This window comes from Hirundo rustica, chromosome 2 (genome assembly GCF_015227805.2).
Source record: "Hirundo rustica isolate bHirRus1 chromosome 2, bHirRus1.pri.v3, whole genome shotgun sequence".
In the NCBI taxonomy this organism is placed as follows: domain Eukaryota; kingdom Metazoa; phylum Chordata; class Aves; order Passeriformes; family Hirundinidae; genus Hirundo; species Hirundo rustica.
In genome coordinates this window covers 113,980,288-114,052,219 of record NC_053451.1, presented here as the reverse complement: position 1 = coordinate 114,052,219, position 71,932 = coordinate 113,980,288, and positions in this window count along the sequence as shown.

Sequence of the window (71,932 nt, the reverse complement as noted above, 5' to 3'; positions counted from 1 at the left end):
GTCAGGACTGAGGCAAATAAGGCCATGAATGCCTCTGCCTTACCTGTCTGTGCTGTCACTAAATCACCTGATGCAACTGGATGTGCCCCAGTTTTCCTTATTCAGCCTTTTCCTTCTAACCTCGGGGTAGAGACTCCTCGTGTTGCGTTTGACGCCTCTTGCAAGTGCCAGTTTCAGATGGGTTTTGCCTTTCCTGGCACTGCCCTAAACACCTGGGCAGTGTTTCTAAATCCCTTCTTCATAGAAGGGATTTTGCTTAAACCTCCTGCTACTGCCTTTTCTCGTTGGAGGCCAGTGGTGAGTTCCCAGCCCTTCAATTATCCACAGCCGCAGTTCCACTGCTCACAGGGTGGATCCAACAGCTGCCTGCTAAAGGAAGAGAGGGAGAGATGCACAGCTTGCATAAATTAGCTTCTAAATTAAATTGTAGCCTCATAAATTACGACTCCAGTACACAGTTAACTTTTACAGCCTGGTGAAACCCTGCCAGGAAGCAATCCAGGGACTGCACGTGAAAAGGGCACTGGAGGAGATGCAGCAAGATTTTAATTCCCTGTGCTTGGTGCTGCTCCTCTGAAGGCAGAGGTTTCTGACAAGGAGCAGTGCAAGACAAGATGTAAAGGTGCATTTGCAGCTGATTTACAGTAACAGGAAAAGGGCACATCACATCCAGTGCAAGATGCTGACTCTGCCTGCCCGGCAGAGCCTCTTTGGCTATATAATTACAGATCAAATATCATGTTCATTCAGATCCTGCTGGATCAATAGCCTGCAGCCTCCCTCCGCAGCTTCACTCCTACACCTGAGCCTAAAACCAGCTGGTCAGGGCTTCTCCTGCGACCTGCAGCACTGAAGGATCCCAAAGGAGGATCAAAGAAAAGGCATAACAGCCAGGAGGCAAGAGGACGACCAGCACCCAGGGAGAAGAAACCATTTGCTAAAACATTCTATTAAAAAAACACAAGCTCAGACCCAAAACACCAAGGAAAAGCAAGCACTGACCCTTTTCCCTCACTCCTGAGCAAGTGAACTTTCAGATCCTCCAGGCTCTTCTCCAGCAGGCAGCTTCTCTGTCAGGGCACAGCACACACACAGCCCAGCTTTTGTTACAGCAAGGAAAAATCTCCCAGGTGATTTTATGATGTAGAAGAGTCTGAATTTAGGACCTTTTTTCTGTTGTCCTTTGTTCTGCAAGCAGGTTACTTGTGGTTGAGTGAATGGGCAGGACCACCTGCAAAAGCAGCTTTGTGTAAATGGTGTTCCTGTGCTTGCTGGCTGGGAGGAAGTTTCTGCACCAAAGTTTTTTGGTTTTGTTTTTGTTTTTTTGACCTCCAAATAAAAGGATACAGCTTTGGAAAGGAACCTGGCATAGTCTAGCAAGGAAGGTGAGCCCAGGTGTGCAGGGAGAGGCACCACTGATGGGGTTGGAGTAAGGTGGGAAACCATGGGGAAAATCCCAATCTGCCCTTCAAAGCAGCACGTCAGGTGAACCGCAACTTGTTTAACATCCAGGAGGGTTCCTCTAAGAGAAAGTGAAGTCATTTCATGTGGAATTCCCAAAAACCCCACAGTGGAGCTGCTCCAGGCGTTGAGAAACAATAGTGGGGATCTGCCTGGACCCTGCAGGGGAGGCAGCTGGGGAAGAGGCATGTAAGAGACTTTTCCTGTTCAACATTAACCCTGAATTTTAGCTCCAGTTAAAAGGCATGGAGGCACATCAGCAGGTTTAGACAAGTATCCAAGGGTCCTCTCTGGACACAGTCCTGGTTTAGCAATGAGCCCCAGAGCAGTCTGGCACTGGGGAGGTTTTGCCAAACCCCTGTAGGTTGGCTTGGCACAGAGGCAAGGGGAGGGGAAGCTGACAGGCTCTGCCACTGGCATTGGTCTGATCACCGCTGTGGTTTCAGTACACATTCAACAGAAATCCGTGTTAATCCTCCTGCAAACAGTCTCCAAGGTGCAGCCCGTCCTCACACTGTAACACTCCACCGTGCCCAGTTTGTACCAGGACCACACTCGATAGAGTCATGTTGTGGCAGGCCAGGAAGTCAAGACAACCAGACCAAAAAAAAAACCAAAAAAGCAAAGTAAACCAAACCAAAAATCAAAAAAGGCAAAAAATAAAAAAAACAAGCAAAAAAATAAAAAAATAAAAAAAAAAAAAAAAAAGAAAAAAAATGGAAAGAAAAGGAAGAAGAAGAAGAAAAAAAAGAAAATAAAAAGGCAAAAAGGCAAAGAAGCAAAAAAGAAAAAAAAAGGAAGAAAAAAAAAGAAAAGAAAAAGGCAAGAAAGGCAAAAAGTAAAAAAAGCAAAAACCAAAAAAGCAAACCAACCCAAAATCTAAAAACAAAACAACAAAAAAATCCCCTAGACAAACAAACAAAACCCCCAAACAACAACAAAAACCCCCACTAAACAAAACAAACGGGCAAAAGAACGTGCTATCATTCCCTGATTCAGCTTGCAGTGTGCCCTGCCAGTGGAGTGTCCCCTGGCAGAGCGGGAGGGAGCACTTGGGGCTGCAGTGGTGAGTGTGCTTCTGACATCCCCACTGAATGCTTTGCCTTGCAAATCCCCAGCCAGGGGCTTCAAAGTGGCCAGCTGCTCTTCCATTAGAGGTGATAAAGCAGGAGCTGGAACGATCCCAGCTTCCCTGTCGGAGCCCAGAGAAGGTTTGCCAAGCCGGCAGCAAGGGCCAAGCCTCTCTTCCTTGCATGCTGCCTTCTCCTTGGGGCAAGCTGAGCAGTTCTGGGAGCCAGGGAAAGCACCACGGCTTTGGGGGCTCTCTCCAGCCATGTTCCCCCGACTGGCACCATTTTTGCCACAAAAAAACCCGCGTGCTCATCGCTGCCATTCACAGCAATGTGGTGTTTTAGAAATGCCTTTCTTTTCTTTCCGCGTGTGACTTGCAGGGTAGCATTCCAGATTGGAGGGCAATGGGGCAGCATCCCTTTGGTGTCTGGCTCTACTTTTCCTCCAGCAGTGTCACCCAATCCTGCTCACAACAAGGCTCAGGAGAGATAATGCGACGGCGGACGTCATCGCTGCTCACAATTGCGCGCGCTCCGCTTTGTGCTCGTTCCCCTCCTCTTTTTTTTTTTTTTTTCCTCCCTGCCAAGTTATCCTGAGAGAGGCAGTTTCTGACTGGCGATGTGAAATGTTACCTTTATCACTTCTCCACAGCACCAGCACTATTATGGGTTGTCAGTCTAAAAAAAGCAGCTTTGTTTGACTGCGCAGAGCAGGCGCTGCACCAGCAGCGCAGAACTCGCCACATCAGCATCCAGAGGTGAAAGGGCCCCATTAGGTGCTACACGAAGGTGTCACAGCTTGCTCTTGACAACTCCTGCACGTCTGAGCCCGTTCAGATGTCAAATGTATAAATATAGATCCACGTCAAAGGCGGTGCTGCTCAGCAAAGACCCACATGCACACCTCCTTCCCCCCCCCAACCAAGGATGTGAGCAGAAAAAGTGGAGGGAGATTGCTCAGCGCTGAAACACCGCCAGTGACGCAGATCTCTAAGTGGGTCAGATGGAAAAGTGATGTTAATGAGTTTACGTGTGAAGTTTGGGCAAAAAAAACATCCAGTGATGAAGGTGAAGACAAAGCCGAGGGTTTTTAGCGGGCTGGGTTAGTGAGTGGGCAAGAAGGTACGAGCCTTCCTCCCCTCCCTCCAACAGGGGCTTTTTTCATTTCTTCACTACAGATATGAAACAGATGGGGAGCCAGGGAGAACAGGCCCAGCTGGGGATTATTTAAAAGCATCAACAAGTAAAAAGTTTCCGTAATGAAACCTGATTCTTGCAGAGAGCGTGTGTGGCTCTTGGCTATCTCAGGGCAACCAGCCGAGCGCACGGTGCTCCTGTACGCTCCACACGAACCTTCCCTCCGCTGGGATGCCATTGCACAGAGGTGCACGATTCAAGGAGCGCCACAGAAGGCGTATCTGGATTTATGGCTGCCATATTTTAGGGCTGTGTGAGAGGTGCTTGCAGTTTCAAATGACTTCTCTGCAAAAATGGAGCGAACCAAAGGCACCGACGTTAGTGCTCTCATCTGTCATCTTAAAAAGAAAGAGCTACTGCCCGCCCGTCTTCTTTTCAGCGAGGGCCACACTGAGTAATGTCAAAAGCAATCATTTTCCCTGCTAAATCTTTCCTTTGGGCTATAGCATTTCTGTCTGAAGTACACTGGAGAGGATAAAATAAACTGAGTAGCAATAAAGAGTCACAGAATCAGAACCATGGACATCATCTAGTCCACCCTCTTCCTGCCCTGAAAACAGGGATATTACCAGCATGAGGTCAGCACAGGAGTGGTAACTGCGGTCTTTAAACCTTCAAGGAGACTCTGCTGCTGCTTGTTTGACCAAGTCAGCACAGACAGAAATGGGCCAGCCTGTTTGCAGGACCAGGATGGTGTTCCTTTCTTCTGGACTGAGGCAGAGGTGATGCCACGGGCAGTGGAGTGCTGTGGGAAGTGTCAGGCTTATTGGGTTTTGAGAGCTGTGGAGCTTGGTTGTCCCCAGGGTGAAGGGAAGCCTGATGCCTTCAGGGTCTGCTCAAGCAGTCTGGCCTCTGTTTTAGCTCTGTTCTCTGGCTGCTCCCCATCTCCACACCCTGAGCAGCTGGGCTGAGGTGTGCACAGGTACCAAGGGTGGTGTCTGGACTGAGCTGACCCAGCTTTGAGGGAGCAGGAGGTAGGACAAATGTACAGGTCTTGAGGTTACTGAGTGGGAATTTGCAGAGTGAGGAATGGGCAGCATCATTCCCAATGGACAGCCCTGACATTAATGAAAAGTCACAAAAAGGAGGAGGGCTGGATGTAATGCTAACAGCAACCTGACATCAAACCAAGACCAAACCCTGCTCCCAAGGAGAGGCACATCCCCTCAAGAAGAGGATTTCATCAGAGGAAACCTGTACCAGCACCATCTCTGCTGTGCTGCCTGACCTCCCCAGAATGGACTCAGCATTCAAAGCACTTCCAAATCCCAGATAAGTCTCTGCAGGCAGCAGTGTGTGATTGCAGAGTCCCCCTGGGCTGACCCAGGCAACTCCAAAGGCTTTGCTGCTGCACCTTCCCACCTGGACATCCCTCAGAGACTCAGCTTAACCCCACTCGTGTTCACCTGCAGGTGGCTGGGGTCGGTGCAGGTGTGACCCATCTCTGATTGTGCTGCCTAGGGATTTTGCCGTGCTGTGGGGATACACAAGCACTTCCTGGAGGTGGGGAAGAGCTGCTTAGGGAGCCTGAAATAAGCCTTCAGTTCTGTAAGCCCTGCAGCGCTGTCAGAAAAGCAAATGAAATCAGCACCTTTCTGAAGGGGGGAGTGCTGACTCACCTGGTGTCAGACTACCTACAGCAACTTCTTTCTGCTCTCTGTACATGCTTTGGGTGCTCTTCACCCCTGTCTGCAGGTACATGAGCACATGATTCTCCTTTTCACTACACTCCTGCACAGGCTCTGTGCCCTCCTCAGCTCCAGGGCTGGAGCTGCTTCTCTGATCCCTCTGCACCCCTGATAACACACAGCAGGGCCTTTTGTGTTTCCAGTGCCTCATTTCAGGGAGCTAAGGAGGAAGAGCACTCCTCATGCTGAGCTTGGACCACTGGAGCCTCACAGAGCGCAGTCAAGGGTCACTCTCCAATCTCACCATGGGAGACTCTCAGAGAGCCATTTCCAGTGATGCTTTTGAGGGATAAAGTCATCAGTTCACTAGAGGGAAAAAAAAAAAAAAATTAAAAAAAAAAAATCACAGTTAAATTTCAAGAGACCTTTGGGAACAGACACTCTTAAGCAGCACTGGTGGCAGGTGCCCCAGTAAGAAGCTCATTACGTCCAATAAGTTACTCCCTGAAAAGCTCCCCGAGCTCTTATTATCTCTGGAGTGATACACAGAAGTGGTCTAATCTCTTGTAGAGCTTACAGAGGGATTCAGCTCTTTGTTTCAGTTTAATTACCTTTCAGAAAAGAAAATTCCTATCAGAAGCCTGGGGGAAAAAAAAATAGAGGGTAAATACTCAATGCAAGTGGATGTGAAATTAGGGTGAAATCCTGTCACACCACAGTTTGCAGTAGGAGATCTCTAGCCCTGTGCGGTCTGAAATCAGGGGAAAATTCTCTATCTCACCTTCCAGGGAAAGACCCCTCCTCCAGCAGACACCTTGGCTGGATTAAAATTGTAACTAAGAGCATTTTCTGAGGAAGGAGAATAATAGCTTTGTGAATGTATGTACCTTACACCTGAAATCTCATTGACTTTGAATTAGCCATGCATTTGCAGGCCCTTCAGTCTGACACTCTTTTGTGTGCGATTATTTATTTTATTTCTAAGAAGCTTTGTGTAATAAGGTGTTAAGCCTAAGACAGTTTAAACTAATATTTGATTGTGGAAAAGAGTAGTATCCCTGAATAAGGTTAAAAGTGGGTGCTCATAAAATTAAAAATTGTTCCTGTTCTGCTTTGGCAGATTAGACCTATGAAACTATAATAGGATTTACCTCTCTCTCTCTCTTGTCTCCCTTGGGTTTCAGCTTTTCCCTCGGAGGAGCAGAGGCAGGTGCCAGACAGCACACTCAGCCTAATGTCCCAGCACTGTGGAACTGCATGTGAGGCTTTGGCTCAAAAATCCTTCATGGTGGGTTATTGCTTTGGCTGTAAGCAGTGAACAAGCAGGAGCTGCAGCAAAGGCCACTTGCAAATTAAAGCACGAAGGCCTGAGCATCCCAGCAAGGAGCAGGGAGCTGTCTGGGGCTCCTCAGGAGGAGGGAGCTGTCTGGGGCTCCTCAGCCTGCCTGGATGTGCCTCCTGACGTTGAATAACCATTTCCAAGTGCTCTGGTTGAGCATCCCAGCAAGGAGCAGGGAGCTGTCTGGGGCTCCTCAGGAGCAGGGAGCTGTCTGGGGCTCCTCAGCCTGCCTGGATGTGCCTCCTGACGTTGAATAACCATTTCCAAGTGCTCTGGTTGAGCGTGAGCTGCGATGTAAGTGAAAACATGGGTGGGGTATTGAGAGGTTGTATTTTTGAGAGCCAAAGCCCTGGCTGGGATCAGAGGATTGATTTGTTCCCCTGAGCACAATTACCTGCTCTCCTGTCCCCTCCTCCTCGGGACTGGAAGCTGCCCAGTGAGCGCTGCTGCAGGAGAGCCACTGCTCCTGATCTGGAGCGAGCCCATGGGAGGCCAAGATGATCAGAAGGATGGAGCACCTCTCCTGTGTGGAAAGGCTCTCCTGTGTGCAGGGAACTGGGACTGGAAAAGAGAAGCCTTTGGGGTGACCCAATTCCAGCCTTCCAGCAGCTGATGGAGCCAATAAGAAAGATTGAGAGAGACGATTTAGAACAGCCTGGAGAAACAGGACAAGAGAGAATGGCTTCAAATTGAAAGAGAGGAGGGTTAGACTAGATGTTGGGAAGAAATTCTTCCCTGTGGGGGTGGTGAGGCACTGGCACATGCTGTTCAGAGAAGCTGAAGGTCCCTACTTCAGCACTGTATCAAGCCAAATAATCCCTTTCCAGATAAATGAGCTCAAGAGTTTATTTTGTGAGATGACAGCATTTAGAGTTCAAACTGAGTGGTGCAGAGCTTTGATAGACTCTTTCTAGTGTTATTTGCTTGCCCAGAACTACTCAGTGGAAACAATCTCAGATTTTCAGCCCTGCCCTGAACATGTTGTGTTTGAGGGTTTTTTTGTTTTTGTTTTTGTTTTTTTCCCCAAAGAGAATCAGTACAGCAAAGGTGACTCTCCATTTCCAAAGCCCCCACAGTGGTGAGTGCGAAGGCTTGCAGACTGTCTGTATTCTTGAAGCACCTTCCCCTCTAAAACACCTCCTGGAGCCTGGTGATGTTACTGGGACAGCTGTCAGGACAGCTTCCCACAAAGGGTGGCAGGACACAAGCAGTGTGACACAGAGCCCAGAGTGAGTTCCGTGTGCCCGTGGGTGACTGCCCTGCTCTCAGCTCATCTGGAGCTGGGGGCTCAGAGACCCTGTCAGGGACTACTGCAGGAGAACAATTTGGCTGTGCAAGTCCTGAGCAGTGAGTGCAGCTTGTTTGTACAGCAGATCTTATCACTGTGCAATGCCTTTGAAGTCTGTAGAATGGGACAGGTGATGCAATCTCTCCTAATTAGCAGAGTCCAGAGGGAATGACCAGCATTAAAGTCTCCAGGTGATGCTCTGGTTTCTGTTTCCCCCCACCCCCAAGCTCTCTGTTTAGTGAGATTCAGTGGAAAGGCCTGGAAGGTATTAAAGAAAATGCTGCTGCTGTCTCCTTACCCTGCCAGGCAGAGTGTGGGGTCAGATATTTCTCCGGATGCCAAGGACAGGCAGGGCTAGCTGATACACTCTGGGCACTGCCAGAGTGCCACAGCTCAGCTTTTGGTACACACCACCCATAATAATCAACACCTCCTGAAGCTCAGGGAGGGTTAAAAGGAAGTCTGACCCCAAAAATCCTTCCTTCAGAAAGCAGTGACCTTCAGTGAATAACGCCAGTGGAAAGACGTGAAGGCAACGTCAAGAGAAATGTGATATTAAAAAATTATGACAGCTGAGAAGGGTCCAGAACAGGCAAGTGCTGAAGATATTAAAGAAAACAAGATTGTTTCAGGCACACAGGAAGCATGAAGCTTGGCAGAGGGTTGTTGTTGAGCTACTGGTCTGTAAATGAGCTGGCTGGGCTATTTAAAAGGCTAAGGACACTGCAGAGGAGGCTTGGAGAAGTATTAGCATGACAAGTATATGACTTTCAGATGAAAATGGCTGAAGCTTTATCAGGAATTGATGTACCGAAAGAAGGGAACTGGCCCAAACTACTATATTAAATAACAAGTTGCAAGTATCCGAACTTTTAAAGGTGTCCCAGAGGAACTGGATACTGTATTACATCTATAAATTGTACCTATGAAAAAGCAATAGTTAAGTTTTTTGCAAAGGGATGGGATAATGTAATAACTAAAATGAAAATATACAATCTTTCCTTAAAGAATGATATTTTATTAGAGAACCAAAAAAAGAAAAAAAATCTTGCACTCATCTGTAGAAAGCATGCTGGTGTGACTGCACAGCATAGGGAATCTTACTGCAGGTTCAGGAAAACCGGGTGAAAGGGTATTAAGATATAAACAGCACATATTCATTCAGCATAAATTGTAGAATCACAGGATGGTTTAGGTTGGAAGGCACCTCAAAGATCATTTGGTTCCAAATTCTCCCCCATGGGCAGGGACAGCTTCCGCTAGACCAGGTTGCTCCAAGCCCTGTCCAACCCGGTCCTGAACACTTGCAGGGATGGGGCAGCCACAGCTCCTCTGGACAATCTTTTCCAGTGCTTCACCACCATCATGGTAAAAAATTTCTTCCTAATATCCAGTCCAGGCCTATTCTGTTTCAGTTTGAAACTATTCCCCCTTGTCCTGTCACTCCATGCCCTTGTGAAAAGTCTTTCTCCATGAACACACAGAACTTCAGTAACCCTGGATTCTTCCACCAGATGAACCACAAGTAGCTAAAGTGACAACGCCAAGCTGAATTTTAGGAGGTCCCTGACTGAGATCCCAAGGAGAAGACTTTGGTACGCCAAGATTTTGGCGGGTGAAGAGTGTGACAACAATACGTACCAGAACCAGAACGATGTGATGGCGCATGTGGCAAAGACAAGAAATTTAATGGAATCATCAATATGGAGGAGCACTGACATCTGAGGAGGAGGCAGAGGAAATCCATAGATCCAGATGGCCAGTAAGCTCCATAATATTAGAGAAGCAGGCACTTGGCATTACCTGCCTGGCAGCCATGATTTCAGACCAGTCTGCACAGGAAAACAGGGGCCACAAGGCTGGAAAACAGCTGAGGCTGCAGGGATAGGGAAATTAATCCAGGCAATAATTGATCTGTTAGCTTAACCTCAGGAGTATGACAGGCATTTGACTATTTTTGAAGGGAGGAATAATGCAAGACATAGAGTTTAATAGAAAATGGTATCAAATGCAACAGGGAGGTTACCAAAAATAAATCTGACCTGTCTAACGCAAAGTATTTATTGTAAAAATAGCTGAGGTTACAGACAACAAATTGCCATCGATCTGGCCCCCTCCCCAGCAATAAGTGGAGGAGAGGTTTGCTAGGAATTAAGAGGGCAAACAGTAGGTCAAGGATGAGATGCTTACAGATTGTTCTGAAAGTCCTCTCCATCAGCAGTCAGAGCTTTTACACTTTTGTAGCTTTTACACTTTTGTAGCTTTTACACTTTTGTAGCTTTTACACTTCAAACAAAGACCCAGACACAGCCGTATCCTCATTTTGGGGGGAACTGGATACTCTGCTTTGCATCTGGCTGTGTGGTCACCCATCTCCTGTGGGCTCACATCCTGTCACATCCCCCCTGTGGCACTGGGGACCTCCCCAGCCACATGGTCCAATCTCACAGAGCCTTTGGTCTGCAGAAGGTTCTGCGTCACAGACATCACATCATCCCTGGGAAAGAAAATATCCGATGGCTAATTAAAATTTCCTAGTGATGACTAAACCCACAACGACCCCTCTCCAGTTATTCCAATGGTTATTAATTAATCTCATCATTACCATGGCAAAGCTTCAGCTGCTGCCTTTTTACCAGGTGGTCACAAAACACAGCCTTTGCTCCTCCACCAAGGGGAAGAGTGAGCTTTTACCTGTTGGAACCTTGGAAGCTGAGAATTTCAGGCTTTCTGTGCTGGCAGGCACTGACTCTCAAGCAAACACTGCATTTGACCCGAGACTGTGGAAGAGGCCTCCAAAATTGAGTGATAACACTGGGATTATGGGTGTGTAGTTTGAATAGAAGTGTGTAATATCACAGGGTGGAAAACACAGAGAAGGGTTTAGAATATAGTTTTATATATATATATATATATATATATATATATATATATATATATATATATATATATATATATTTATATTTTTATATATATATATATATATATAAAAAGCAAGATGGAGGGTTTAGGGCAGAGGATAAGTCCTTTTTTTTTTCACCTTTTTCTTCATGGGGTTGGGTGGGATCTTGTAATTGGGTAGAAAAATCCACATTGTGGGAGACAGGTGGTTGGTTATTGGGTAAAAAGTAAAAATAATTTAGGTGTCATTTCATAATTGGACAGTTTGTGCTTAAAATACCTTGGAAAGTGATAGAGACAGAGCCACTTTTCTCCTCGTTAGCTAGAGCTCACAACTTGTGAGACTGTACTATAGATAAAAATTAATAAACATCTGAGTCCAAACACGAAAATCCGTCCCTCAAGCATTTAATCCCAGCTCTAACAGAAAAGAAGATAAACCCCCCACATTTACCCTCCTGGAAAACCATAGAGGGACACCATTCAGAGGTTTCCTCCCAAATTTGCCCTAAACCAGGACATATACATTAATTGTTGCCCAATGTGGGGCTCAAGAAAGTGGAAAAAAACTGTACTGACTGCATTTTGGTTGTGCTTACTCTATAGTGGGATAAAGCATTCAGTACCCATGTTGCTTGAATTCATAATGTTTCTAGGGGTGGAGGCCTTCATGTGTTTCTGGTCTCTAGGCTTTTTTGAGGTTTTAATACATTTCTTGGTCCCTAGGCTTATTTTCTTACCTGGAGGTGGATCCAGTATTGTCCCTTATAGCTTTTACAGTAGGGATGCACGGATTAGAATAGCTATTGTGCTGTGCTCGGTGATAATGATTTATAGGAAGATTATAAAGGTCCTGGAGTTTGTGCCAGATATGTTTGGTTTATCGTCTGTTTGTCCTACCCTGTGTCCCAGTTCCAACAGCCTGTTTTAAGGGTTTATTAGTAATTGCACCCAGTTTGTTAGAGGAGAAGCAGGGGATGAGTCTTTTCAGCTTTTCTTTTCCTTCTTCTCTTTGGGGAGAAGAGTTCATGCCAATGGCTGGGCTTGGCAGGAGGACGCCGGGCTGCAGTGAGCACTGCCAGCATCCAGGCTGAGAAATCAGGTTGGCACCAAGCAGATCAGCATCACTTTGTGCCTGGCCAGGTTCTTCCTCTGACGTCCTCTCCTCTCCCTTCCCCTCCTGCGGGTTTCCCTGTGCACACGGGCAGCAGCCATCGCTCCACTCTGCCTCGGGATTGATTATTTCTCTCTCTTTCTCTCTGGCCCCAGCCATTAATGACGCACTTTGATTCAAACACTGTTGCTTTTTACTTCTCATCCTCACCCTCTCTCTCTTCCCCCCCTCCCCATTCCCACTATTTTTCTGACGCATGAAGTCAAGGTTGTCATTATTCTATATTTGCATGGATTAGGCTGCCTTCATCATCTATTAGCTTCCAAGGGATAAGAGTCCACATGCAGGCTCCCTCGTTATGTATGCTGCCTCTGCCCACTGTCCCTGATTACTTCTGGCCCAAATTCCAGCTCTAGGAGCCAAACGTCTGTCTCAGGCAAAAATGCCTCAAAATTGATTTTTTTAAGACGTCCTTTTCAGAAAAGTAAATGTGTTTTCTTCCACGTTTGTCTGTCTTGGCTGCCTCGGCTGCCTCTTTCTGCACTATCAAACTATTCAAGGTTTCCTCTCAATTTTTCATGTTTTCCTTTTTGGGCCAGGAAAACAGTTATATTTGAGGTGAAACCACCTGATCTACCTGTTGCTCTCCTTTTATTTGCACGCCTAACTCGTCAGATACCTTGGGAGTGGAGGGGTGGTTCTCAGGTCTTCTACAGTAATTAATATCCTAACTTCCCACTTAAAAATACTTCCTGTTATTCACTCTGCTTGTAGGTTTAAAATACGATTTTAAACAGACAAAAAAACCACAGACTGCCCTGGGAGAGGCATTAGGGAGATGGAGAAACCCGGGAAAACAGAGAGATGATTGGTAGAAGAGGTCCATTAGGCCTGTGTGTGGCTGGAGAAGGCTTGAAAGGTACAATTTCCCTTCCTCCTCACCATCCCTGAGTGTGCTGGAGCTCCAGCAGGGAGTTTGCAGGAGCTCAGTATCGAGCAGGGGTTACAAGTGGTTTTCTCATCAAGCCCTGGTCTGCTGTTGCTTCCATTTATGGGTATTACATGCAACTGAATGATGGCTTTGAAGCTGATGATAAAACAGCTTTTCTCTTTCCTTGCTGCCTGTGCAAGCCAGTTAACTGATTCCACTGAAATCCAGTCAATGCCATATGGACCTGGACGGCCAGTGCCAAGCAGCAAAAGGCCAAGCCACAAAAATGGGTGAAAATACCTCCTTTATTCTCCCTGAGCTTGGTGTTTGCACACAACTGTGCCTTTCTTTTCTGTCCTGCCGTGCCCTGGGCTGTCTCAGACCCTTGGGGCAAAACTCACTGGCAGGGAAGTCCAAAAAGCACGAAACAGCCCGAAGAGCCACAAAACAGGGTGTGACAGCTCCTTCCCGAGGGCTTCACTACTGATCTCATGGGGGTGTAGGGCAGGGACTTCATTTACCGAGCTGGGGGTGGGAAGGAGGATGAAAACACGTTCACATGTAGTGCCTCACTTTGCTAAACCTGGAGGGGAGTGGCTGGAGAGCAGATGAAACACTAGCGTGCCCACGGTGCTCTGCCTGGGTGTTGCCACGAATTTTGTTTTCAGAATGAACGGATTGCTCACTGAAAAAACAAAGGGCGTTTTAGGTCAAATGAAACGCCTTTCAAATTTGAGCTGAAGATGCACAGAATTTCTCTGCTAAAATGATCCAGAGGGGAAAAAACAAAATCAGAGCTAAAAAACCTCAGAGCATTGTTGGGTGCTTTCAAAATTTTAAACATCTGACTTTCTATTTTTCCAGCCATGTTTTCTTGATCAAATGTGATTAAACCATGACTTAAAGGTTACTAAGACATAAATAAAATCCATAAAACAGCTTCTCCAACAGAGAAAATGGGAGAAGGCAGCTCGATCCCTGTCACAGCTGGTGACTTTGGTGAGAGCAAAAGATGTCTTCTCTGCTTTTTGGGGTGTCAGGCAGGCACAGGTAGGCTCATCCTGCCAACATCCTCAGCTTTTCCCTCTCTGTTTGTGCTTTAGCTGTTCTGCTATTGTTCCAGCACAGCTTTCTGACCGGCTCATGTGTGCAGTGTCCGTACAGACATCCCTGCTGAGGCAGGAAGAACGTGCTTCTTCCCCCAGTTCCCACAGCACTGCTTCTGTCATTTGTAAAAATATCTGTACCCCACAGGAATAAAATCCCTGAGGAAAGGGCAGATGGACTCAGGCAATCCAGGATAGCGAGGTCTCTGTGTCACGGAAAGCAGAATGGAAATGACATTGGAGCATTTAGGGATCCCTAGGCTGCTGATAATTGCAAAACCGAGGCACCGAAAGGGCACCAGGATTGATGGATGGTGAGGAAATAATGATGGAGGGAAAGTATCCAAGGTTTCAACTGCAGAAAGCACGAGGATATTTTTCACTGGGATCCCTGAAAGCCACTTGTCCTTTGAAGTAGCTCCTTCTGTGAGGAGTCCCTCAGAATTTGCCTGCACTGTGTTCCATGTGCAGCCCCGTCCCTCCCTGCGGGAGGCTGGGGGAGAGTCAGGGGCTGTCACTTCTAATGCCACTCGAGGAGCAACTAACGGAAATCTGCTTGGCACAGAGAGAGCACTACAGGACCCAATCTCCATGTCTGGCCCGCTGCAGCAATGACATATATAATGTCACATTGAAGTGGTACAAATGGCTCAGAGCGTTGCTAAGGGTTTCTCCCGTGCAGTGAATGACATCAAGCAGCCAAATCCCTGCATTCTGAGGGCAGGCAGCCACGTGGGATGGAGAGAACTGCTGAGGCACCAAAGAGGCACAGCGTAGGTCTCCCTGATCCTCCTTGTAATGCGCAAAAATACTGGAAGCCCAGCCTCCAAAATAGCAATGGGTGACACCAAGCATCCTCCTGGCTTCCACATTTTCCTTGTGAGTTCATTCCTGTTCCTTTCACATCTCTGTCCTCGCCTGTGGTACCAAAGGACACAAACTCATCTCATTTTGAGCTGGCATGTTTTCAGCATCTCCTTGCAAAGCCTCCCTTCCAGGTTAAAACTGGCAGGACCTAACGACAGGTAAACGTACACCCAAATTCGGTGTACAAATTCTCTTTTAAAACTCTTGAAAAACAGCTTGAAATGTTTTTGACATCTTTTTGGAAATCCCTTATATCTGGAGAGAAGCAAATGCCTGAAGAGCATTTGCTAATTGCACATACTGACTTGCATTCTGGGCCCTGAAAGTTTCCTGGAAGTTAAAAAAGTAGATGGCAAATAAACCCAGAATATACTAGCCAGACTCACGTAAGTCCCTTGTACGTTGAGTTCAGTGACTACAAGAATTTTGCCTCTTACTGCAAAACTGTCTTCTGCTTCTAAGGCCTAGAAATGGGTGCCCTATGCAGGCAGGAGGGTAAAATACTGGCAGCCTGCGATGCTGCTTCGGTTCCTTGCCAGCTGAGCATGGTCCAGGCAGGAAGGAGAGAGACAGGAATGGAGGAGAGGAGCTGCAAGGACTCCCTTGCCATCTCTGCTGCATCCAATGCCAGGTTTGTGCTGGGGATTAACAAGGGCAGGAGAGCTTTTGCATTATTGAGCAACTGCCTGGGGGAAGCAGCGCTTCAACTCTGCACTTCTGCAGAGGATGAGGGCAGGGGACAATGAGATCATGGCTTACCAGAAGTAAAAGTCAGTTTCCAGATAAGCAGAGTGTAACATGTGGATTAAAGTTGTCAGTTAATTAAAGAGGCCAGGTTTAAGCCACAGATAGGACAGCATTTGGTGAAGTAATGCTAAAAAGAGCACTGTTCTGTGGAGTCAGAGGAGGGTAGTATAGGGTGTAGAGATGCTGGGTTAATACCAAAACTAATTAAAACCACAATGTTTGAAGGGCTCCAGGCCAGGCTTCAAGCCTGTGCAGTGTGGAGCTGACAATGAGGAGCAGACCTCGCATTCAAGGGCTGATCAGGTTTAGTTGAGGTGTTAAGGCTGGATTGAACTCTATGATCTTGGAGGTCTCTTCCAACCCAGTGATTCTGTGTGTGATCTTCCCATTCAGGTGCTGAACACGCTTGCTGCAAGCTGTGGGTGCCCCATCCGTGGAGGTGTTCAAGGCCAGGCTGGATGGGGATTTGAACAAGTGGAAAATGCCCCTGCCCATGGCAGAGGACTGGAACTGGGAGATCTCTAAGGTCCCTTCTGACCCAAACCAGATTCTATGAATCTCTGAACTAACACTTGATGGATGACTTGGGAGATTGGCAGGGCACCTTCTTGAGCCTAGAGAAAATGGTGGCCTGGTGGATTGGCAGGCCTCCCAAGTGGAGATAACGTGTTTTACTTGCAATCTAATTTGTCTCTTTTTAACAAGCAGGAAATGTCTGCCTTGACAGGCAGCTCTGGGGCAGAGCTGGCAGCACTCCTGGCTGGTAGGAGCAGCAAACCTCCAGGGCGGGCAGCCATGTGCACCATCTCCATTCTCCAGGAAAGACAGACAGCAGTATTTTATCCAGCTGGGGCAGAAAGAAACCCTTGGGGAGCCCTGCTTTGCAGCCTCACTTCACACATCAGAGCTGTTCAGCCTTTCATTACGGTTTTGATTTGTTTTAATGAGAGGCCTGTGAGAGGCTCACCAAAAAAAGGCAGATGCCACTTTGAAGAGCTCCCATTTGAAGCCAGGATCTCCTGACTCATCCTCACACATTGTACCTAGGAGCACTTTAATCCTTGCAGCACTCCTTGCACAAAAGCAGCTTCTTCCTCAGTTGCACCCTATGCTTCCATGGGCAGGCAGTACAATTCACTTTCAAGCGAATAAATAAAAATGGGTTCCCAATTCTTGCTGCTCCTAGATGGCAGCGGACAATCCAAAATGAGGTTAAGTTTGCTTCCAGCTTTCTCTTATGGCAGATTTCTCTCAGCAGGGCCACAGCTCAGGCAAAGGAGAGGCACAGCAGTGCCCTCCAGGATGAGTCACGCCAGCTCCAGCTCTAAAGGAGGTAGAACTCTGTGCTGGAAGTAAAAGAAGAGGTTGTAAACTTCAGAGCAAGAGAATGGAGTATTTAAATCAGGGTCAAGTCAGAGAAAATTCACCTTCCTTTCAATTAGATCATGAAAGCCTTAAGCACCCTGCCGAGGCTCCCTCAGCTTGCTGCCCTTGTTCTTCTCCAGGAATGAGAGCTCTTCCCAGCTGCCCTACAGCCCATGGAGCAATACATTGCCTCTGGGGCTGGGTGATCGGGAAAAGCCAAGGCAGAATAGCTAATGTCAAAAACTGTTTGAGTTAAGTATCAAAGACTAGCCTAAATTGGAAGGGACCTCTGAAGGTCATTCGGTCCCATCCCCAGCTCAGAGCAAGGACAACTTCTCAGTTAGATTGGTTTGCTCAGGGCATCGTGCTCTTCATTTGGGGCTGCCTCCAAGGATGGAGATTTCCCAGCCTTTTTGGACCGCCTCTCCCTGTGCAGAAGCGCTGTCATGTAAACTTCACTGGCGTTTTCCCTTGTGTGCCTCATAGCTATTGTCCCTCACTGTTGTGGACATTCAGAAAGGATTTGAATTATATTCATGTATACTATTAATACAGCTAAATATTAAAACTATAAATGTTATCAAAGAAATACAAACATGTAACTACATTTATATGATATTGACAAAATATCAATGAAACAACAGCAAATAAAATAAAAATACCAGTACTGATTTTTATCAATAAAATGCTGTTTGATGGGGTAGGAAATGGATACTGAACTTTTCCACTTGACATCCCTGTCATTAAATGTTCTTTCTTGGTTTCCTTTTTTGTTCATTCAATTACGTCTCTGTTGCAAACTGAGAGCCTGTGAGGGGATTCAAAGGCCAACCAGGGGAAGAGAGCGTTGGTGGTGAATTATACTACAGTGGAGAGATTATTGATTTATGAGGCTGTTTTGAAATATTAATCAATCATGACTATCTCTCTCCTTCAGTTAGACACTATAATTTTTATTCAAGAACAAGAGGAAGCTAGGAATCACAGAATCCTGAAATCTTCAAGGTTAGAAGAGACCTGCAAGATCATCCAGTACCACCGTCACCACAGCATCACCATCATGTCCCTGAAACTGTGTCCCCAAGTGTCACATCCATCCCCGTGGTGGGGCACAGGGCAGGACATGTTGTGTGTCACAGTGGGCAGTACTCGTGGGGCACGACAGGCACCTGGCACTTGTGCAAGCAGGATATGTATGGGGTGTGCAAGGCACCACTGGGAGTGTGCAGGGCACTGCCCTGAGCTTTGGAAATACTGGAGGGGCTGGAATGTCTGGAGCTGCAGTTGGCAAGGCCACCTGAAAGCCTCTGGGGAGGGATTGAGGGACAAACCAAAGGAGAGGGTGTCACTGTGGGAGGCTGCTCTTGGCCACCCAGCCAGGACAACGACACCAACAAATGATTATTTGAGGAACCAAGGGACACCTCCAAATCAGCCACCCTTGTCCCTGTGGGGAATTCAACTTGTCGGGTGTGCACTGGGAACACCACACAGCTGGTCCAAAGAGCCCCAGGAGATTCCCCAAACACCGGGATGACAACTTCTGGGTACAGGCACTGGGGAGCCGGCTCGGAGAGGTGCCTCTGTGTTTGTGGCTTGTTCCCAGAGAGGCTCTCGTGGCTGACGTGGGATTGTCTCGGCCGCAGCGACCGCGCAGCCGCCGGGTTTCAGATCTCTGCTGCTTCGCCTGCGCCCGTCTGGCTCCAGAGATGGGCCAGGCACGGGTGAGCACAGCTGGAAAAGCTGCATATTTTATCAGTGTGGCCATGGCAAAGCTGGTGTCCTAAAATGGTTTCTGTCACCTCGTGTGCAAGAAGGAAATCCCCACACAGAGCTCAGGTATTTCCTTTATTTACAGTTCTGCACAGAAGGAGGTGCTGGGTGGCAAATCCACAAAGCCAGCACAGCAACTATCAAAACTTTTCACTATTTATACATATAAGCAAACAAAGGCATCCATGTTCATTGGCTACCTGTTATATGGTTCTCTTACTAATTTCACATATTTTTTATTTTAAAAATTATTTTAATATTTTTATAGTATTATATCTAAATAGTTAAATGTTACATTTATATGTAATTTGTAATGTTCTATATCATATATTACATATATGATATCTTAAAATATTTAAAATATATTATTTCTCACTATTTATTTTATATAGACATAATAAATATTAAATAATATAGAACATTTAAGTTTGTATGTTATATTAGTATTATGTTTTGCTATTCATTTAATATTAATGTAATAGTTTCTGTTATTATTAGCTAATATTATTAACTGCAATTTCTAATTAACTATGTGCATACCTTAATATTTTCATGTATTGGATATAAGATCCCCTTGCTTCTTATGCTAACTAGTTTTTACTGTGCTTCAGCCTGTCTCTTCTTTTTGAAGAGTTTCCTTTTTTCTCGCTGGGTTTCTGGGGTCACTGGCTGCTGTCTCCCTGTGCCCCTACCTGGGGCATGAGCACTTGGGCAGATGGACACAGCCAGACGGTTGTGGTCAGTGGCTCTGTTGGAAATGACACAACACTTCAATTTTTAAAGCCACTTTTGTCATTGGCTAATTCGCCTTTGCCAAGGTAGGGGGGAGGAACTGAAGTTTTTCTCCCAAAGACTCTTTTTACCAAGGGTTTGAGTTTCACTGGGTGAGGCCTGATGGGCTTCAGTCAACAAAAAGAAGATTCCTAGACTCTGAAAGTCTAACATTTGCAGGTTGGGAATAGCCAGAAGATACAGAGGACATAAGTGGACATTAGCAAACCCAACCCCCTGGTGCAGTTGGAGACGCCTGGTCTGGGAAAAGATTGATAAGAGAACCAAAGAATGAGCAGCAAATTAGCACTGAAGGCAAAAGGATCAATAACCAGTGGGAGATTGGATACTCAGAACTGTGTGACCTAAGAATTGCTTTGGGGTTTTTTTGTATAAATATGTGAAAAGTCTGGTAAAGAACCTCGTGTGAAGGAATGATTTCCACTGCATAACGCAGGCCATGTGTGAATGAAATGATTCCATTGCACACCCTGGCCAGAATAAAGTAATGCCTGATTCTCTATTGCTTCAAAGGTGTTGTTGGAGAGTTTCTGCTTTTCCTGCACTTTTGGTGACAGCTCCATGTGCAGCTGCAGGACAGGGATGAGGGCTGTCCCTCAGGGCTCTGCCTTGGCCCCGGGGCTCTTGCATGGCTTCCCCAAAGACACAGACAGCAGATCCAGCTCATCCTCAGCACGTTTACAGGGGATGGGAAGCTGAGCAGGGCAGGTGACACTGTGGAAGGACAGGGCCATGCAGAGGGACCTGAGCAAGCTTGGGAAGTGAAACCACAAGAACCTCACGAGATTCAGCAAGGCTGAGTGCAAGGTTCTGCACCTAGGCCAGGGCAATCCCAGAGACACTGAATCACAGAAAATCATCAGGGTTGGGGGATGCCTTCAAGATCATCCAACCCCACCACCAGCACAGCACCACCATAATCAACCCTACACCATGTCCCCAGTTCCACATCCAGATGCCCATTGGGCACTTCCAGGGATAACTGGCTCCACTAACTCCCTGGGCAACTTATTCCAATGTCTATAACCATTCTTTAAGTGATTTCCCCCCCTAGTAACTAATATGAAACACTGAACTTCTCAAAAATTAATTGTCAGGACAAGGGAAGGCTTGAAAAATCTGGGAAGTGAGTTTTTCCTCCAGGTCCCAGGTGTTACCAGTATAGTTTGGATCTCCCACTTCCTCACAGGAGGAAATGGACAGGTCAAGTCAGCATGAGCATGGACAAAAGGTCTGAGAAAACTCTCCTGTGAGGGTTAACAGAGATTTTTCTTTCCCGCTATTTGCTGCATGCACTCTTTCTTTCAATGGACTGTGTTCATTAATATTGTGCAGTGTCACAGTCAGAAAAGAGTAAGAGGAAGCAGGAGAAGGAACAGACGGTATTTACAGAGATTTCAGCCTCCCACGGAGGCTGTTAAACAACTTAAAGGAGAAACAGTCCATGTAAAGAAAGGTAAAATATTCCCATAATGGCTATGAGAGTGGTGAGAAACAAATAACTACTTTTTAAGCCTAGTTAATACAAAAAAGAAGAGGGAAAATGAAGAAATTGAGGACAAACTGCATTTGGTTTTCCAGTCACATACGAATTTGTTTTTTTAAAAATCACTTGGAGTTATTGCAGTATGCTTCACTGCATCCAGAATAGGACATTTCATTTGTTAAATGATGTCACTCTTTTTAACCCCTTGAAAGGTGGCCTGTTTTGGGGCAAAAATAAATTCACAGAAGACTCTTCAAATGATAGTTTCCAACATGCTTATTCTCCCCAAAAAGCAATTCTCATCTCTGTTCAACAGAGGGCTAGGTAGTGGGGTGAAGACATAATTCTGTGGCTATTTAACACAACCAGTTTTTAACACTCTATGTGAAGTGGCCAAAAGCAGAGCTAATGAAGGAAGAGAGAACATTGAGAACTTTGTAGGTCATGGTTGAGAGCCATGAAGTCACAAGGCTTGTTTCCAAGCGTTCACTGAGCTCTAGCAGGTTTCTGGAGTACGCACAGGGAAACTTTATGTGAAATTAATAATACTGAAGTGATTTATTTGGAGACAGAGTAAGGAGAGGAAATGCTTGTGTCACTGTGCACGTTCAGTACGGCTGAGCATGCCAGAGACTCCTTGCAGTCCAAGTTTTATCTTGATAGATACCTAAAATGTACAAGAGCTAAATTTAGCCTGCTCCATGTGGTATGGAAATATAGGAAACTCAGGTTTAGTGGATTAGTATGGAGCAAAAAATACTGCAGTGAAACAGGACCTTGGGGTGGGGGCCTCAGGGACAGAGGTGGTCAGAAAATGTAAAGCATGAGAAAATAAACTACTTTAGTTTTTGTTTTCTGTTGCAAAGGGGGAAAAAAACAGGTAGAAATTGTGAATGTCATTGTATGTCAATAAGATTAGCAAAGGAGAGCCAGACACAGCTAGTGGTTTTTTTTATGAGGGGCTCTATCTTTTCCCCAGCTTTGTCTGGTGGACTTGCATTAGGTTCTCTGACATGTATCATGTTTTTCTGGTGTGCTTTAGATTTGAATTCAGACTGTCAGACTCAGCTGGCAAGGGGCAGAAGTTTGGGAAAAAAAGGGGGTGCATGGAACCTGCCCCAAGAACCCAGGCTCTCTAGACACAGAAGAAAGAGAAGGACCTGCATGGAAAAAAAAGCAAGTGCTTAGGGCAAAAAGCACAATTTTACCTAAGGCATGCTCCAGCAGAATAAGGGCAGCCAGACAGCTCCAGTGGCTTCCACCCATCCCATTTGGAGAGGATGGACTGTCCCCCTGTCTTGGGTTGCAATGCAAGATGTAACTGAAAGTATGTATTCTATTGCCATCTGTTGAAATTGGGAGGTGTTTTCTTTATCTTTTCCATGACCCATTCCTCATAACTCTGGGGAGAAGGGGGCAGGTGTCTTCTGTTAATGGGCCAGCTGTTAAACCAGGTGTGGCAGGTTCTTTATCTCTTCCCTCACCCATCCTCCCTCCAGGGGATATCTGCTGTTAATGGGCCATCAAGGCTCACTGCATGGCTGAGACAATTCCATCATCCCATTGGGAGATGCTCCACCCAGGGGAGGAGTCAAGCATTCCTACCTGGATAAAATCTGAGATTTCAGAACACCAGGACAACCTGTTTGCGCTGGATTTCCAGAGGAAGACTAGGCCCATCTCACCACCACTGGACCTTCAGAGGAAAACTACACTGTTCTACAGGATCATCTCTTCTCCAACAGAACCACATCTGCCACTCCAGGACTTGATTGGACTGCTGCCAACACCCTGACCAACATGTTGTCAGGTTGTATTCTGATTGTCAGTGTTTTCATTTTTGTTTGTTTGCTTTTTAGTACTACTACATTTTTTTATTTTTAATATTCCTAGTAAAGAAGTGTTATTCCTATTCCCATATCTTTGCCTGAAAGCCCCTTAATTTCAAAATTATAATAATTTGGAGGAAGGGGGTTTACATTCTCCTTTCCAAGGGAGGTTCCGGCTTTCCCTGGCAGACGCCTGTCCTGTCTTTCCAAACCAAGACACCCCCACATCAGAGACCTGGTTTCCCTTTGCAGCTTCTTTGTGCAGTCCCATCCCCATCCCTAGCCACACAAAATTTGAGGCTCAGCTGGGAATTTCCCACTCCAGACCTCCAAAGAACACAGGGACAGTCTGGATCACCCTGTGCCCCATCCAAGGTCCTCTCCTCCTTCTGGCCCTGCTGTTTTGTAAACACCAACTTCAGCAACTGCTTTTGCACTGCTCTTCAAACCAGTGTAGCCTTGGCAGGAGAGAAGACACTGCTGGTTCATCTATGCAGAAATACTCTGGCACTCCACACTTGCTGGTACGGTTAAAACAGCAGCTGCTGCTCCTTCACAGTTACACCAGTGTAAAAGTGCTTGCAGCAAACACAGCTCATTTCCACTTGGGCAAGAATAACCTTGCAGCAGGCAGCAGCTTTCCTGACACCCATGGTGTGTGGGGCTTCTCTGAGATGGTGAGCCCTGCAGAACACCCACCTGGAGAAAGGGAAGGTGGTCCCACTGCAGAGGACAGAGAGTTCTCAGGGCAGTGAGGTACCCCTCATGCAGATCTGTGCCCAGCTCCAGCATGCAAAACCTCTTGGGGAAGACCCCAGCATGCAGAGAGTGCTCACTGTCGCTGTTTGTCACTGTGACCTCAGAAAACACACTCATCCCATAGAGGAAGGTTCACACAAGTGGCAGCGCTTGCAGAGCTGACACCTCCCTCAAGAGAGGCTGCTCTTGCCCACCTGGTTCAGGGCAACCAGCTCACCTCCCTGCCAGCACCAGTGTGGCCAGGATGGCATGCAGGAGGATGCACTTGCTCTCTGCCTGCTCCCAACCCAGTGAAGTTTTCCCTGAGGAGTTAACCAGGATTTATAAATTTCCCAATAGACAAATTGCTTTGGGAAGCTGAGCGTGGTAATTGGCTGGTGGTGACTAATCACTGCCTGATTACAGAGTAGCAGTTCCACAGGTATGAATCAGAACCTGCAATTGTCAGCCCTCCCCCAAAACAGGGGCCCTTTCTTTCCTGGTGTGATACAGTTGAGCCATTGTGCAGCAGTGACAGTTCACTCCTCACACTCGGTGAAGGGAAATATAATTATGGTGCATTCAGGGACAGGAGAAAAGGATCAATATACAGAAAAAGAAATAATTATATACAAATGCACAGTCCCTGCAAAGAGAGACGTTCCTGAAATCTTGGGGAGGAGGGGAAGAATGGGCCATTTCAATTTCATACCTCTGTCTTATATTGGTCTCTACAAATATGTTTCTGTCCTGGAGCAAAACTGTCTCTAGAAGCCCCTGAAAAGAAGATGCTTTTCCCCTGATCCAGAGATCCACAAAGGAACATGAAGCTACTCTGGTTTTCAGAGCACCTTCCTCTCCTACACAGGAGAGTTTCGCTGCTTCTTCCCATTCCAGGCACTGTGCCAAAAAAGGCTGAGGGTGCCAAGCCAACATTTCCTCAAAAGCATTTCTCCCTTTTCCGAAGCTGAGCTTGCAAACCGTGGGCTCTTGCTTCCTGTGGGGGTTCCTGGGCAGGGGAAGGGCAGCCCCCATCAGTGATCCCACAGAGTGGCTTGGTTTGCCATCCAGGGAACACGAATCCTCGCCTGGTCACATTAGACACTGACAGGCAAAGCTGATCATCTCCCTGCCTGGAGTGGGGGGCTCAGAGGGAAGGAAAGAGGAGCAAAGGCCACCTCCCACCCAGCCAGCTCCTGCCTCCACTTTGAGAATTAGGAAAGCTGGTGTGAGAGACAATTAGAAGAGGTCACAGCTTGGCATTTTGGGATGTTTTTCCTCTGGAAAGGGGATAGGAGTAGTCATTTCCATCCCACTTCCCATGTAGATGTAGAGAAAAGGATGTTTAAAAGGAATCTAAAATGCACACCGTGAGTAGGCAGAGATGGATATTTGAGTGCTTAACCAGGCTTCTTTCAGGACTTCCGTAAATGCACAGAGAAGAGAGAGCATTTTAGGAACACCTCGCCATTCAGACATTAACTACAAATGCTCAAATGAGTGTGTCAGCTCTGCTTCATTTTTATTTAAGCACATAACCTGCTCTCCACTCGGAAAAAATAAGGCCTGTGCATAACCCCATATGCAGACCTTTGTGCTTGCCATCCTAAAGCTGCCATCCTGGGATTACCATGCAGGAGTGCTGCGAGCGCTGATGAAATTTTAATCCGCCAGTACTCAGCGCAGTGCGCACGTAATGGATGTTTGCACATACACGCGGCTCTTTGTCACCCCGAAGCAGCGACACTCACCTCCTATAGACACACGTCTGTGTTAGTCAGTGCTGTGATTTCCTGCTGCAGGCCATTAGAGTGTGTCCACACTCCAGATCCGGGAGCTGTGACTCGTTTGTTAATTGACAGGCTCAGGCATCAGAGCAGTCGGCGCTTCGTCACACTCAGCCTCGTGTGCTGTCAGTAACTGGTGCTTTGTCATGCAGTGCTAATATTCCTACCAAAATCCATATGCAGTTCCTCTCTCTGTCACAGGGATCAACCCCCAAACCGGCATTTCAATAATTCCCCCGCAGACAGGCAGAAGGAGAATTTTATAGCTGAGCTTAAACCATTTTTTTCTCCATGGAAGTTATTACTTTGTACAAGTGGGTTCCTTCTTCCTATACTTAGGGCCTTCATACTTCTTTTTTTCCATACCTGAAATATGAGCTTTAAAACTACATTTTGTATCTTAAAATAATCAAGGTGTTCTTCAAAACACCTCAGTCCTGAGGAACTTCTGCTGAAGCTGAGGGATATATTTCCAAAATTCAGGTTGCTTATTAGACAATGGAGCTAATAAAGGCTTTCTTCCTATGAATTTTGTTACGTAGTCTCACCCCTCCTGCTGAAATAATCACAGTTCATCCGTATCCCTGTCCCCCAACTAAATCTCCATCTGTACCTAGAAAAAGGCTTTTTCTGGGTTTTCTCCTGAACAAGAAATGCATGCACACATCAGTGAGATCTGGATGCCAAATGGCACAAACACAGCATTGCCACCTTTGCTTCACACTGCCTGTGGCACCACTTCGGGGACATCCATGCAGCCACAGACCATCCTGAGGCATGTGGGAGCATCATTCCTTTGAGAGATCCCCTGCACTTCTGCCAGGTTAGACTGAACTTGGATGGTGAATTAAAGGGGATATGGAGTCAAACGGGTCAGTAGAACCCTTTCTTCCCTTTGGAAACAGGTTTAAAAAAAAAAACAAAAACAACACCAAAAAAACCCCACTAGATGTAAACTGGGCCCAGTTGATGGCATGTGAATAGACTGTTAACCAAGGCAGAGGTTCTTCCAGCAAACTCCCTGCTGAAGCAAGGTGAGTTATAAGCCCTGGCAAACTGCAGAAGCCTCTGCTTCTTCACCAGCAAGGAATTGACTCTCCCCTGAAGGTCTCATGCTGTTTAGTCCAGTGTGTGTTCCTCCTGGTCCATCCCCTCTCCCTTACAGGGCATTTGGAGATGTGAGCAGAAATCAGAGATCAATGAATTTAAACTCATTTTTTTTCACCTCTGACAACAAACATGAAGCAAAACCTCAGAAGCAGTTCCCTGTCCTTGACAGTCTACAGGAGTTTCAAAATATGGGACAGTGCACACGGTAACACAGGGATCACGAGTGGGGAATTTAAGCCTCAGTTGCTCAGAAGATGCAGAATTTTGGCCTCAAAGAGGTGTGCAACTCTGAATATGTCCTTAAAAAGCAGCAACTTCCAAATTAGGCAGCAACAATATGTTTTCCCACTCTAGGGCCTCTGAAGAGTTATTAAATACAATTTTCCAGGCTTATTCAAATGTCAACTCATTATAGCCTGTGCAAATAGGAAGGCAGACCATGGGATTTGTGTTTTTGTTATAACTATTTTTATATTAAATCTATAAAATGCATAAAGGAGCATTAAGCCCTGTTATTCTCTCTTTTTTTTTTTTCCCTTTCCCCATAGCTGCCCAACCTCTTTTTGAAAAGGATCGTTCAAAAGCAGCCAAATAATAAAGGCTGGATGAGGACATTCCAATCCCTCCTTATCCACTTAAAAGCACAATATTTCAAAGGCCCTTCTGGAGTGCTTCTTTTGGCAGCTACAACTGGAGCCACAGTAGAAACCTTTCAGTGGGTCATCCTGATGGATGGCCTCTTACATCAATGAGCCAGCTGTCCCCATTAGGAGTGGGAATGATCTGAGCAGTCTGTGGGGACTTTAAAGGAGCATTTATCCTATAAAGGAAGAAAGGTACCTTGCACTTGTACGGCTCTTTGCAGCAGCAGACCTCCAAAGATCCGCAGAGAGCTCGGGTTTTTTACCAGGCAATGGACAAGTGGAGACCTCCCAGCCCAGGGTTGTTTCCAGGCTTGTTGAAAGTCACCCTGTGGTCTGAGCAGAAGAGCTGGGACTAAGGCACTGAAATTCCAGTTTGGTGCTGCCCCCGTTTCATCATCATCATGATCATCCTTGAGCCTCCCCATCCTCCTCCTACCCAATCCCTGTGCAGTCACAATGCCTGACTAAAGATATGAACACATTTCTGTTTATTTCTCTCTCTCCTGCAAGCACTCATTTTTTTTTCAAGAATTTTTGAGTGATTATTCTGCAGCTGACAGCAAATGTCCTTTTGATGACTTTGTCAGACTGCCAGGGCTGCAAAGACATCTCCAGAATCCTCGACTCTCCCTCCCTTTCCTTCCTCTTTGTGTGCCAGCTCCCAGTGAGATGTCCAAACCTGCACCAGCTCCACTGAGGAGCTCTCCCAAATATTCCAGGGCAACCCACTTTTACAGACACCACACACATCTGACCACAGCAAGGACTCACTCCATCTCATTGCCTTTATCAAAATTCCAGGCAGCAGCCAGGCAAAGTCCAACATCAGTTTCTTTTAGAGGCCAAAAGAGTGTTTTGTTTTGTTTTATTTGCAAGGTTGTGTCAGTCTTTATCTCCTTGAAAGCAGATGAGCAAATTTCATGCAGAATGGTAAAAAGTGCACTTGCTGCTAAGGCAGAGCAAGAAATCAGTCTTATTTCAGCTCAGAATTTAAGTAATGATGAAGCCCTACACAATCAAAACCGGCCTTGACTGGAAACAAATGCCTGAGTTCTTGCAAGTCCAAAGGGCTTACATGAGTCCCTGGGGCTTTGAATTCCTAAATTTCTCAGAAGTTCTGGGTTTTTAAATTAAGTACAGTAGCAGATAAACAGGATTAGGGACTTTAAGACCAGATTTATAGACCTTTCCAGGGCTACCCAGGCTGTGCCCACTAGATGGTTCCTAGAAAATTAGTCTCCCTAAAGATTTCCTGGACTGGTACAGACTTAAAATTTAATTTTCCTTAATAACAGTCCCACAGAGTAATTGTTTGCACATGCATGGGCATGCTGAGATAGATGTGGTTATTTGGCTCATTTAATTGTCTGTGCGCCAGGGATCTGGCAAGAGGACCTGCTGTGTCAAGCGGTGTCTAATCTCCCATAAAACCCAACACTTCTGGCACACATGCTCAAGCTCACAAATTTTAAGCACCCTTCTTCATCAGTTATACAAGCAATGTGTGGTCCTCCACATTCTTCAAAGAAAAAAAAAAAAAAAAAAAACACAAACAAACAAAAAACAAACAAACAAAAAAACCAGTCTGGGAGTTATCAGACCAGTCCTGTCCTCCCCACAGCCAAGCCAGGTCTCCTCACAGTTGGTGGCTTTCTCCAAATTACACTTTTTGGCTTTTTTGAAATCTGAATCTCAACTTTGTCTGCTTTTTTTTTTAAAAAAAAAAAAAAAGTTGGGAGAGAAAGTGTGATTTTTCAAGAGGAAAAAGCTTGAAAAAAATACCAGTGCTGTGACATCTGAAGCAGATAAAATCAATATAGAAATATGTACTTCTTAAAAGTTCATGAATTGTGACTTTGGGGTTCATGACACGATTTTGGGGGTCAGATATGTGCTTAAAATGTGCTTCAACCCTTTGGGTGGGTTGAAGGCCATGTGCCTAAATAATGTATTTCTTGACAATCCATGCTGCTGTTGTGATTGACCACAGGCCTGGAGCATTCCTTTGTGTCATCACCTCTTCCTTGCCTTAAGAAGGGCTCTGTGAAAAAGGGAGAGTTTCACCATCTCTAAAGTATACAGGAAAAAAAGCTTAAAGAGTGCTGATTAAAGTCAGAAACGCTGCAGAAAAATGCAGCTTTGCCTTCAGGCACCTGATCTCATTGAAAACCAATGTGTTCTGGGGAGATGAGGACTGGTTTTCCAAAGCAGGTTGCTGGACTGGTTTTCTGCCTCGGCTCGCCAAGGGCTGTGTGAGTGCTATTGCTGGCACCAGGGAGAGGAAAGGAGCACGTGGCTGGGAAGGTGGACAGAGCTTCTCCTTTTTCCAGCAGGCGGGACTGTGGTGCTGCAGGGACTGCCAACAGGCTGGGAAGCTGGCTTTGGTCTCCAGATGCTGAGAATAGCCCCTGAACAATAGGACATTGCTCCCCTCTCCCTGGGACACAAGCACAGGTCAGAGGGAAAAGCAGCCTTCATGCCTTCTCCAAGTTCCCAGATAAGTCATTAGAAATAATAACAATAAATAAAATTAAATACAAAGAAAGAATGAATATCTGGAGGCTTTTCTGTTCCAGCTATGTAATCAACAAAATGCTGTATCCTTCCCCACTGATGAGCATTTATATGTTCTGTCCCCTAGCTGCAGCCTGCTAATAGGGATCATGAGGCCCAGCTGTGCTGCCAAGAAGAAAACTCCAGCACGGCTTTTTCCAAATCTCCATGGGTGCCTGCTCTGTGTGTAAATGCTTTTTGGGTTGTTTTTTAGTGTTCTGTTTTGTTAGGGTTTGCACTTCCAGGTAATAACCCTGGATGGCCACGTGTGGGCTGTGAAAGGAAGGAGGGTCAGCAGTGGGAGATCTGGATGCTCTTCCACTGCCCACTACCAAAGAGGGTTGGGAGGCACCTAAACCGAACAGCCTTCACCATCTCTGTGGGTTAGGCTTTTTGTTCTGGTTTTCATTTGAAAGCCAGCATGAATTAGCATCTTTCTCTCTCCTTTTACGTGACTGCTGCTAATTATTTTATTAGTTGCAAGAACAAACTGAATTTGTGATTATTAATGTGGGTATAAATCTCAGTGTGCTCACAGACACATGCTTGGGAGGTTTTGCACTGTGTTTTAAGATAAGAAACAAGTGACTACAGCAGTGATTATGGCTACTGCTTTAATCTTTCACATAGCTGGAGAGTTCAGTGTCCACGGCTGAGGTCTCATTCTCCTCCTTCCCTGCTGAAAGTGCTCCCAGTTCAGTACATTTAAGTGGGAATAGGGACAATGAGTTCATGTCCCTACAAAGGTTAAGATGTCCAGTATTTCTTTTACGTACACAGTATTGTTACTCTGATTTCACAATCAGTCAGACACAAAAATGTTAGGTAGTTTGCCAGGGAGAGAAAAGAGAGAAGAAAGGAGGACAAGGAATTCAGACAAATGAAATGGACGGTGCTGGAGAGGTGCTGCCCCTTTTCAGCTGCAGCTGCATCCAGCCAAGGCATGTCAGGGATGCATTGCCCACCTTGCACTGGTGCCAGCAGCAGAGGTGGGCATGGACACCCCCAGAAAGGCACTTCAGCCCTCATTTTAACCTCTTTTCCTCCACTGTGCCTGTTTTCTCCACTGGGGTTAAGGCAGACAGGTCACCTCCAGAATTAAGTCACCTCCAGAATTAACTCTGGCACTTCTGTGGAAGGTCTGAAAAGAGTCTGGCTGGAATTGGAGCTCAGCCTGGTCATAGCAAGAGTGCTGCTCTCGCACTGCAACTTCAGCTGATATCAGGCACGCTTCAGTAATCTGAAAACCAACCACTTCTTTCACAATGAGGGATTTGCAGTGTAATTAGGCGCAAACAAACCATCAGAAGTGGATGTGGGCAATTCAGTCAAATGCCCTCATACACATTCTTGAATCGGTTACCTCGTGTCCGTATCAAAGACACTGACAGAATGGTTCTCAAGTAGAAAAAGGCTGCAGCAACTCAACAACTCCATGTCCTGAGCTGATTTACAGCCTGAACAAGACTGAAGGCTCTCCCAGGACTTATGCCTGTGCTGAGAGGGAGAATGTGCTGAGTTCAGGTCTTTGATCCAATATCATGCCAAATGTGGCAACACAGCCACTCTGCTTAGGACCTCTTCATACTAAATCTTGATTCACAATCTCCCTGAAGCTGTTTCAAATCCCTCTAACTGCAGCCTGATTCAGACATTAGGTGTTGCACACACATTAAAGGTGCCTGTGTGAACTTGTCTGGATAGCACAGAAAGAACCAATGCAGAGACATCCAGTTTCAGATCCCCAGACTTTCCTACTCATCAGTGCAAAGAAAGACAGAGGAAGGAGGAAGAAACCCTAGAAAAAGAGAAGCAGGACTCTTCATTAGCAGCATGAACTTTCACAATGATTTTATCACAGGATAGAAAAACCACAGGCCAGTCATTGGGTGGCTGTGAGTTAAGACAATATTGAGCTCAACCTTCAGCTAATTAAGTTCTCTGGAAACCACAACTGCAGGAAGGCAGATACTTGCTAAATAGATTAAATTTTTCTTCGCTCATGTATTTTTGATATGTGTCATCTCCATTTCCACCAGACAAAATCACCTTTTCTATTCCATTTCTCAGCACTGGGACCATCCAGATGCACAACAGCTCTCACCAGCAAAAATCCCACACCACGTGGGGTACCAATGACCTGTGCTAACCACAGGGTGCCTGCATTTGGCAGATAAAAGGGAATACAGGTGGGGGCACTTCCAGCATCATCAATTATAAGGGTTCAGCTCTGCAGAACTGTGAGCAGACAGCCCCTGAAAGGAGAAAACTAAATAGAAGCACCACAGAAATATGTAACTGAGCTGGCTTCTGCCACTTGAGCTTGGGTGGGAAGCCAAGTGCCCTGAGAGCCCTGACTCTTGCAAGCTATCTTTGTTCATCCCATACAAGTCCAGGAGCTCTGCATTTCAGCAGCAGCTCACAGACGACATCTCAAGGGACTGCAGCCTCCTAAGGTCCATTAACTCACCACAAATCCCTTCTGCACAGCCGGTGTGGCTGAGATGTGCCTTACACCTGATGCCAGAAGCTGCTCCAGGGAGTTTTGGAGGATGCTTTTCCTCTCCCTAAAAGGAGAAAAAAGAAAGGTTTCTGTTAGAAGCGATGAGAAAAGCCTAAGCCTTGCCTGGCCAGCTGCACTCTGCAGGGCTCTGTTTGGTACACATAATTATCTGCTTTGTAATGGGGATTTACTGCACATGTGATGGTGTGCTCTGTTTATAAAATACCTGATGAAGGCAGCACCTGAGCACACCTGTGTGTAGCCATGCTGGGTGCCTGCTTGGAGGTGACTGGTGCAGGCTGCCCAGCAGCTCCTGTTTTGATAATCTGTCCCTCCATTATCCCTACTGCTTCACAGGCACCAAAAGATAAAGGCGAGGAGCTGCAGCAGAACAGCTTTGCATAATTACAGCAGAAGGTGCACACATGGAAAGGATAATTGGTGGTGATGAGGGGAGTCAGTAAAACTAAAGCACAAGACAGTCCCGGAGCTCACTGTGGATGTGGCAGGGATGGACATGACAAATATCAGCCTCCCTGGTGCCTTGGCTTTCTCTGGGAACTGCTCATCCAGCACAAGATGTAACACACATTCATCTGTATGCAAAACTAGGGCTGGCTTTAGGAGAAACAAAGGAAGCAGCTGTGGATTGCAGCAGGCTACCAAAGTGGTGAAAGCCCAGATGGTGAGGGGAAAGGGATCTCGTGCATGCACTGGCCACCATCAAGCGCTCCTGGCAGGGAGGGAGAGAGAGGTAGGTGGATTTTTGCTTGCCCTCCAAGAAGCAGCATCTTACCTATACAACATACCCTCTGCACAGCACAGGGGCAGGACAGTGAGGGCATGTGTGGGGGGTTTTTTTAGGCTGGATTTGAGCTCATAGTGCCCAAACCGTGTTGCTGTCACAGCTTCAGAAAGAGCAGCTCACCAAGACAAACCCCTGCAGTTTAGTTCACCAGCACCTTTTTCTTGCACAGCTGTTTTAAACTCAAAGGGGAGAGGTTTAAATTAGATGTTAGGAAGAGAATAAAGATGTACTGGAACAGGTTGTCTGGAGAAGCTGTGGCTGCCCCCATCCCTGGCTAGACTGGATGATCAGATGCTTTGAGCAACCAGTTCTAGCGGGTGGTAGAGGGTTTGGAATGAGATTGTTTTTAAGGTCCCTTCCAACCCTAATAATTCTTTGATTCTATGACAGCTGGCTGAGGCACAGAAAAGGTGAAACTATCAGGAGACTCAGGACATGGAAACTATCTATCTGTCTGCAAGTGGAGTGAGAGGGTTTTTTCCTGGAGAAAGGATCTGCAAGTGGCTCTGAGGAGCCCTCTTGGTTTGGTGGGGCTTGGAGCACAGGCCACGGGGTGTCTGGGCCTGTCCCCAAAGATGACCCTGCTGCTCACATCCAGACCAAATCTGGAGATGTTTAAATGAAGAATTTGGGTTCAGTCCCATTGCACAGACATTGTGGAAAGCTGGAGGTCCAGAGGAGCCACTGTGGGAGCACGTGGCCTTAATTCCCTGGTGTTGGGGTCACTCATGGGCGGCTTTTGTGCCAGGATCCTCTGCCTGGTGCCAAGACAAATGATGCTGTAGGCTTTACTCACCCTGACAGATAAAGCAGACAGATTTAGTTGTTTCAAGGTACAAACTAAGTGGGGAAATGTCGGGTTTGTTCCCCGGCATTCAGGTGGTTTTAGAGTCTTTTTGCCCTCTGCAAAGCCCTGTGCCAAATGGATGAAAGAGATGGAGTCTTCGAGTTCTGATTTTTCAAGGTTGCATGCTTCGTTTATTGTTCTTATCTTACAATTTTCTCAGTGCCCAACAAAGATGTTTGCAGCTGCCTGGACATCTGACGACTCCTGCCCGCCCAGGGCTGTGGTTATCTTTTATACTAATTGCTACGTATTCTTTATTTATAATTTCTCACCAATGCCTATTACTAATACTAAACAGGTCATTTCTACCTTGACCCAATCCCCATTAAAGTACTTTGTGCCAACATCACTGCCGAAATGGAGTGAGGGAAGAAGAAAGAAGAAGCAGGAGACAACGCCCCAAATTCTCCATCTTGCCTCCATTCACTTCAATGCTATAAATCTAAATTTACTGTTTTTTCACCCTGTGATAAGCTAAACTACAATCTTTCACGCTCTTGTGGCCTGCAACCCCTCTCGCAGTGCAGGACGCCTCTCCCATGGACTGAGATCAAAGCCAGTGTCTCTCTGGGCTCTGGGCTGGGGTCCCAGACCCCCCTGTCCAGGTCTCTGACCCTCCAGGGCAGCCAAAGGAATGCCCTGGACTCCAACAGGTAAACATCAACCTCCAAAACCCACCCTTCTGCTACACAGCACGCTCACTGCTCAGCCCCTCGCAGTGTGGGTGCAGGCCTTGGGCGCACTCCCATTTAACCCTGGACGCTCTCCAGCCCAGCACCCAAAATTTGCCAGGCCTCTGCTTCATTTGCTCCGTACAGGACTTTCTTTATGAAAAACGCACGAGGCCAAGGCGTTTTTCATGCTCTGTGTGGCAGACTGCGAGTGGTCGGCCCAGATGAGTGGAACTATTTGCATGCAATTGAGGTAGGCGAGATAAGGCCCGTGCAAATGGTCGCCAGGCTCCGCTGGGCTGGGATAAAAGCTGGCAGCCTCCTCACAGGGCTCTGGCAGCACAGCCCAGCTCAAACCTGATGCTGAGGGCTCCTGGTATTTTCACAGAGTGTTGTATGAGCTCGATGCATGTGATTTGGATCTTTACGAGTTTGTTAACAATTGTATCCGTGCCTAGATGGGCAAGATGCAGGAGCCAAAATTCCAGGCTGTGAAAGGTAATTAATGCTCCTCGCCAGCGCCAGAAGTTGTTGGGAAACTCATCCTAAAAAATGGGCAGAGTCCTGTCTCACTTGGATAAAGTCCCTGTGAGATAACAGACCTGGAGTTGTACAGCACCAGGGCTGAGCAAAAGCTGTCACTGTGGACACGGGTCCAAGAGGGGCTGCACAAGAGCCCTGATCTACCCATTTCCTGGGAATGGGACCGCCCATGGATGGGCTCTGGGACAAGGCTCCTGTTTTAAACACAAGTAGAAGAGGTACAGCACAGTTCCTGGGTGGGAGAGGATGCCAAGCTCTCCAAACACTCAGAACCACTTAAAAATACAAACCAGGGGGGATCTGCAAGCACATGCAGAGTATTTGGAAGACATTCATACTACACTGAAGGGTACAATATGATGAGTCATTTTTAAAATTGTCATTTAAATATTTGATTTGATTTCAGGTCATTTAAAAATTGTATTTCTTCCACGGTGAGTAAGCAGGCATGACATCGTGGGACAAGTGAGTCCAAACTCCTGTCATTAATATCTTACAGAAATGGTCAAAGATAAAAACAAATGACTGAAGCCAAATACAATGTATTCATTACTAGGAATTTCCCTAAAATATCACAGATTCTTCCTTTTCTTAAAGGAGAACCACTTGTTTAATCAACTCAACTCTACTTTTCCTCTGAAGGCTTTCTTTTTCCAGCAGCAACACATCTTGATGGGTGGCTTTATTTTTTTCCCCCCTGAGTAAAAACAATTTCCTAGATTTTTCTTGTATTCATGACAGTGTGTATGTAGGTATGGTAGAAAAGTTGTGGTGGTATAAAACTGTAGAAAAGCACGGTCTTAAAAGTAGGTTATTTACATTATTATTATTTTAATCTGGGGTATTATTTTTAAAGGGTGCAAGACTGTCCACAGGCCTTGGCTTATGCTCAACTATTTAGTCATAAATCTTAAAAAGAAAACACCAACCTTGTTTGATTTTTTTTCCCCTTACTTCTAAAAATAAACTGTTTTAAAATATTTTGCAATTGCTGATTCTAGATGAAATAGTGAATGCATTTAGCATGATAAACAGTATACACTCACAACTGTAAGCAAGAAACTGCTATTTACAGATCTTTGCACACATCTGTAATCCATTCCACCACATTTCACGCACACAAAGCCAAGTTAAACAGCAAAAACTTCAAAAAAACCCCAAAACAAAACATTAAAAAACACATTTATCCAAAGCAGGATTGCAAAGTCTTTAACTACACCAGGAAAGGACTGAGGGTTTATCCAGTTTAGCTGTTCAAGACACAATCACAACTGCGTTTTCCAAACTTGCTAAATAAACTGCATCACAGTCTCACACACCTTATTCTTCCAGTTTTCCCCTTCCAGAATGGAATGAAATGCCTCAAGCAGAGAATATGAAGACACTCCCAGGACTCTGGACTGTTCTTTATGCCTCCTAGGCACCTAGGTTTTTAAGCAGCTCAGATCCTGAGCTGAAGTGGTCAGTTTTGAAAACTTTATCTCACTGCTGCTTCCCTCTGGGAGGCGTGCAGAGCACAACTCATTAAGTTAGCACTGGTTTCTGTGGACAGACCATCTGCTGGGGAATCATCATGCCTCTGTCTTGTTCCTTCTGCTCCAAGGGAGACAAGATTCCCTCTGCCTTCATCATTTCACTCAGCTTCAGTCACCAGGAGTGTCTGCTCAGAGCTGCTGTGATGGTTGGGCTGTGCTGGGCCAGAGGGCAGGAACCCCCCAACTCAGCTTCCATCTCCAAGTTACTTCTGAGTGTTTCCAGAAGCGCAGCAGGGAGAAACAAACCCCGGTGGGGAGTCTGCTTTCCTCTCTCTTAGCCGGACTGAGAAAGCATTTATAGCTGATATTCTTTGGGCACCACCAAATAGTTGTTAGGATTGAGAAATTCACCTGAGCATTGTTGTTTCTTCAGTTTGCTGAGGGGAAGGAAGTTGTGTCATCTTCCTGAGTTAGGCATGGGGGAGACTGGGATTTATCTCTGACCTGTGGGCACCTACAGTTCACCCATGCCTGTCTATGCTGGACATTCCTTGCAAGAACATGGAGTGAAATGTACATTTTTTTTAGCTCTGTTCACTCAGTCTACTTCAGTTCTGCTTGAGGGCACGGTGAGCTGCATCAACATTTTGGCTTGGGTCACCCATGGGCTCTCAAATGTTCTGAATTCTTGGTGCTGCAACCAGTGACTTGAATGCTTTTTCTTCAGGAAAACTTTTGAGCAAGGGCTGTCACCCTGACTGAGAAATGTAAAGTGTTCAGGGGCATCTGAGCTGGACAAGGCTGTTCTGGATCTCTTGGTGGAATCTCAGTGCTCTCAGCCCGAACAGTGCTGACCTTGGCGATGAGCCTGTGCCTTTGCCCTGCCAGGACCCTCAAGTGGCACGGGGGAGTGAGGGGAATGCTGAGCTGGCTGTGAGTGCTGCTGACAAATGGCAAAGGAATCTTAGTGAGAATTTCCTTACAGAGAAATCCATGTGTCTGGTTCCTGGGAGACATAATGCACACAGGGCTGCCTTCAGTGAGGTTGAGACCTGACAATCTTTTGAGGCACCAGGGAGGCCAGATCTGTGGGAGTCTCCTGTCTGCCTTGGGGAAGGTAGGAGTATGTAGAAACTGAGGGAAAATGCATCTTCCCTTCCACTCCCATGTGGAGTTTTTTTGCAACAGGGAGGGTGAGGTGAATAATTCTGATTCCCTGCACTGGAGTCATTAATCTCTCAAACAAAACAGAACACAGGAGCAAGGTGCATTCTCAGACTGTATTTCTACCAGGCAAGTCAACCTGTCTTCTCCCTCCTCTCCCTCTCTAGCCCACATCAGTCCCTCCACCACATGGGAGAAAAGCAACTCTACCTAAAAACCCTCTGTCAGATAAAGCACTTGGTCCAAGGAAATCTCTTGCCACTTCCAGTGGTTCCGTGCAGTGAGTGTCAGGGAGCTCAGAGGCAGTGCTCTGCTCCCCTGGCATGACTCTCCCTGCACTGAGCAAGGCTGCAAAGGTTCTTACAGGATTAGGGATGACCAACACTCAATCATGACTGTTTCTGATTTCTCCACCCTCTCCCAGCACTTGGGGCTACTCAAAACCCAAGTTACCAGATGCATTTTCCATGCATTCACTGGGGAAATGCTGGTTTCAAGTCCCTCCCTCTCCTCTGAGAAAAAATGCACCACTTGATCTAAATCCAAAAAATGAGGTGTTACAAAGTCTAAAAGGAGAGGAAGGTGTGATATGCTAAAAGTTGAGAATTGAGCTAATTTGAATATTTCCAAAGTTGAAAATTTCCATGGCATTTCGCTGTGGGATGTTCCCCATCACGGCTCCCTACAGAGGCTGAACTCCAGTGCCAGATGAACTGTCTCCCTGGGCTTGCAACCTGAACTTAATCACAAACATAACTGTGGAAAGAACAAACAGCTTCAAATGAAGATTTTCTTTAAAACCAAAACCAGTGCTAGAGACAGAGAGATGATCTTGTATCAAAGGCACAGGATTTCAGAGTCTTCATTTCGTTAGGGGATTCCTTGTGTGTCTGGGCACAAGACACTGATCTTAAAGCCTCACACCCTGTGACACGGGACAGAATCTGCTGTGGAGCACATAAACAAGGGACAGTCCTTTCTGTAGAGCAGGGGTGCTGTAGGAGGACACAGCAACACCTCGAATGAGACCAGAGACCTGGGGCTGCTGCTGGGATACTTGAGGGGTGCAGTTTCTCTCTCACAGCTCTCATTTTGTGTGGTCAGGTGTTTCCAAAGGGCTGTGTTGCTGCTGCAGGGAAGGGTGCAGATTCTTCTTCTTGGTGACCTGGTCCATCTGTTATCCTGGTGAGCTCTGGCACAGCTTTCTCCACTAAAATTAGACATTTGAGTCTTTAGTCTTGAGTCCCAAAGGTCTCATACCCATTGAGAAGTCCTTGTACAGGAAGCACTTCAGAAAGCACAGGGAATTAGTTCAGTGTGAAGAGAGAGAGAGAGAGAGAGAGATGAATACCAAACTATCAATGTGTATGTATATGTATATAACAAAGTGACAATATAACAAAAAAGGGGTCACCACAATATTCTCTCACGCTCTTTGGGAAATAAGTGACCTTTCAGCAGGCAGCTTTATATTAGCTGATTTCTTAGGTATGCAGGTTATCTAAAAACAGTTGCTCCCTAATCTGCTCTCATCAGCTCCAGGTTATGGGAGTTCATAAATCCGTGTACGTTTGACGCTAATGGAAAATCTGCATCGTGACTCCCCGGGGGTGACCCAAGTGTGTGACAGTAACGAGTGAGCTATGCATTGCTTGGTTCGCCCACAAGAACACAAACGGAGAGGGATGAAACAGAGACAAAGGGAAGAGGTCGGTAAGATGGCAGCATTTGTATTTGTTCTGCCTGAAGCAGCCTTCACTTCCCAGAACCGGCCTCTGCTTTCAAAGTCCCCGCTGACACCAACCGTGGTTACTGAGGGACTCTCCTCATTTGTTGCAATGCTCTGGTTGGGCAAGAAAGCATGATTTCAGACAGCTGGAATGGCAGAGACCTGAGGGGATGGGGGAGTATTTGCTTTAATACATCTAATTTATCATCTTCTGCCCACAGCTGCAGGAGAGGGAGAGAGAGATACTGAACAGATCGGTCCAGAAGCGGAATGAAATGTGGCAGATGAAGTGGGACACGACGCCATTTGCTGTTCCCACAGACTGGAGACTGTGTGGAAACAAGCTGTTTCCAAGGGCTCCAGTTTGGAAACTGTCTCCAGTCTCTCCCCAAACTCTGTCTCCAAACAGTTCAATAGGAACGTGAGGAAACCAGGGGGCAGTAAGGAAAGGAGAGAGATTTTGCTTCTTTCAAATTTTTGATTTCTATCACAGCTTTACATTGGGAAGCACGAGAACAGGGCATCCTTGTCGCACTCAAGTCACCAGAAAACATAACCAACAGCAAGTTTTGTCAAGCAAACAAGGTCCCCTGAATGGAACCTGTGAGCTGCTTGGCTGTATTTCTGCAGAAAGATGCCTGTTTTTTCAGGGAAGAGGGGGAGGAAGTCCAAAAGGTTGCTGTGCCAGGTTAGTTTGTAAGTGGTCAGACCAGGACAGCTGGAATAAGGGGCCAGTCAACTTCCAGGCCAAAGAATTTAAAAAAAACAAAAAACAAAACCAAAACAGAACTCCACATACAGAAACCTTTTTACCAAGTATTCGTTCTTTCCGTGACTACAGACCCATTTGAAAAATTGTCTCTGAGAACTTCCCAAAAAATCAATATTTTTCTGATAGGAACTGTCCTGGCCATCTGTGCCAACTGGCCACAAAATGATACCGAATCACTTGGTGCTGCTTTCAGTGACTATTTCTCTTAAGGTCTTTCAGGCCCCAAAAGATGACTGCCTCAAGTCCCCAGCCATCCAGTCCTGTGCAGGGGGGCTGAGGAGCAATTTTTAAAATGTGTAATGGACACAGATGTTTCCCATCTGCCAACTATGCCATCAGGAATGACATCCCAAGCTGAGACCATCTGAAATGCTTCCCACAGGCCCCAGAGCCGTGCCCAGCTGCAATCCCAGCCAGCAGGAGCGTGTGATGGCAACTGTCAGCAGGTACCGAGTGTCCCTGACATGAGACAGCAGGCTAAGTGACAGAGAGTGGCAGAAAAAACTGAAGTGGTGATGCAGAAGTAAGAAAAGAATACCTGGGTCACTCAGACTGACTTAGAAGGGTTTTGTTGTTTTTTTTTTACACAGGCCACAAATGTTAGCTAAAGTCTACTTCACACCCATCCAGTGCAGAAAGCACTGCTCTTAACACCCCAGTGTGTGTTTGGATGAGTATTTTATTAGAAAGCGGGGAGTGGAGAGATGGGGAAGGGAACTAATGGCACCCTGGAAGGAAGAGATCCCATTAAGACCCCCTGCTGTATAAAGTGTTGAAACCGTGCTGGGCTGAGGGCTTCCTGAGCTGCTTCTATTAATACAACAGAAATAAATGGCTTTTTGGCTGGATGGTCTCAAAAGGCTGCATGGTCTTAGAGCAGAGGATTTCAAGCCTTTGTTAACAATGAGGACAGTATATGCAGTTGGACTTATTTATTATTTAGCCACCTGTGGTACGAATGGCTGCACACCCTTCACCCCTGCGCTGGGGTTAAGAATTTACTTTGCTTCCTTCTGTGGACTGGGATTGTGGAATTGCATTTCCCTCTCCCAAGCTTCTACTGCCACTGTTGACATCCCTTTTTAGTCACCTATTTCTGCCTTTTCCTCTGCTCACAACTCCCCTGTTGTCTTTTCTTTATTGACTCCCCATTCCTCCTCCACTTCCAGTACTTTTCACCCTCATGTTGACCCTGTTGCCACAGAATATCAAAACAAAGCTAGAATAAAATCATATAGAATAAAATAAAAGAGAATAAAAAAATAAAATAAAATAAAATAAAATAAAATAAAATAAAATAAAATAAAATAAAATAACAAATTTAGGTAGTTTGTGGGCTTACAGCAAAATTCTTACAGCACCAAGAAGCCAGAAGAGAGATGGGGCATTTGCTTTGCAGCATTTGGGATTTTGCAAGACTTCTCATGAATTGAACTCCAATTTTCTCCTACTGGTTTGTGACCCAAGCATTGTAAGGAAAACAATGGCTGTCACTGGTGCCAGTGTGTGTTCCTGGTCCATAACCTGAATGTCAGAGCAGCAGAGTTGTGGGATAAAAGGCAAAATGGCACAGCTGACTGAAATTTCCTAAAGGGCAATAGACAAAAGTATGAGAATAAAAGAAGACTTTTTTCAGCATTTCAAAGAAATTCTGATTGGAACTATCACAGCTCTTGTACAGGGACAACAGCAATATTTTTCATTTCCTTCCTTCCTTCCTTCCTTCCTTCCTTCCTTCCTTCCTTCCTTCCTTCCTTCCTTCCTTCCTTCCTTCCTTCCTTTCCTTTCCTTTCCTTTCCTTTCCTTTCCTTTCCTTTCCTTTCCTTTCCTTTCCTTTCCTTTCCTTTCCTTTCCTTTCCTTTCCTTTCCTTTCCTTTCCTTTCCTTTCCTTTCCTTTCCTTTCCTTTCCTTTCCTGACAAGGTATTAAGAGCAACATCTGGTCTCCCTTGCCCTGGTTGCTTTCCTTTTCTGTGTTGGTTCTTTCCATTTGGGGTCTGTAAGTAAAATCCGGTCCAGGAAAATCCTTCCCAGCAATGGAACTGAGATGGACTTTTCATTGCCAGGACATCCATGCTTATTTTACTGATAAATTTTGATGCACAACCAAAACTAGCTCGGCTTCTTGACTTCAGCACAGCCCGGCCAACTCAGATCCCAAGAACATGAAATGAAGACGTTGAACAAACCCTGTGTTTAAAAAGCTCTCTTTTGTTCTCTAACCCCCAGCCACAAAAAGCAGCATGCACAAAACTCAGGGAGATGAGGGACAAAAGGAGGATGGTCTCTTCTGAGCCTGTGGCCTGTTAGCCCACAAAGCCCAGCATTTGTCTCCTCCCTGGAAGACATCATTCCCACATGGGGTCTGGATCAATCTTAATCACACACCAGCTTGCCAGCTGTTCCCTCCAAAGTGACAGCTGGCTCTAAGCACGTTGTCTTTATTCTCCTTTGCCCTCATCCCTTACAGATGCCCATCACAGCATCATGCCAGGACGGAAGGGGACAATTGCTGTGTCTCTGCTGGTCAGGGAAAGCCCTTCCCACACTGAACTTGGGGACTGAGTCCAGGCATTGTGTCACAAGCCCAGCCCATGCCCAGCTGCCTCCCAGTCCTTCCTTTGTACAGCTCATGGCACTTGTGGCTCCTCTCAGGGACCCAGCGATTCGAGGTGCCTGCCTGTCTCTGACACAGAAGGATGTGGTGGCAATGGAGTGGTCAAAAAGCAAATATGCTGGTGCTCCTCCAACAACATCTGGAAATGAATGCAACCATTTTAACTTCATCACAGGCCCTAAGGGAGTGCACAGATGGGCTTGGGACAGAAGAGAGGTGAGACAGCTGGTGTGAGGAGTTAGAGACAGAAGAAAGGGTGTTTCTTGGTTAAGATTTTCCTAGAAAAATTAAAGATATTAAAGATATTAAAGATAATTCCTTATCCTGCAGAATCTTCCCATAGATCTATAAGCCCAGTTGCTTTAGTAAGGAAGGCAAGACTCTGCCGTGGCTGACAGCTCAATACGTTGCAGTGGGTATTTTGTAAATCACAAATGTTTCGCTTTTTCCTCAGCGAATATTCATTGAAAGCATTTTTCCATGTCTGTGGTCTACTGCAGGCTAATAGAAGTTGTACTCTGGGTGTGCTGCAGGATCTGTGGTTCATTTGAGTGCTTTCACAGATTTCTTTAATCTGTCCAAAATTGCAGGTTTCAAGTAACTTTTAGTATTTGAGCCAGATGCCTCCAATTAACTCTGCTCCTTTAACTGAATGTACCAGGGAGGCCCAGGGCATTAAAACCAGTCGCAAGAAGAAACCTACCCAGAACAAATATAGTTACAACCTAAGCTCATTGCTCACAACCGGATAACTCACACAATTAAAGAGCTTTTATTTTTTTCAAGAAAAACAGCAAGGTGGGGGAAATTAGAGGAAAATGGAAAGCCACACACAGTGCCTGCCTCAGTTTCCCTCCAGCAGCCCAGCACTGCTGCTTGCTGCCCATGCTCTCCTGCATCTCCGTGTCCCCTGTGAGACACCAGGTGTCAGGGATGTGAGGTGGCATCACCCCAAATGCTGACTAAAACGGGTGGCTGGAGCCCCACTTGTGCCGTTGCTGTAGGATTTGGGATGGAATTCCCCAGCCTGGCTGCCGGCAGCCTGGCGTGCCCAGCACCTGCCCGGGTCAAGGACACGCTGTTCTCGTCGGGGAGATAAACGCGGGGCTTATCTCCTTCCACAGCTGGGCTGCTCCCTGGAAATCTGGACACCTGCCCCCAGCAGAGCCCCAGGGGTCTGGAAAGACAAAAGGTTTTTGTGGGTGCACGTCGAAGGGTGATGCTGGAGGATGGCGTGGAGGGGGAGACCTAGAAATTGCAGGGTTTTAGCAAAAACGTGGTTCCAAGCCAGGCTGGTTCATCTGGCTGTGGGTTTTGTGGGCACACAACAGCTCTGGGCAGTTGGGCTGAGCCAGCCCTCCAGCTCCGAGGTGAAAGTTAAAGAGAAGAGTTGTGGGGGGGGAAACAACAAAAAAAACCCACACAAAGAAAAGAAGCCGACGAGGGGAATTGCAGGAATGAAACACTGAAGTAAAACCTGCACATTTTGTCGCTTTGTCTCTGCGCTGTTTTGTCGTCTCCTTTGGTTAAACTGGGAACTGCTTATCACAGCAGTACCCAGTGCTGGCATCACAGCCTGGGGTGGGAGCGCAGCCTTTACATTAGATTTGTAACTCAGCTGGTGGAAATGGCAAGAACGAAACATTAGTATATGTACAATTTCCCTTTTTAAATTTTCTTTCAGGTTTTGGACACTTTAGGTGTTGGATGACCCCTTTCCTTCATACTCTATAGGGAAAAAAAATCCCGTAGACACACGACTCAGTCTTCTGCAATCGTCTGAATCAAGAGGTGTGGTTCCTTTTTCTAACTTTAAGCAGAAATGTAACTTCCCATAAAGGCACTGAAATTACAGACCTGCAGATGAAAGTCTTTGTATATCCACAGAAGGGTTTTGTCACGAGGGCAGCTGCACCCACCAGAGAAGTCTTTGCTCTTGCTCCAGACTGACCTGATGTGCAGCTCTGTCCCAGCAATGGGGGTCATTTCTCTGTGCTCATTTATTTGCCCAGACAACTTTCAAGGGCACCACATGCAGAAGGAGAGTGACTTCCTCTCCACCATTGCAGGCAGATATCCTGTGAGATGCTTGCCAGCAACACAGACCCAGCAGGAGGAGAAGACACTTTTTTGGCTGAGCCATACTTATCCTTTTCCCTGTGGAAAGGGAATTGCATATTTGCTGGTGCCTTCACTGATCTAAGCCCTGAGGTCAGAGCCATGTGCATGTGAATCCAGGCTGGAACAAGCCCAGGGAGGAGAAAACACCTCAAATTCTATACTCTGAAAGCCCAGGGTAATTACCTATAGCTCTGTGCCACCCAGAGTTACTCAGGAGGAGCCACATCCCAGCTCCCCATCATGTCTGAGGGTGGCCACAGCACACATGGACACCAAGCAGGGAGGCAACAGGACAGCCTGAAAAGCTCAGCAGCTCTTCTCCTGCCCCAGCTCTGACACCTTTACCTTCAGGGTTGTGGCAGAGAGACATCTACTCAGGGAAGGTGGGCTGGGGCTGAAGCTTCTCTGCTTCTCCTGCACCAAGACCTCAGCACTTACACACTCTTCCCTGCCTCTTGCAAACCTCTCTCCCTTCATGCCCAACTCCTTTCTCCAGTCCCTCAGTTTCTCAGCCTTTCCCTTCCCAGCACAGCTAGAAGTGTTTTGACTGAAAACCCAAAGGGATACAGAGTGAGGGCAATTTCGGTTTGAACTGTTCACTTCTGGTGAAGAACAGATGTAGCAGAAACGAAGCCTGTTAATGGAAAGGGCCCAGGAAGCAGCCAGAGGCCAAACTGTGCTTGTTTAGGGGAGGAGAGCTGAACTCTTCTGGCTGGGACTGAGGAGGAAAGACCACATGAGCTGGCAAACCAGAGGACAAACAGCAAACACAGAGCTGGAGAGAGGGTAAGGAGGGGATTTAACTTTCTGAGATGCTCTCAGACCTGTTCACAGTTCTTATGGACTGACTTTCAGAGGGCAAAGGAGAGATCTCAATGCTCGTGGCAGCTCTTCCAGGAAAGAGCTAGGTTGTCTCGCTCCCTTCACCTTTCTTCTTCCTTTCTGCTCTTTTTCCTCCAAGATTAGACAAGTGCAGGTTAGACACAGTTCAGGTTGTTCAGGGAATAGTTTTGCTGCCCCTGACTGGAGATGGGAATAAATGGACAGCCCTGCAAAGGTCAGGACAAGCATTGCCATCCAACCTGGCCTTGAACACTTCAGGGACGGGGCATCTTGTGCCCTTAAGAGAGAAATCAGCATCATGGAGGCAACTGTTTCAAAGCTGCAGCACAAATTCTGAGCAGTCTGAACATTTTCGAAATGTCAGAGGGAAAAAAAGGAGACAGACGAAATCCAAAGCCACTTAGGGAGAGCTAAAATGCTTGGTAGGAAGCTGTGGTTGTTGGCTCAGCGGTCCTGAAATGCCACATTATCTGCCCTGAGCCCACTCCAGTTTCAGGCGAGGAGCCTGTGTGCAGACACTGACCCTGGGAGCAGCAGTTTGCTGCCAAGCAGGAACTTTCCACTTTCCAAGCCCAATTTCAATTTGCTTATGGCAAAAAAAGTAATGCTCCAGCTCAGCAAGGAGCACAGCCACCCACGAGAGGTGACAACTCTATTGGTTGAGCTTTGGGCTTCATCTGGTACCAGAGGGTGTTAAACTCTGTCCTTGCAAGCATCTATTGCTGCTGGAGGTGGGTGAAAAGCTGGCAGAAACAACAAAAAGGCAGAGCTGCCTGACAGAATTAGCTCAGAAAAAGACAACTAAATAAAGGTAGGTAGGTAGGTAGGTAGGTAGGTGTGCATATATATGGATACGTATATAAATGAAGGAATTTTATTCAAAGTCCTCAAATTTATGCCCAGACTTTGCATTGTTTTCCCATGACAGCAGTTGCCAGCTCCCTGTGGGGTGTGGGTAAGCAGGGCAGCCCTGTCCCACCACGCTGCTCGCCCCCCGAGATGGGACAGGCTACTTATGAGGGGCTTTTCCATGTAAATTCATGGTGGAGTGCCATCTGCTGGGCTCATGCGGGGCTCATCTGGCACAGGATAGGAAGAAAGTGAAGAGAAACTCCAGAGAAATGGGCTCTGTCTGTGCTTGGACATCAAACTTCCCTGAGACCCTTCCCCAGGCAGCTGCCAGGGAGCAGCCGCAGCCAGGCTGGCTCACCTTGTAGCTTGGCATGGTCTCTGCAAAATGCTTCATGGAAATGTTTACTGGCTCTCAACAACTCCCAAACCACCTGAGAGAATTTCTGGGGAGTGGATCCAAGCCAGAATCAGGCTAGGGACAATCCTGGTTGTGTGGATCTACCAGCAGCAGCCGGTGCCTGGGGTTATCCCATGGCAGTACTCCATTTGTTAGCACAGGTATTTTCTTTGTATGACCTGCATGTGGTGGACCAGGCCTGTGCCAGGGAGGAGGATGAGCAGGTTTCATACCTTGTCACCTTAACTATCAGTGTGGAGCAGCTTTGAACCACATCTAGAGATATCTGCTTCTGTCCAGCATCTACTCAGGGAGTTTTTTCCCCCTAAATGTGGAGGCACCTCAGCTGACTGCCTGAAACAGGCTGTGTGAGTCCCTCCTGTTTAAAATCTCTAAAGGGAAAACCACCTCCCTTTGAGCCATCCCTGCCTGCTGCATCTTCTCTGATTCATCACAGATGGTGGCAGTTAGTGAAACCTGAATCGCACTTGCTTTATGCACCTCTGATTGCAGTGTGAACGAGGAACACAAAAGGAGGAGGGAAAGGAGCAGGAGAGAGCGGGAAGCAAACTGCAAATTAAAGGCAAATCACAAGGTTGGTTCAGGCTATTGTGTAAATGAGGGTGGCTCAACTTTCTGCTGTGCTGGGAAACTGAGAGGCCAGCCATAGTGCCAAAGATCTTCAGGATAGCAGCTGTAAGATCCTTGCTTTTTGTCCCGTTAGGGATCCTCCAGCCTCCTGCACTTCTGTGTTTCTGTCCCACCACTGAGGAGACTGGGAACAAAAGGAAAAACACACAGGGGCAAACTTTGTCAAGGGCTCTCAGAAAATGGTTATGAAAGGACTGAATCTTAATCCATAAATGCTTTACCAGCATTCAGTAACCACAAATTCTAGTTTCCTCCGTGAACTATGTCAAAAGTAAGCTTCTTCTCCATCAATCAGTCATCTCCCAGAAGTAGGAAAGAGACCTTGACAGCAAAGAATGGTTAGACTGAACAAGCAAAAAGCAACACGTCCTTCAGAACAAAGCACATACTTTCCTGACTGTAGGGTTTTATTCATGTGCTTCCAGCTCACTCCAAACACAAAACTTATCACCCTCATTTTCATGCACCAAATCAATAACAGCTTGTGTGGGGATTGTGGAATGCTACATCTGAAAGCCTCTCACACAACTTTGCTGAAGTAAAGGGCTGATAATAACTAATAGCTGCCAAGGACATTCAGCCTTGTTGAGTGATTGTTAACATGGTTTTCCCCTGGACACAATTTAGACTGAGCCTTTCCAATCTTCCTGGACAGTGTATGCAGAACAGGAGATTTTTCTGCATTTTTGTGGACAATGCCTGGCAGAAGTTGAAGAGAACATCCCATGAAGCCCTTGGACTGAAAAACTTGCTGAGAACTGGGTCTGCACCTCTTCTGAAATTTTTTCCCCAGTTGCACTCGGAAGGCACAGCTTTCCCACCCACAAGGACATCCGGGCTTGGGTAGGTGAAGTAGCTCTGGACAGGCTTTCAGGTCACAGGGGAGTATCAAAACACTGCGTGCCAGAGGCTGGAGGATTTGTTCCAGATGGTTTCTGCTTCTTCCTCTCGTTATTCAACTGCTCTGAGAGGGTTAGAAACCTTAGGAATGACGCCTGGATCATAAGCTGCCTTTATTCCACAGTCATTCTGGAGCTGATCCTAAAAGCGATGCTTTTGGGAGCAACAAGTCTAATAACATCACACAGCACAGTAGCTGAAGGAAGCAAGAGAGATGAAGTTCAGCTCCTGGCTCAGCAGCTGACTTTTGTCAGCTCCTCTCAGACCAGAGGAGGCAAGTTTCTGAAACCTCCCCAGTTTTAATTTTTGCCTTGGGCCATCTGGAGCCGGGAGAGCTGCAGAGTCAGAGGGCACCAAGCCCCTCAAAGGCAGCGGTCTCACAGAAGAAGGAGAAGCTGGCAGGAAGCCAGGAAAAACAAATGACCCTGCCTCCAAATGCCTCCCAGATAAACCTGGGCTCTTTAACATTTCTCAGCAGGCAGGTGTTTTCACTTCATCATTTTAGCTTCAGTTGCTCCCTCAATTTTTCATCAGAAATGCTTGTGACAGCACGGGACACACCTCAGTGGTATGCAGTACGGAGCAGTGCTCCAGCATCTGCCATTTTCTTTGTGGTTTTCTCCCCTTCATAAAGCACAGGTGCTCCTTTGGAGGTGCCAGGGCTTGTGCTTGGGCAGCTGGAGGAAAGACCTTCAAATAGATTGCGTTCCTTGGTTTTCCCCGAGTTGTGTGGTCAACCCCAGGCTGTAGGATTGAGATAAGGCATCAGATCAAGTTCTGGCTCAGTGTGATCAACAAGGAAGCTGTAAAGGGAAATACATGCCCCGCAGCCAGGGGATGCTGGCAGGATGCAAGAACCCTAGTCCTTGAGTGACTTAGTGGTAGAGAAAGCTGCTTGTGGCAGGGCCAAATCTGCTTCTTATTCCCAGCAGTCAGGGAGACCAAATCCAGTCTACACAAATGCAATTCAGTCCATTAGCAGACATCAGAGAAGCTACCTGCCTTGACAAAACCCAGCTGTGTTTCTAATTAAGCAGGGAGGCCTCAGAGTGCCTGTTCAAGCCACTGCGGCTGCAATCTCAAATCCCCACAACAAATTACCTCCCCTTCTCACTGCTAACAGATTTACCTGTTTATCTATCACTCTTTGCCAAATACTGGAGCACATCCTCACACGGAGGTGTTATTGTAGCTGCCACCTGAGATTTGTTTGACCAGGGCTTGTGGGTTTTGGTTCGTCGACATAAGAGTCTACTTACAGCCTGAAGGGCAGGAGTTTCTTTCGAAGGGTAAACAAAAGAGGTCGGTGGGAGTTCAGGCATCCCTCTCCTTGTATCTCTTTGCTGTTCCTGGTAGTAGCAGCTAAAGAGACTTTTCTTTGCTCCTAATTCACAGGCAGAAGTGAAGGAAAACCACACGCAGGCAGGTGCTCTTGCAAATTGGCTAAGGCAGGTGTTTGATCCAGGGCTGCAAACGAAAGTTGCTTTACCTTAGGTGGCTCAGCCTGCTTGTCTGTGCTATAACTGAAGCACTAATACATAATACCCAGGCTGGAGCTAAACCAGCTCGTGTGGGTATGAGCCACAGTCGAGCCACAGCAACAGGGAGCTCTCTGCCCTCTGCAAATCCAGGGAGTGCTCAGGTGGCCAGTCCTGCTGGGCTCCCTGCTGCCCAGCTCCCATCTGGGGACCTGCTCTTGGGTTTCCTCCTGAGGAATGAGGACAGAAACAATGGCACATTTTCTCTCCTGGCTGCTTTTTGAAGCCCCTCTCCTTGTTCCCATGCTGCCACCTCAGCCTCAGTGTGTGACAGCTCCAGGAGAGTGATGTCCAGCCTATCCGACCTTCACGCTAATACAAGCAGCAGTGCAGGGCAATAGCTCTGTGAAGGAGGAGTAAAGGGAGAGTAAATCCTGATCTGCTCAGTCTCAGGTGGATAAGTACTCTGAAACAGTAAAATGATGTTTCCAAGGTCCCAAAACACAGCTTGGACCTGGGTGGTAACTGATCTGCAGGAGATGTGGTGACTGTGCTTTTCCTTTCTGCTTAGTTTAAAAATAAGCGTTCTTGCTGCTGCAGCAGCAGCACTGGTCAGGGTTCATTGCTTCCCAGCTGTCCAGTTTCACCCTTGCTGGCAGACAGAGGGATAATCCTGCTGTCATCTGTCCTGCCAACACCTCTCCTCCTGACATGGGGGAGCTCCCTGCCCTGTGCTGCTGCACCACAGCAGGGAGGGTCCTCAGGGTGCTGTGACCCTTCCACCAGAGCCCAGAGGGAAGAGTGGAGCCAGTGCTTTGCCAGAACTGATGCAGGGCTGATCCCTGGGCTCCATGTTAACTGGGAGGTGGCTGTTTCCAGCTTTGGCTGCAGGGATGGCTGGCTTGGAGTGGCCTCCAGGCAGGGTTGAGCCCTACAGGCATCCCTGCTCCACGGCTTCTCACAGAGGGAAAGGGGAGCAGGCTGCTGCTGCCCACTGGGCCAAGGACAGACACAGCTTGGATGGCTTGGGAAGAGACCCAGCATGGGTTTGAGCTTGGCTGAGGCTTGGCATGAGTGCCTTCACGGGAGAGTCACGTGTTGCTGCAGCAGGTGGTGGAGCTGGCAGCAGGATGATGGCATCTTCCTCTGAGTCAGGCATAATGGCAAGTGTCTACCTGAGCTCCCAGGCAGAACATGGAGCACCAGCAAACCGAGGTTTCCGCCTCTCTGTGCAGCAGGGAGAACATCCCCTTATTCACAGGTGCCTCAGCTTGGAAACCCAGAGGCATAAAGGATTTGGAGTCTGCAGGAGATGAAGGGGGCTGGATAGGAAAGAACAGAGCAGCAGGGACATGGACAGACTCTTGGGAAGGAAGCAGAGCAGGCAGGGGTAGTTCGTGGCAGGGGCATGACTTGAGGTAGGTGGAAGTGCTGACTGCAGGAGGCTTGGGGGCACGGGGGGGACAAGGACAGGGGACACTGGATGAGGAGGCAGAGTGGAAATGGCAAGCAGGGCACAGTGAGGGACTTCAAGCAAGGGTTGGGGCCAGGAGAGGGGAAGGACTGAACGCAGAGAAGGACAAAGATTATTCAGAAGGTGAAAGTTGTGCAATGGGGACAAGGGAAGGCACTGGAGAAAACAACCCTTACCTTTACAGAGAATGTAACTTCTATTTGTTCTGTTAAAGCCTTTCTATTTCAACTGCTATTCAATTTTTCTCCTAGCTTTCTCTGCCTATTCTTCCCTTCCTAGTCTTTGATCTTCTATTGGTAATTCCCCTTCAGTGTTCACTAATTTTCTGTCTCTTGCTCTGCCAGCTCTGCCAGTACTGTCATTGCAGGCATTGTGCTGTGTCCTCTGTGGAAGGATGTGGAGACAGCAAACAGTCTGTTCCTACAATACAAAGGCTGCTCTCACCTCAGCTCTGGCAAACAGCTCAGAACTCCCTGCCTGAAATTATCCTTTGCTTCTTCTCTCTGTCCTCTTCCATTCTTCCAGACTTGGTTTTCCCGTGTGTTTTCCGCAGTCTGGCTTCGCTCCAGCTTTGCTTCCCCACCTTGAGCTGAGTCTATCCCTATCCCTGCCATCACTTGCATCACTTCTCTCCCTTGCCCAGGCCAGGGAAGGGAGTGGTGTGACAGGGAGGACGTGAAGAGCATCCACTGCAGATCTCTGTGGTCATGGCTGAGGTCAGGGAGCCAAACGTTTATGGTTTGTGCGTGGGTGTTATATAAATAACAGCAATTATTCACTGTCAAAGCTTCACAACTGAGCCAAAACTCATCCATTTTTGCTGGACTGTCCACAGAGGCTGCTGCTTCTAAAGGCTCACTTGGAGCCAGGCTTTAGCCTTCCTCTCACAGATGCAGAGTTGTTACTGCTATTAAAGTAGTCCCATTTATAGTGAACTTGCCAAACCATCCTCTCCTGCCATGAGAGCTGTGATCCTGCTGGCTATGCTCCCCAAAAACATATTCATTTTTTTTCTGTGATTATGCAAATGTATGAATTTCTCAGCTTGTTACAAAGTGGTAACAGTGGCCTGAAAGTGCATGAGCACAACAGGGCATTGCCTCTGGGTCTGTTCAGGGCGTTTGAAGGGCTTCCACTGAAACAAAGAGAAACATCTCCCCATTAACTCAGCAGGTTTCAGAGCCTCTTATACTGAGGTGCATCAACCTCTGTGTGCTGCTCACCCTTTTTTATGAAATCCTGTGTGGATGAGAAACTGTATTTTGACTGCACTGGAGGAAGTGCCGAAACTGTTTGAGTAGTTTCAGTGGAAGCAGACACTTGGCTTACACAAAGATGGCTTTGTTTTCTTCCTTTGGACTAGGGTTTTGGAAATGGCATTGGCTCTTCAAAAGCCAGTGAAATCTACCTGCAGCTGGGTTCACTGGGCAAGCAACAAATGCTTCAAAGGGTGACAGAAAGCCATCAGGAGTTGTGATGACCCTGCACTTACCCCAAGTGCAAGGTGGAGGGTGGAGTTCCTTCGTTATACCTAGATCCCCAAGAAAATCCCTTAGTAATCCCCATCCATACACCCTTTGCAAGAATGCTCCTCCATCCTCCTGCTGCCATCACATGCAGAGTAATCCTCCTTTTCCTGCGTCACCCCTTTGGTGATCCTTCTTATTCTGCAGGATCACATGCACAGCAACCTCCCCCTCACACTCACCGGGCTGGGCAGAGAAAACCCTCCCCTTCTCTTACATATTAAAATGAAAACCTCTTTCTTTTTTTTTTTTTTTTTTTTTTTTTTTTTTTTTTTTTTTTCCCCAGGTGTTTCAATCCCCTTTATTTCACCTTGATGCCACAAAACCCCTCTTCTCTGAGTGGTACCAACTGCAAAGGTGGTGTTTGTTGACTTTTCCAGCTGACTTTTGCCAGCTCCTTGCCTGGATAACCTTTCCCAACCACCCTCCTGCTCCTCCGAGGCAGTGAGCGAGGCAATCGTGCTGACATTTTCTCCTCTGTCACAGCACTGGGACAAGCTGAGAGGAGAGAGCAGGACCAGGTAACCCTGCCAGCTCCCCCCATGTTCTCATGCCCTTGCAGCACACAGAGAGCTTTGTGCTCCAAACCAGGGTGCTGCTTACTCACAAGGGAAGCCTGTGCGAGCTTGTAGCCTCAGGTAAAGAGCTGTGTTTTTTCAGTGTGAGAAACAGAGGGGGAAAGCAAGAGAAAACGCCCTGTGAGATTGCCTCCCTCAGTACATAAAATCCCAAAATGTCAGGGTTCCCAGAACCTCTTTCTCCCGTGTCGCAAACCCAACTGCAGCCAGCACAAATCCGGAGTGCCCAAGGAAATAACTCTAAGCACTCACAAACAGCTGACCAGAGGAGAGTAAGTGAGCTCAAAAGCTGCTGGCTTCTAGATCATTGTTATCTTGTGACTCCAGTGGAGCGGCAAAATTGGGATGGAGATGATAAAACCCAAAAGTGAAGGTGGTTTGCTTATCTTTCCCTTTCTTTCCCCAACACCCCTACAAGAGCCTGTGTGTGCCTCTCCCAGTACAGTCTCTCATTCGGTGGAGATGACTTAATCCAGAAAGGGTGATGAGAAGGAGAAAGATTTAAATCAAACCCGATTACTGGGGCTTGATAGGCTTCCCTGGCAAGCTGTTCTGGGACTGACCCAAAAGTTGTCAGCTCACTGCCTGCTCCCTTGACAACGCTGTTCAGGAGCCTTATGAAATGCAGCCATCCTCTGAAAGCTCTTCTCAGCTGCCAAAACCTTCCCCCTGGCAATGGGCAGGTGGGCACCAAGGGTCACCAGGAGCCTGAGCAGCGTGTGGCTTTGAGGCAGCCCTTTGCTGCTGGGAAAACAGGGGCAGAAACAGCCCCATGAGTGCTGTGTCTGTGACTCCAGAAATGACATCCCCTCGCTGCAGCTTTGAGAGTAATCCACCTAGGAAATCACTGTGGCCTGCCTGTGAGATAATCCCGCCAAGCCACTGCATGTGCTCAGCCACCATTCCTGATGCTGGGGCTTTGTCTGGCCCTCTCCCGGGCCATGTGGATGGTTCATGGTGGCCACAGGGACCTCAGGGCAGGCACTAGGCAGGTTCCAGCCTGTAGCCACTTCTCATCCCAGAGAGTGGGGCCTGGCCTGGGGCTTGGAACAGGGAGAAGGTGTCACCACATCCCAGTTGTTCGCTATGCAGGCACCACCTTCCACAGCAGGCATGTCCCCCCTGGCAGAGGCAGGAAGCAAACCTCTAACTTTGGAGCTCACAGAGTTTATGGAAGTTTATGGAAGGGGTGGTGGGAGATGGTCATGACTGTAGCAGAGACCTGAGCTCAGTGGCTTGGTGATCCCATCCAGTCTCCTGCAGAGGAGGAACAGATGTCTACAGACACAATAGGAATGGCAGAGGGACAAGCAGAGTGGTGCAGTGGGAAAGTTCTGTGTCCCAGACCCAGCTACAGCAAGGTCAGCTAACACTGGCCAACACCTGAACCGCCCCCAGGGGGAATACAGGCCATTAAAAGTGACAAAGAATCATTTCAGGCATGATTTTGAAATGAGCTGATTACACCCTTCTTCTTCCTCAATTCAGTCATAAACACAGCTATGAAATCAGATTGTTATAAATATTTTAAAATAAAAAGGCGCTGGGCTAAAGCAGGATGAGTGATTTATCCTTATTTAAAAATGGAGAGTAATAAAGTAAAGCTGTAATAATAAAACAAAAACATTGACTAATATCTGTGAAAAATTTGGAGGACCATAGAGAGAATGAGCTATTGTGCTTTGTGGCGGGTGGGGTGCTGGTGAAGTGTTTGTGGTTAGGACAAAGAGACTGAATTTTGCAAGCAGTCGATGAGTTTTAGGGTTTGCTTTCTGCAGGCTTGCTGCACCAGTGAGGAAATTGTTCATGCTCAAGAAAGGCAGACTTTTATTGAACTCACCAGGGCCTCTTTTGAGGGTCTGTTTTTCTCCTCTTTCTTTCTCTCTGTTCCACTGTACAGTGCCATAGATAAGATACATTTTAATATTGCAGAAAGAATAGCAGTGACAAAGAGCTCCTTGTTTTCAGGCTGTATTAAAGCTCTTACTGCAAGCCCAACAACACTTGCCATGCTACCTTGCTGAGCTGGCTTTGTGCATGGGAGCTGGCGAGACTTGGCTGAGGAAAAGCTGTGTCCATGAAAATCTCAGTGAAGTAAAAGTTCAAAGGAGGAGAAGGGAATGGGAGATAAGAAAGCTTCAAATCTTCGTTTAAAGGGAAAAGAAAATCTGATTAAGATGTGCTGGCTAACTCAAAACACATGAGCTTGAACATCAAAAGGTTCGTAATTCGTACACGTGCTGTAGATAATTATCAGTTTAACTCGATACTTCCTACAGCGACAGAACTGACATCAGGCGGCTCTGGCGACCGACTTTCAAACCAGCCCCTGACACCGAGCGAGGGCCCCGCTGCTGACGCTGTTCCTGTCCTCTCTCTTGTGTCCTTGCGTACAAGTGCCTGTCAAAACCTGCCTGCATCCCCTCCTGGCTGCCCTGAGACCCAGCAGAGACCAAGAGAGCAGGCAGTGCCTCTCCAGCAGCTCTGGACATCTCCCACTGCAGAGGACCTCTGGTAGATCCCCTGTCCTGCAGTGAAAGGGCAATGATAGGGAACCTAATTTTAATTGAGAATCTGTCAAAACACGGCCTAGAAAATAAATGTCAGACTCTACTTCCTCCAGCCCACTGTGATCTGGGGATGGCTGCAGGCTAGCTCCTCCAAAACTGCTCCTGTGTTGCCAAGCAGCGAGGTACGAGGGGCAGCTGGTAGCCCAGTCCTGCCCTGGCTCTCCTTTCCCTGCTTGGCTGGTGGGAATGGCTCAGCAGGGCCAGGCTTGGGGACACCAGGAGCCACACACACAACCTGGCTGCCCCGCGGCCAACTGCGCTCCCACGGTGCAGCTCGGAGCTCATCTTGAAGCTCCCAGCATATTTCTGAAGCCAGAAGGTCGGGGCAGAAGGTGGGTAATGAATCCCAGATTTTCCAAGAGAGTCATGTGTAGCATAAGAATAATGTGACTTCGGGGAATGGAAAAGCAAAGCATTTTCCTTCCATATCCAAGAGACTTCTGGTCAGTCCCAAGCTCTCCCCGAGAGCTGAAATGCCCTTCTGTCTGCCTGTCCACGAGAGAGAGAGACAGACACAGTCAGACAGAGACAGGGCGTAGGCAGGGGAGAGGTCATGCTTTTGTTACAGGGAAAAAATTCAAAAGCCTACTGGTGAAATACTCCTAATCCCTATGACTCTTTGTATGGTGGAGCTGGGAATTTTCTCTCTCTCGCTCCCCATGAGTAGCCCCATGACTGTTTCTTTTCATGAAGAACTCCATGTGCCTCATCCACAACCCCAAGGCCACCTTCTCTACATTCTTTTTTAATTTAGGGATTTTATTGCTTCGAGGGAGGAGGGGGAAAACACTAAAAATTACAGCTAAGCCCCCCACTGGGCACTCTGTCATTACCCTGTCCTTGTGGAATAGGCTATTTTTTTATTTTTTTTTCATGTGCTTAATCATTTATTTAATGGACAGCAAATGGCATGTGAGGCTTCGAGGTCTACGAGGAATGAAGCCCAACCTGCAAGACTCTCTTGTAAGTCAATTGTTTACAGCAAACACAGCAATCTACTAAATCCTTCTGAAGGCTCCTGAGGATTACTTTGAGGCCAGTAAAATAGTCTGGATTTTTGTGTGTGGAGAAATACGGTTACAAATACTCCCTGTCCATGCCAAGCCTGAAATGCAGGCAGGTAACACCTTGAGAGAAAGCCAAGTGGATTTACACTCTGGAATATCAGACACACGCAGACTCACCTCCCTCCCCTGGAAGTTCAGTTCTGTCCCACTTGGTGATCAATCTGACTTCACACAGCACAAAGAATCCTGTGTTTATTTCAGCAAAATGAACTCCAAATACAGAATTTAAACCTATTCCTACAATGGTGTTTTAATCACCCCAAAAGTGCTGATGATAAATTTACATTTTGATTAAGGGGAATGAATTATGCATGATGGTGTAGTACCTTCTGTGTAAGTAGTAGATGAACACAGGGACAGGTATGGTGTGGATTGCAGAGATTTATCCTGACAGTACAGGGAAAAGGCTATCATTTAGGAAAGAGGTCACTCCAGGCAGGCAGCAAAAAGTGAAAATGATCCTGTGACAAGATAAATGTTGAATTATGATTTCTGAGAACTGAGTCCAGCTTGTCCCTGTCACAACAACACAACACTGGAAAATCACATCACTTGAAGTTTACCCCTCCGGAACACATTTGGGTTGTACATGTAGGAAAAGTGATGGCAAAATGCAAAATATCTGCCATCCCCAGCAGGGACATGCAAACACCAAAGTGAGTGTTGGTGTTGCAGACTCCCAGGATTTTGCCATGTTTTGGCAGCTCATCTGTCACAAGTGTCGCTCATCCCCACATAAAACCATAGCATCCCTCTGAGGAGGAGGAGACAGGAGGAAGTCAGATTTTCTGGATGCAGAAACAGATAGGCAATTGTGAGTACATGCAGACAGGAATCTTGGAAAAAGAAATCAATAAGGGACACACCAGACCTCCACTGGATGCTTGATTTGTGACTGCTTTGGGGATGTTTTACACCAGGAGTTCTTTTCAGTAGGAGGGGGCAGAAATAGAGCATCGCTGTGAAATAATTTGAGATTTCTCTACCAATTCTGCCTCTCAGAGCTTTGACCTTCAAAACAGTTTCTGTTTTCAACCAAAAGATGTGAAAGGCAAGAAAAAAATATTAAAACGACTGAGAAAAAAAACCCCAAAGGATTGTGTTTAACGGGGAGCAGCAACTGCTCAGCTCCAGCGCCTGTGGGAGAGTTCCAGGCTGGAACCCAGAAAGGCTGGAGCCAGCTGGGATCAGGCTCTGCTCCCAGGGAACGAGGGATTGGAATGAGAGGGAACGGCCTCCAGCTGTGCCAGGCAACACTCAGGTTGGATATTGGGAACAATCTGCTCCCAGAATGGGTTCTCCAGTGCAGGGCAGGGGTGGAGTCCCCATTCCTGGAAGGGTTTCAAATCCAAGTGGACTTAGGGGAGACCTGGATCAGGAGTGGCCCTGGCAGTGACAGGAACAGCTGGAATGGATCTGCAAGGGCTTTTCCAGCCAGCCTAAATGACTCCGTGATTCCATCAGCACCCACCTACAGAGCATCAATCACCACCAGGGTCAACATCAGGATGTGGAGCTGCTGGAGCAATCCCAGAGGGGTCATGGAGATGCTTTCATGCACGTTGTTTTCCTAAGGTGTACTGCTTCTTCAAAAGATCTTCAATATATTATTGAAATGGAGGAGACGCACCAGCTGTTGTTTCAACTTATGGAACACATGTAGGTAATAAAAAACATGATCAGTGATTAACCAAGAGATTCTAAGACATGGTATTAAATTCATGTCAGTTGAGGAAAGTCCAAAACATTGTTTTTATTTGTGTGGTCATCAGTCCATGTAGGATAGGTTGTTCCCCACGCCTTGAGCTGTAAGATCCTAGGAGGAGGAGATGCAAACCTGCTAGGGCACAGCTGCTTCACCATGGTGATCACCACAGCCTATAGAGGAATCTCGCTTCTGGCACCTGGAACACATCATGTCCTTCCTTCACCACTGACCCTGGTGTCTCCATGTTGTTTCCCTCACATATTCTCAACTCCTCCTCTTCTCTGGTGAGCAAAAAACTCTGCATGCTCCAATACGTTTTGATTTTCTTCTTAAATATGCTACCTCAGTGGTATCACCAGCCTCTCTCATAGGCCCAGCCTCAGCCAGCAGCACGTCCATCTTCAGAGCCACCTGGCACTGGTGATGCCTTATGATCATAGGATGCTGAGATGGAAAGTTGCAGGGGCACAGCTGCTTCACCAGGGTGAACACCATGGCCTGTAGAGGAATCTCAGCTCTGGCACTCAGAGCACCTCCTGGCCCTCCTTCTCCACTGACCATGGTGCATCCACATTGTTTTCCTAACATGTTCTCACCTCCTCCTCTTCTCTGCCTAGGAAAATACTGTGCGTGCCACACTTTTTTTTTCCCGTGCCACACTTTTTTTTTCCCCCCCTCTCATTAAATACATTATAACAGAGGAGTTACCCACCACTCCCATAGGCCCAGCCTTGGCCAGCACCATGTCCACCTTCAGAGCCAGCAGAGACTGGCTCTGCCGGACATGGCAGAAGCTTCCAGCAGCTGCTCACAGCAGCCTCCTCTGTGGGTTCTCCACTACCAAAAACCAGGCCCTGCAAAACCCAAACACTGCCCAAGGATGGGCCTGCTCAGGGCCATTTCTGGGCTGCCCTCGTATTGTCGGGGTGCCAGGGTGGCCCTTGGTGACACAGGCGCTCCGTGTCTGGGCCCTTTATGACACGGGACATGATGGTGGCCAGAGACCCTTGTGACATCAGAGAGGCCTGGCCTGGCTGAGGGTTTCTAGGGGCACCGCAGGGCCCGGGGAGCCCAGTCCCAGGAGAGCCAGTCCGCAAGGAGGAAGCAACTCCTGGGATCCGTCTGTGCCACAGTGCCACAGAGTGCCACAGAGTAAGCAAAAGACGAGGACAAAGCCACCAAAGCCACCCTCGAGTCCCCGTGTCCCGGCCCTGTGCCCAGCTGGCCGCACACCCAGGCCCTCAGCGGGCAGGGGTCAGGTCAGGCCTGCCACTGTCTCACAGCGAGCGGGACGAGGGGACCTTTGGTGAGATGGCCCGCCAGCTTTCCCAGGGCAAAGCTGAGATGGAGCAGGAGGTGACAGCAGAGGCAGCTCCTGCCCTGCCCAGTGTCTCTCCTGCCCTCGGCAGTGCCCTGGAGGCCGAGCCGGCAGCTGCTGCCCCAGCCCGAGCTGCTGGGCAGGAGGAGCGCCCCGAGCCTCTGGAGGCCCAGCAGGAGGAAAAGGCAGCGGAGTCACCTGCTTACATCGAGGAGCTGCCATCCCTGGACACACAGAGCCTACCCAATGTCCCTTACAACAGCCAGGACAGCAGCTCTGCCTGGCTCTGCAGGGACCAGAGCAGCTCTGGGAAGCTCCTGAGCCAGGCCCTGCTCCAGCGCCCGACCTACATGCAGCAGCTGGAGGAACAGGACTCCCTTGAGGAGGCTGCAGGAGCAGCAGGAGCAGCCCCAGCCCAAACGGAGCAGGGCCCCGTGCCTGGGGAACCCCACACAGAGGAAGAGCTGTCCCAGCGGGCACGGGAGCACAAGGCAGAGCTGTCCCAGGAAGCGGGTAGAGACGAAGAAGTGTCCCACAGAGAAGACAACAGCTCCCAGGAACTCTCAGACTGGGACGAATACCTGGAGCAAGAGCTGCTCCAGGATCTCTCAGACTGGGTGAAATTTGTGGAGCAGGAGCTGTCCAAGGGACGTACACCTTCTCCTGCCCGGCCTCTCCACGGGCAGCTGTGTGCCCCCAGGAAACATCCCAGCCGCTTCGGGCGGGCGCTGCGGGCGCTGCGGGGGCTGTTCCGCTGGCCCTGCCTGGCCCCACAGCCCAAGGAGTAGCACGGACACGGCACCAACAGCAGCCGTTGCTCCAGAGCCGCCCTCCCTGCAGGGCTGTGGCACCCAAGGGACCCTGAACATTGGCATCAGGGAACCAACGGGAACGGGAACAGAAGACGGAGATGGCAGAGAGATGGCAATGATGACAACAAAGACGGAGATGACAACAAAGACAGAGATGAAGACCATGAAGATGATGAGGACAAGGACACGACAAAGACAGTGAATAAGACGGAGATGAAGAAGTTGATGGCGATGACAAAGATCACGAAGACAAAGAGGATGAGGAATAATTTAAAGATACATAGAAGAATAAGAGTAGTCATAGGAATAAGAATTTAGCAATACATAGAAGAAGAAGAAGCGGAATAGGAATAAGAATTTTAAAAGCTATAGAAGAAGATTAGTAAGAAGAATAATAATTTTAGAATCCATAGGAGAAGTAGAGTAATAATAGGTAGAATAGGAAAATATGTAGAAGAAAAGAAGCAGCAGAATAGTGAGAATAAGGAGAAGAAGAAGAATGAAGAATGATTTAGAATTCCATAAATGAAGATAAGCTGTAGTGAATAAGTAAAATTAGTAAATAGTTTCTATTTTCCAATAAAATTTTGGATGCACAAATGCCGAGTCTCCAGATTTCCTTTCTCCTCTCTCCGAGCCCTTGATGGATTTTCCACTTCAGTCCCAGGGAGTGCCCTCGGAGCAGCGACTGCTCAGGAACCCAGAAAGGCTGGAGCCAGCTGGGATCAGGCTCTGCTCCCAGGGAACGAGGGATTGGAATGAGAGGGAACGGCCTCCAGCTGTGCCAGGCAACATTCAGGTTGGATATTGGGAACAATCTGCTCCCAGAATGGGTTTTCCAGTGCAGGGCAGTGGTGGAGTCCCCATTCCTGGACGGGTTTCAAATCCATGTGGACTTGGGGGAGACCTGGATCAGGAGTGGCCCTGGCAGTGACAGGAACAGCTGGAATGGATCTGCAAGGGCTTTTCCAGCCAGCCTAAATGACTCCGTGATTCCATCAGCACCCACCTACAGAGCATCAATCACCACCAGGGTCAACATCAGGATGTGGAGCTGCTGGAGCAGTCTCAGAGGGGTCTTGGAGATGCTTTCATGCACGTTGTTTTCCTAAGGTGTACTGCTTCTTCAAAAGTTCTTGCATATATTATTGAAATGGAGGAGACGCACCAGCTGTTGTTTCAACTTATGGAACACATGTAGGTAATAAAAAACATGATCAGCGATTAACCAAGAGATTCTAAGACATGGTATTAAATTCATGTCACTTGAGGACATTCTTTGTGTCAAACCAATTTGACTGAGTTCCTAGACTTTCATGTTTTAGCTGTTTGCTTTGGCATGGCAATAGCAATTTCCTTCTTCAGCTGCAGTGGCATGAGTGCTCCAGCCTTTGTTGGTGTGTTGCTGAAAACATCATCCTCTCGTGTCTGAGGGGGGACAAGGATATACCTTGAAGCTCAGAGAAGTGGCACTTGAGCCTGTTGGCGAGGAAGGACACGCTGTGACCTTGGCATGGACAAATGGGTTTTGAGTACCTTGTTGGTGAATATATAGGATCACCAAAAAAATCTAAGGACAACAGTTTTAGTCTCTTCTTTCACACTGCTTTACGAAAATGGAAGGCTTGACAGGTCTGATACTAACAGCATGTGTAGCTTCTGTTATTCAAAGCTGACTGAATCCAAAGAAATGAAAGATTTGCTGCAGTACAGAAAGTTTGGGAAGTATTTCAAAATAATTAAAAACATGAGTGAAAGCCAAAATTGACTGTTACTCTCACCTTTAATATGGTGAACTCAGCAAAAACAGAGCTCAGCACCATAGGACTCATCCAAGTTGTGACAGTCCTGTGCCAGGAGCAGTAGCTTCTCGCCTTCTCAAGGTACGCAACATAAAGCTGCTGCATCTTTCCAGACAAAGTGTTCTTAGGAAGTTGTAGAAAGTTGTGAGGATGTTATATAGAAGATGGCCAGAATTTGGACACTGTTGCTACCTCATGGCCCATTACACTTTATCTGTAATGGCAGCCATGCCTTACTGGCAAAACCAAACCTTTTATTTTGATATGTTGCAGACAGACAACAAGATCCTCTGTCATAAAGCTCCATAATTCAACTCCAACAACGAGGACAGTTCAGGATTGAAAATGTCTGAATACATCCTAATTAAATAAAGTATTACAAAGGACTTCAGAGAGCTTTGCTATTCATTTCCACATGTATCAGCTCATCAAGAACTTTAAAAGTTTTATTTGTGGATATTTTTTACTAAGCATATAGCAGTTATCTATTTAAATTAAATGGCTACAAGAGACTATTCATTAACTTCATGTAGGCCATTGAGCATCTGCCAGTAGAAATTTTTTATCTGTTTCTAACCTTATCTGAAGTCAAGCTCATGACTTGAAGCATATCAGTATAGTCCCCATCCAGCTCCCTCAGTGAGACTCTGTGCTTGTTTCTCTTTTCCTCCTTGAATTTTTCTTTTGTGTATGTGTGTATGTGCTCCTGGTGACATTGAAGGATAATTTTAATTGGTTCAGCCAACAGAAGGTACACCTAAAGTCCTCTCCTCGAGGCTGCCTACAGAAATACATGTGGAAAGAAAACTCCTAAAGTTCTGATGATGGAAGTGGTGGGAGGTTTCAACATCTCTCTGCTCCTCTGCAGACCTTAACGTGATAAGTTACTTTTTGATCTCCATCAGAGTCTTCTGGGCTTCTGCCATGAAGAAAGCAAAATAAAAACTGATCCACTTTGAGCTGCTGATGTATTTGGCTTTATTTTGCTCTTCAGCAGAACCCTCCAGCACCAGAAGGGAATGTTCGACCCACACCAGTGTGACTCTGCATTTCTCACAGCACGGCCCATTTGGTGGCTGTGGCTTTAGTTGAAGCAGGTCATGGGGAAGAATCAAGCTCCTTCCTTCAGAGACCCTCTGAAGGAAGGAGGGATTCAGGAAATCCCTCGTCTGAGCAGGCTTAGCCAAAGGGAGAGGAGCCTGTCTGTCACCTTCTGTGCAGCTCCAGGTGTGGAGGGAGCCTGCAGGAGTCTCTGTAGCAGGACACTGCTGTAATGACATTCACATCTCTTGATCCTGAAGAGCCTCAGAAGATCTCTAGATGAGCTGGGCTATCAACCCAAAAAGATGGCATTGTCCAAATGCTCCTTGATGTCTGCCAGGCTGGTGCTGTGACCACTGCCCTGGGGAGCCTGTTCAGTGCCCAACCCCCCTCTGGGGGAAGGAAATTTTCCGGATATCCAACCTTAACCTGTCCTGGCACAACCTTCAGGCCATTCCCTCAGGTCCTGTCACTGTCACCACAGAGCAGAGATCAGTGCCTGCCCCTGCTCTTCCCCTCAGGAGGAAGCTGTAACTGCAGTGAGGTCTCCCCTCAGTCTCCTCCAGGCTGGACAGCTGTACCTGCCTTTGGAAAGGAGTTGGATGAAGTGATTTTTGAGGGTCCCTTCCAACCCAAACCATTCAGTGACTCTATAAATGACTCGCACTTCCATGACTAGGGAAGGAGTACAGGAATTAGATAAACAGATAATAAGAGAATCTGGAAGGAAAAAGTTTCTAATGGAACCAGGCAAAAAAAAAAAAAAAAAAAAAAAAAAAAAAAAAAAAAGTAATTAGGATTAGGTGAAAGGCATTTCAAGTATCTGGGCTCACTAAGAGCAGGTGCTCAGTGGAGAGAGTGTGGCCAAAGCAACTGAAAATCTGTAGGACACATCTCTAGCTGTAAGGAAACTCTCAACAGAGTGAAACTGGAAGCACCCAGATGTCCAAGACAGTTACACTTACATCTGAGAGAGACTAAAAGAAAATATTTGAGAATTTAACCAAACTGCCAGGTTGGTACAAATATGTTTCTTGGCTGGGAAAAAACAAAACAAAACAAAACAAATAACCCCTACCTAAATCTTTCATGGAAGTACAAGCACAGCCTATTTTGAGTTATAATTCTTCCAATGAAGCCAAAAGGAGACAAAACCCAACCAGTTTTTGTGTGTTTATGCCACAGCAAAGCAGGAAGAAGCCTGGGGCATTTGACTTGTCACACATGCCACAGATATTACACCAAGTCAAAGGAAGATTATCGTTAAAATAACAGAAGAAAATGAAACATAGATTTGCTCACATTCTTTTGAGAAAGCTGAGTTTATTCCAGGAAATTGTTTCAGCTGACAGAGACAGCCCAACCAAGAGCTCCAGCTAAGCAGGGGCTCTCAGCAGTTGTGATATGCCAGGCAGAGCCAATTGCAGCCCAGCACACCCCTGCAGGCACCTGGGCTGCAGCTGCCTCACTGCCACCTTTACTGTGCTCATTCCAGGGAAAGGTGTCCCTGCCCATGGTAGGGGAGTTGGAACTGGCTGATCTTTAAGGCTCCTTCCAACCCAAACCATTTTGTGATTTTTTTTCTCTTCCCAGATAAATCCAGCGTTCTTCACCAGGCACCTCCGGCTCACGGGATGCTGCTCCCTACCTGCCCCGGATCTGCCACCCCCATCTCCTTCCATGTTCCTCCACCTCCCCAGGCTGCTACACCCTGGGAAAAGGTGAGAGCATTAAATCAACTGTTCTGCTGGGACAGGTGCAAAATGTGCTGCTTTTATCTTTTCCTTTCTGCAAAGATCAGGGAGCAATGCCAGGGACAGCCAGTGTCACCCTTGCCCCAGGGTGGGGTACACCCCCTTCCCGATGTGCTTCTGGAGCTCAGCTGTGTCAGCTGCCCAGCAGGATCATTCCTTACAGATCGTGGTTCTGAGATCTGTTCCTGTTCTCAGTCTCTCAGTACTCAGAGTGGCATGCACCTGTAGTGCAGACCAGGAGCTGGGAGGTGAAGCTGGTGGGAAGTGACACAGCCAGTGTGCAGAGTGCCAGCTCAGAGGAGCACAGCTCAGCCTGGCAAAATCAGATGCAAAAAGAGCTCATTTCGCCAGAGGAAACCAGGCAGGTGAGGGAGGATGGGCTGGTTGAGTCTGGAGTCCAAGGAGAGAAACCAGACATGAGAGCTGCACCACATTTTGTATCCCATGTGGACAGAGTTCTCATCCTAGAGACCCATCACCCTCTCCCTGATTGTCTTCTTGAGGAAGTGACAAGAATGAGAGCGAACCAAAAAGAGAGACAAAGTTCTGTGGGAAAGGAAAAGGTGAGCAGGGGTGGGTGGTCACAGGGGGAAGCTGAGCCTGCAAGCTGCAAATGGAGCACTCGGGATATGGTGGCAGGTCCTGCTGTTCTCTGTCCATGGCAGCGGTTCCAGCAGGGATAGCAAGGATCAAGCAAGGGAAAGGGAAGGAAAAGCACTGTGTGCTTAACAGGACTACCCTGCACTGAGAAGGAGTTCTCCAGCTAAATAAACCCTGCTATGAGGCACACGTTGGGGTTTCTGCTGCCTTCCCCCAACTTCAGTTCTCACCTTGTCCAGTTTCCCAAATTTGCCAACCTGTGGTGTTCTGGAAAAACCAGGCACAGCAGGCATGGGAACCACAGCAGGCATGAGATAATGTGAAGAGTGAGTGGAGGCTGAAAGCAGCTACAACACCCCACCATTCCTAAAATCCAGAGTGATTCCCTTGAGGCCTCTTAGGGGTGGGATTTACTTATTTTTTTTTTCAAACTGAAGATGCTGTTTGTCAATGCAAAGATGATGCAGGCTGGGGACCATGCCTAGCTGATACCCTGCATTCCTGCTGGGACACAAGATGGAAACAGAGCTCTGACTCCTCAGGTGATGCTGGAGGTACAGTGTCACCCACCCTGCTCACAGAGGGTGTTAGAGCCCTTAACCGGGCTGATATTATCCTGTGAAACCCGGAATAGTACAGATACTGCACCAGACCTCTCTCCTCCTTCCCACGCGCCTTTCCCAGCTCCCCTCCATTTTTGTACAAGCACTGACAGGGAAGAAACTGCGTTGTCTAACCCAGATTTGCACTCTGAATAACGAGTGGAGCATTTCAGCAAAGTCAAGGTGGGGAGGAACAGAACAGGGGGAGCTCCTGAGGTGCTCAAGAGTTGGAAAATCAGAGGGACAGAGCAGATAGAGCTCCTGAGATGCTCAAGAATTGGAAAATCAGCAGCACACAGTTTCTAGGAGCATGAAAAGGATTACCTGGAGAGCTCAGCAGCCACACACTAAGAGCTGCCTGCACTCTGTACATCTCTGTACGAGACTCCTGAACTTGACTCTTTTCAACACTGTGGCTCTTTTCAGGCAGTGTCTGGAGGGGTCATCTCAGCTCAGGGGTTAATCCACAGAAACACCAAACCCAGCTCTGATTGTGGACTGGGAGAAGGGGTGCTGCCCCTCGCAGCAGTGGTGTGAGGGATCTGGGCTCAGGGAAGGACCCTCAAGGTTCCATTGGTGTTTCACAGCTCAGCTGATCCTGTACAAGTGACTCCTGTGGTAGAGAGCATCTCCTGCACCGTTCAAGCCCTCCTTGTACCAGGGCATGCAGATTGCAGTGTAGACAACCTTTTAATCATGTTGGGGAATTTTCTCACCTCCACATCTCCTTTTTCTGCTGAGGCATTTGAGCTCTACCTATTTAATCCCCAAGCAGAACTAAAGAGGGCAGAAGACAGAGAAGACAGGACAAAAGTCTAAACACCTGCTGTGTAAAAATGGATGGGTGGATAAAGCATCTTAATATTGGGAGGGAAGAGAATGCAGGAAGAGAGAGAGGAAGGAAATGTGCATATGAAGCTGCCAGATGTCAAACCAAGGGGGATGGGACAAGCAGGGAGCAAAAGTGGCTTTGTTGAGGGGAGCTGGTGAGAGTCCTGGGAGCAGGGAGGAGAGGCCGGGGGTGCAAAAGGAGCTTGAGGAGTGAAGGCATCCCTGCTGTGGGAAACCACGTAGGTCTGCAGCCAAGTGTGGCACACACAGACCTGTCCAAGACCCACACGGGCAGGTATCAGCCCCTAGGGAGGAGCCTTGGTGTGTGAAAGTCCCTCAGAGTTTTGCAGTGGAGCTCAGTGAGAACCAAAGCTGGATTTTCCTAATATTTTTGCAGGAATGTTCAGGTTCCTTTAGGCTACAGACCCTGGTGCAGGGTAGTGGGACGGCTGTTGCTTGCTTGCTTTAAACCAGAAGAAGCTCCAACAGCACAGAGACTGGTGTGGACAGCAGAAACTCAAGGACTTACACTGAAGGAGGGAATTTGGTGGGACAGATGGAGGCACTTTGAGTCCTGCAGGAGAGAAATGTTGCAGGCTGTTGGGCTGAGATGGAGTGATGGAAAAGGCTTTGGTGCTCTGCTGCATCCTGCAGGGAATATACAAGAGGATAAGGTGAAGAGGGGTCTAGAAATGGCTTCCTCCAGAAAGGTGGGCAAATTTCTGGCAGGATCACTCCATCCACAAACTGCCCTTGCTTTTCTACGCCGACATTGGAAGGAGCATTGCACAACCTTGTCCCCAGGCCCTGCTCCCTACCCTGGCCTCTCCAAGCCTCTGGCATGGCAGGCTGATGGGAAGACAGCTGGCCCAGCCCCTGTTCCGCACAGCAGGACACTTTCCAGTCAGACAAGCCCCGTCCCGATAGCACACAACGCTTTCGCTTTGCGAATTACTCATGGCATTTCCTGTAAACACCATCAGCACCTACGGGCTGTGAGCAGGGAAACACAGTGACATTATAAAATGCCTTCTGAAAGGGCAGCCCTGCCTCCTTTTTTCCATTATTTCCCAGTTTCCATGTTTGGTAGAGCTAGAAACTGGAGCAGGCAGTGGAGTGTGGGGAAATCCAAGGTTGCCTGGGAGGAGGGCAACCTTATCAGAACCTTAGGACAGCACTTTCCAAAGATGTCCAAAAACCTTGGTGTGGAACATTTCTTTCCCTAGAAAACTTTGGATAAGATGAAGAGTGCTCTGGTTTCTTACCAGTTTCCCACCCAACCGCTGTACATACTGTGCCTGAGGAAAAAATGCTTGTGGTCTAATGTCAGGACAGAAAGCAAGCCTGAGGAGGACGTACAGGCAAACAGAGCTGCAATCTAAATAAAATATTGCCAATCTCCATGCTTGAAAGTTCCCCAAATTGTGACACTGGATTGAAAAACGACTTAAGTATTTTGTTTTGAAAAGGAACCAGAAGATAGGCAAACAAAGAAACCTCAGCCTCCTGTGAGGTCTATTTGTCTTCTGATATCTTTGTTTTCAGGTTCACTGGGGAGGGGCTCAAACATCTCCCTAGGACTGTGACATGCAGGAACAGCATAAAAATTGACGTCTCGGATTGTCATGTGACTGCAAACACCCAGGCGTTTAGAAAGCAACAAACATCACAAGATTCAGGAATCATCATAAGAGCGAGGAACCATCACGTAATTTGCCACTAGCACAAAGCAAAGCTGACTGACAGTGTCACCTTACACTGGCATAAACTAATGAACTGCTGCAAAAACAGGCTCCAAGGACTTCTGAAAGTCGAGCTCCTTTTCCCCTTGTTTGTTTTATGGTGTCCTCAGTCAGGACAAGGGGAGTCACCTTGCCAGGAGGTTTATAAAGACCTGTTCTTTCCCCTCAAAGGCTCACAGTCCAGTAAAGGGACTGACAGGGCCAAAGCAATGAGCCAAAAAGCCATGTAAAGACTGGACATAAATTATTGCTCTGGACTGGAGAGAGAAAAAGACAAAACAATTATATCTGCATGATGTACTGTCACAAAAAATGTGAAAGTTAAATAGACACAGGTAGGTAATTCAGCCTGGCAAGTTCTGGGGCTGTGCCAGTAGGATTGGTGCCATCTGGTCCATGGCCATGGTGGGGGTTTCCATTAGTGGAGGAGCACTGATGGATGGATCGTGCCAGGGCAGATGCAGGGCAGGCAGAAGGGACAAGAGCAGGGAGACGCTGCAAGACATAGTCAGGTGGCAGCACTTTTGGGATTATTTTGGAAGGAAATATGCAAGGCTTAATTTTATCCCGAATTTCTGAGCCCATTTCCACTGAGTTCTGTCCTTTTCTAAGAACAGTCCAAACCCTCTTTCTGCTGCCTATCACAAGGGAGTGTGGTGGTCTCTTACAAGAGTCCCAATACTCTTTTTCAGACCACGGTAATTTGAGACTATCCCGGGGGAATCCCTGGTATTCTGCTCCTGCAGATTAACATGGAAAAGCAGGAGAAACTCCTCTAGCAGAGAGGAGAACTAGTTAATCTATATTTCTAAACCTCCAAGAACCTGAATCTATTCTGACTCAGCAGGATCAAAATATCTGTTTGGGCAGGTTGGATTCTCAGCCCAGACCTCCTGCTTCCTCTCCAAAACTGCTGTGCTCCCACACGCTGGGTTTTGTGGGGGATGTTTCCTCGCTGCTCTGAGTGTCATCTGAGAGCCTCAGCCCAGGTTACACATTGACCCTTGATGTCATGCCCAGTGAGCAGAACACCAGCAAACAGGCAGGCACTGTGCCTGATCCTCCTCCCCAGGGAGGCCAGCAGCTCTTTCAGGCTCTCATGGACAACTTGGAGAATATTTTTGCCCCCTACCAGCAAAGTTTCTAGGTGAGATGGAAAAGCAAGGGGCTGGATCATCACCCAGCTAGCAGAGAATCACAGGATGTTTTGGGTTGGAAAGGACCTTAAAAATCATCTCGTTCCAACCCCCTGCCATGGGCAGGGGCATCTCCCACTAACACAGGCTGATCAGAGCCCTGTGCAGCCTGGCCTTGGACACCTCCAGGGAAGGGTTCCTTGGTCTTTTCCTGGTATCCCAGCTGTGCCAACCTTCATGAAAATGTTTCCTCAGAGGGTACCAGGACAAGCTTGAGGATGAAGAGCCCCCTAAAAAAGCTTGGAGGAGTTTTGTGCCACTTCCCATTTCAGTGGGGGACATCAGGATACAGAGAAGGGACCATGCAGCTGGATGCAGGGGTGACCCCAGCGCTGTCCATGCCCTCGGTGACAGGTTCCATCCTGCAGAATCCACACATGACAGACAGACCTGGGAGGTTCTGGAGGTCCATGGAAGCCCCCAGCAGAGTGAAGGGATGATGCAGGGTCAGGATCCACTCAAGAGCTGAAGGAGACAAGGCTGAGGGCAGGGCTGGAGACAGGATGCCTACAGCACAGACCTCAGGGCTATCCAAGAGACAGGGCTGGAGAAAGCCACACCTAAACCTTAGGCCAGGAGGGAACTAGAAGCCCCAGGTGGGGCTGAAATGAGGCTCCATGGCCAGGGTGTGGAGGGAAGCTCCTGGTGAGACTGGTCAGGGCTGTCAAGGATTATTAAGAGCCCTGTGCTGCTTTGGGGTGGGGTAGAGGTGATTTTCTCCGCAGTGGCTGGTGTGGGGCTGTGTTTTGGGTTTGTGCTGGAAGCACTGGGGGTAGCACAGGGCTGTTTTAGCTGGGGCTGAGCAGCTCAAACGAAGGCCTCTCACACCGAGCCCAGGCCTTTTCTGCCCCTCAGCCCAGCGAGGGGACGCAGCCAGGACCCCAGGGATGTCCCACAGCACACGGGGCCATGCTCAGCACAGAGAACTGCGGGGAGAGGGAGGAGGAAGGGGGAGGTGTTTGAAGGGATTAATTTGCCTTCCCAAGTCAATGTTCCCTGTGATGAAGCCCTCCTGGCCTGGGGGTGGCTGAACACCTGCCCATGACAAGTGGGAAACAAATTTCATGTTTTGCTTTTCTGAAATGCACAGCTTTTGCTGTTAAAATGCCTTTATCTCAACCCAGGGTTTTTTTTTCACTTTTGCCCTTCCAATTCTTTCCCCCACCCCACTAAATATAAATGAGGCAGCTGTGTGGGGCTGAGCTGCTGTCTGGGG